The sequence below is a fragment of the Neolamprologus brichardi genome, chromosome 9 (assembly GCF_056152115.1).
Source record: "Neolamprologus brichardi isolate AB-2024 chromosome 9, ASM5615211v1, whole genome shotgun sequence".
Lineage (NCBI taxonomy): Eukaryota > Metazoa > Chordata > Actinopteri > Cichliformes > Cichlidae > Neolamprologus > Neolamprologus brichardi.
The window spans coordinates 13,918,434-13,975,952 of NC_142112.1; the positions used below are offsets into that span (position 1 = coordinate 13,918,434).

The 57,519-nt window shown below is 39.9% G+C and overlaps 6 protein-coding genes, 1 long non-coding RNA gene and 1 other non-coding gene across 12 annotated transcripts; 3 read left to right on the plus strand and 5 right to left on the minus strand.

The window, feature by feature from the left end:
* Positions 1-574: 574 nt before the first annotated feature.
* On the minus strand, positions 575-3,934 carry LOC148101218 (uncharacterized). Its single transcript, XM_087845591.1, has 3 exons — positions 3,783-3,934; positions 1,245-1,321; positions 575-981 (listed from the first exon to the last, which is right to left on the minus strand). Exons 1-3 carry the CDS (start codon positions 3,919-3,921, stop codon positions 709-711), a joined length of 489 nt encoding a protein of 162 aa, XP_087701717.1. The 5' UTR covers positions 3,922-3,934; the 3' UTR covers positions 575-708.
* Positions 3,935-5,990: 2,056 nt separating this feature from the next.
* On the plus strand, positions 5,991-6,109 carry LOC118455478 (5S ribosomal RNA). Its single transcript, XR_004844158.2, has one exon. It is a non-coding gene; the product is annotated as a 5S ribosomal RNA (ribosomal RNA).
* Positions 6,110-10,576: 4,467 nt separating this feature from the next.
* Positions 10,577-23,579, minus strand: snx16 (sorting nexin 16). Of its 5 annotated transcripts, none has more exons than XM_006806379.3 (9): positions 23,433-23,579; positions 21,584-22,140; positions 21,369-21,455; positions 18,539-18,687; positions 18,253-18,322; positions 15,804-15,940; positions 15,582-15,698; positions 14,169-14,210; positions 10,577-13,064 (listed from the first exon to the last, which is right to left on the minus strand). In XM_006806379.3, exons 2-8 carry the CDS (start codon positions 21,998-22,000, stop codon positions 14,195-14,197), a joined length of 993 nt encoding a protein of 330 aa, XP_006806442.1. In that variant the 5' UTR covers positions 22,001-22,140; positions 23,433-23,579; the 3' UTR covers positions 10,577-13,064; positions 14,169-14,194. The 5 variants fall into 5 exon arrangements, with proteins under 5 accessions (XP_006806442.1, XP_035770504.1, XP_035770502.1 ...); XM_035914611.2 differs by having other exon boundaries at positions 14,169-14,213; XM_035914609.2 differs by lacking the exon at positions 14,169-14,210.
* Positions 23,580-25,311: 1,732 nt separating this feature from the next.
* Positions 25,312-44,356, plus strand: LOC102797120 (leukocyte elastase inhibitor-like). Its single transcript, XM_087845946.1, has 10 exons — positions 25,312-25,368; positions 26,005-26,186; positions 28,277-28,453; positions 28,947-29,087; positions 29,927-30,044; positions 42,796-42,938; positions 43,319-43,396; positions 43,554-43,643; positions 43,720-43,900; positions 44,028-44,356. The coding sequence occupies exons 2-10, from the start codon at positions 26,010-26,012 to the stop codon at positions 44,252-44,254; spliced, it is 1,332 nt and encodes a 443-aa protein (XP_087702072.1). The 5' UTR covers positions 25,312-25,368; positions 26,005-26,009; the 3' UTR covers positions 44,255-44,356.
* LOC148101219 (uncharacterized) lies at positions 34,947-36,215 on the plus strand. The gene is made up of 2 exons (XR_015719606.1): positions 34,947-35,450; positions 35,984-36,215. It is a non-coding gene; the product is annotated as an uncharacterized LOC148101219 (long non-coding RNA).
* Positions 36,693-38,886, minus strand: LOC148101220 (uncharacterized). The gene is made up of 4 exons (XM_087845945.1): positions 38,381-38,886; positions 37,988-38,239; positions 37,322-37,411; positions 36,693-37,151 (listed from the first exon to the last, which is right to left on the minus strand). Exons 1-4 carry the CDS (start codon positions 38,508-38,510, stop codon positions 36,892-36,894), a joined length of 732 nt encoding a protein of 243 aa, XP_087702071.1. The 5' UTR covers positions 38,511-38,886; the 3' UTR covers positions 36,693-36,891.
* A 695-nt stretch (positions 44,357-45,051) lies between the features above and the next one.
* Positions 45,052-46,391, minus strand: LOC148101221 (uncharacterized). Its single transcript, XM_087845592.1, has 4 exons — positions 46,302-46,391; positions 46,059-46,166; positions 45,909-45,942; positions 45,052-45,797 (listed from the first exon to the last, which is right to left on the minus strand). Exons 1-4 carry the CDS (start codon positions 46,389-46,391, stop codon positions 45,052-45,054), a joined length of 978 nt encoding a protein of 325 aa, XP_087701718.1.
* Positions 46,392-49,163: 2,772 nt separating this feature from the next.
* On the minus strand, positions 49,164-55,679 carry LOC148101222 (uncharacterized). Its single transcript, XM_087845977.1, has 4 exons — positions 55,622-55,679; positions 52,496-52,599; positions 50,348-50,944; positions 49,164-50,045 (listed from the first exon to the last, which is right to left on the minus strand). Exons 2-4 carry the CDS (start codon positions 52,511-52,513, stop codon positions 49,365-49,367), a joined length of 1,296 nt encoding a protein of 431 aa, XP_087702103.1. The 5' UTR covers positions 52,514-52,599; positions 55,622-55,679; the 3' UTR covers positions 49,164-49,364.
* Positions 55,680-57,519: the final 1,840 nt, after the last annotated feature.

Below are 57,519 nucleotides of genomic sequence, written 5' to 3' on the forward strand. Positions count from 1 at the left end.
CAGCAGTGTCGTTGTGTGAGGCTTAGTTTTCTTATTTTTCATTCTTAGTTAATATATTTGAGCATTAGTTAATTTTTTGTGTTGTTTTATTGTTTCAGAGTTTTTTGTGATTGAAAATCTGTTAGTATTCATACCTGTATGAGTCTCCTTTGATTACTTCCTGTTTTATTTTGAAGGACAGCTTTCTTACATGTCCTATGTTAGGTTTTCTCCACCAAAATTGGACAACAGAAGGTTGTAAAAACATTTTCTCAGTTTCTGCTGTAACCTTGTTGTTAAACAACTCCCTGATTACTGTGAAAACTTGATTAAAAAATGAATAGTCTTTAATGAGATAAAGCTTTCTCATGCAATTCTGTGAACGTAATATTCGTATTAATATTACCAAAAAACCGGCATCAACAATAACACATGTATACATTCACCAGGCACTGTTTTTAAAGGTAAAATGCAACAACAATGTAATTAATATTACAAACAAAATAATATGCATTATAGGTTATTTGTAGAAATTCACATTAACATAAATGTTTAGGATGAATAATTTGTTGAAGCAGCTGCCTTTCATACGAGGTATCAAAGTCATGTAGACTGTAGTAAATCTGTTTACTGACTCAAGATGCTGGCACTGTGACATGTGCCTGTCATTTTATCACTGTTGAAGTGGTTGGTGTGATACCACTGTAGCAGGGTGGATGGGATTTCTGGTCAATGGCCTGTAGCGTGTGTTGGACTTTTCGTCTCTGATGTGATGTGATGGGGTGTTTCCTTTTGTCTGTTTTTCTCAGATTGCGATTTTGTCTTGCGACAGAAGCAGATGACATTGAAGAAGCGGCAGTGGCACGTTGCACACGAGTCACAGCAACCGGACTGAGGCAAACAGCTTTGAGCGAGCTGGGAGCATTTGATCTTCACAGCATTCGGCCTCACTTTAGCAGGAGGACAAATCTCATTTTGAGCAGCAGGAGCGCCTCTGGGGTTCTGTGAGGTGGGGAGAAAAACAAAACAGATGGCGAGAGCATCAGAAAAGCCATCTGACTCTTCTGGATCCTTTTAGTAATACTGCCTCCAAAGACTGAAAGCTTTGACTGTGGGTACCCACAGCACACCGTAAATGCTAAACATGTTTGACCATTTTAAGGACTGATTGAAATAATGTATGACTAAAACATGAACATGCAGGCCCCCAAACGTGTATATGTTTTGTTAGACTTACAGATTAACAGCACAGATCTTGAACTTACTGGCACAAGAATCCTCTGTCGTTCATAATGTCCTCTCCTGGCAAACAGTGGCCTCACCCTGATTTCATTCGTAGACCCTGTTGAAACAACATCAAACTATTTTCTTACTTAAGAAGATCAACACATATTGTGACCCCATGCTTTTCAAACCTTCTCTTTACTTTCCTGTTTTGAGGGTTGTCTCATTTTTGCCCCTGTAGTGCACCTGTTGTTAATTTCCTTAACACCAAATCAGCAAACACTGATGAACAATGCCCCTCTGCTACTTTACTCAACACATCAATATCCCCAAAGTTTAACTGACTTGATGATGAACTCTGATCAACAAAAGTTTCTTTAAATTGTTGATTTTTTAAAGTTCTGAATCAGGAAAAAGGCAAGTTTTTTGTTCAGATAAGAGTAAAATAATTCAATAGAATCAAAATGTATGCACATAAATGAAAGTACAACTTCTAGAGTTTGTTTCATGTCACACAAAGTGCATTTTTATAATAATTTGTTTAAGTCATGAAGCACTGGCGCAGCAAAGTTACTGTTCTGTTCTATAACTTATTAACGGCAAAGCTACAGATGAGGATTAGGGCACCTAAAATATCAACATAGAAAATAAATCTGGTTTTATTAATATCATATGAGATAAAAAAAATAAAAAAAAAAATTCTGTAAATTTGTTTTAATCCATGTAATTTGTCACCTCTTTGGCCACCAGAGGGCCTCAATGTGATCCTCTAAGTTAGACGTCTAAATCTTTTTCCCATTAAAGAGCTGCAAATCATCTCCGATTTATTTAATTAGACACACACGCACAAGATATCTGGATACCCAAGAGCTGAGCACGCAGGCCCATAAATTCCTCTAAAACTGTAACTGAAAACATTTAGTGACATAGGCCCGAGGTCACATATCTGAGACTGCTGAAAAAATGTAAAACGGTTCACACCAGGGGTATATGACAGTACATAAATGTATACTGCTATAGAGACAGGTCAACTCTCAATTTGCAGCTCGTATAATTTTATGGCAGTAATAAATCACTCCTCAAATAGATGAGACAAGATTTGCCTAGACACCGGCGGATCTCTATAGATAAGCAGCCGAGCAACCTCACACCCTGCTTAGCAGGAAACTCTGAGACTGACAAAGTGATTTATTCGCCCACAAGCTGTCAGTTCTTGACAGGTGATAGAGGTGCCCGGAGCTTTTACTGCCGCGTGTCTTCCCCTTCTTATGTGAAATCCTGATTTATGTTTTAATAACATGAATAATAACACGGATATAAAATGTATACCCCCCCAAACAAAATGCTTTAACCACTTGATATTAAAACTTGACCAATCAGCAGGAAATTGCGCAAATAAGATTAATATTATTGTTATTATTATTGAAGACTCCCATAAAGTGTTGTCAGGTTGATATACGCTTTCATAGGTGATGCCAGCTGTACCGTTAAGCGCTACGAGGAGCATTGGGCCTCCTCCTCTGCGGCTCATGTTGTGCTGATGAATCATGGGAGATGCCTGACGTTTTATGGTCACCCTTTAAACTCTTTAAGTGGAAAACGTTTGGTGGTGCTTTGATCCCCGACTGTAATCCTAGCAGAGCGCACTTCTGCAGTTAACAGTAAGACTTGTCTAACTTTGCTAAAATTACACAGCAGTAAATCTTGCACATAAATCAGTCACAATAAAAAGATAGCGAACTCAAATACTCTAACTTTAAACACTTGTAAATCTGACCTAAGTGATGTAAGGTAACGAAGTACACATACTTCTGTACTCAAGTAGAATTTTTCGGTATCTGGAGGGCCACATCAATCAGCTGAACTCAGTTTTGCTCAATATTATTATTATTATTATTATTTTTATCTCTTTATAAGTTTATAAAGGCCCCGGTTTCTCACGTGGGCCACTGGGAAAATTAATTTCCCACCTCTACTTTACTAAAGGCTGTTTTGACTTCAGGGATGAACACACCCAAAAAGATAGAAAGACACAAATGTTCTGTTCTGTTCATGAAACTTGGTGTCTCACCACCATTTGTAACACATTTATGTCACAAATGTGACATCAAAACGAACCCAGCAGCTGTCCCATATCCTCTAAGCACTCCCAGGACTCACACTAATCCTCACATTATGTGAGACTGCAGGTTAATTTCAGCAACGCCATTTTTTTTCTTATCAATTCGTCCTGACAATCACATTTAAATCGTCCCCAGCTTTACTCTGAGACTGTTTAATCGCACCTTTAAACAACAGCAGCGTGATATAAAGGTGGCCACTTAAGGTGGTATTACGTCAGTCCTACTATACTTTTCGTCCCTCACCCTGTACAGCAAACTTGTGCAATTCTTTTTAAATAAAGAAATTTTGTTTTATTTTGTGTTATTATTTTTTAATTTTTATAACAGCCAAAAACGAAGTTATCGGTTTTATTACTTTAATGAGGTCCAGCCATTATCACAGTCTGCTGTTTCTGCTGGTTTGTAAACCAGCAGCGACCTCGTGGTAAACCATAAAGTGTTATCCCACGCACTCACCTGTGCCGTGAGAGGCCTTCCTCCGCGGCACATCCCCGCGGGCAGCGGCTTCACGATCGTTGGTTCGACGACTTCCGAAGGCCAGCTGCACAATGCACAGGCACAGCAGTGCCAGCTTCATCCCGACTCTAAGCTTCATCTCCCTCTTGACACACAGGACCCCGGGCGGGAAAGGCCTTCCTTGTGTTGGGATGCCAGCTGAAGCCTTCAAACCCAACCCGTTACTTAGCTGGCCCGTTCTCTGTGTCCGCTTCTCACTCCTCTCCAACTTTAATATATTAAAGAGGCAGGCTCACACACGCATGGTACACACCCCACTTTGTCTCAGCGCCTTCAAAACCACAGTGACCGACGGGGTCCCTTTATTCACTTTAAACAAATAGATTTGTTCTGCCTTTATAAAAAATAAAATAAGATAACGGCTCTTACGCAAATAGAAAAAAATATTTATTAGCCACTTCACAACATAAAGAGAGCAGATTTATTCATGCACATGTAACAGGATGAAATGTTGTTCCTAATAATCTGAAAGAAGTTACTAGTGTGTCTTTATTTAGATGTTATTTGAAGTCTAAGAGCTGAATTTAGAGAGCATGATTAAGCTGTGAGACAGAACACAGACTGGCAAGTGTGACGGATGTTTTTATGTGATAATTTTGTCCATGTGGAATTTATCTAATTGTATTCCTGTTGCCTTCCCCTGAAGCCTTGAGACATGAACATATAAATTTAACATGGTGATATGTTCATGGGTGGAATTTGAAGTTTTTATCACTTTAGTTAAGTTTTATTAACTGTAGCTCAAGTCAAAATGTTTAGATTTCATTTACAGCATATGACAGAACTTGTGTTTGCATTTTGAAAGTGATACAATGACCTGGATGAATGCAGTGAAGGCAGCACATTAAATGAAGCTTTTAGTATAAATAAAAAGTTCAAACTTCCTCAGCGAACCTTGCTTTTTGTAGGTTGAAGAAAGCACACGCGACGGAAACCTGCAATCTGACACTGTACGTGACATTCAATTATTATACAACAACGCTTCACGAAGGAAGAAAGTTAAGTCATAATATCAAAGAAGCTTTTAATCTGAAACGTGTTTAAAATGATTGACAGCGGATTTAAAGGACATGTAACAATATCTCCTTTCCATGCTGACAAAGCGAGTCAGAAATGAAAGGCAGCAGCTTGGCCTTAAGCTCCACATTGCACTCTTATATAGCTGCAGTAGATATGTGTTTGTCTGCTTGGTGGGGATTCTTGGTCAGGACTTTATCAAAATATATATTTAGCTGTACTTTGTGACTTATACTCCCTGTGTGCCCCCTGGTTATAAAGAAAGCGTTAAACCCATGGATACATTTATAAGACACAAGAGCTACATTTTCAGTCTCATGTACATAATAAGAGCTGCATCTGGCATCCACATGTTAATACAGCCACAATAAAATCTTTCTTCTTTCTTTTTCTCTGCTCATTTTCTGCTTATATGCTTCAAGCATGAGCATTCAAATTAAAATTTAAACCGAAGTAAAGTTTTTATTCTCATTTATTAAATCACGTCACCTATTTCCCTTTTTTTTTTTTTTTTTTTTAAATATGTAGAAATGAACAGCAGTATATTGCGAGGAACAAAAGCCCCAGTCAGAATAACTTAAGGTTTTCAGGGGCAGCTTCCAAACAGTAAATTTAAGATGACTTGCATTCAATGAATGATGACTTTTAATGGAAACCTAAGAAGCCGTTAAAAAAAGCCATTACTTTATTTCAACCTGTCAAGAAAAATATGACCCAGATGGTTCTGTGCAACTAAAAGCATCCAAGAAAAATTTTATATGCGCCAGGATATGAAAACCAGACTCAGGGCCTCTGTCACTGTCAGATGTTGTTGTTGTTGTTTTTAAAAAGGCTCGGTAGGCCAGAAAAGATCGACAGTGAGCTGCCATGGTGCTATGGATGTCATCCATCTTTTATTATTTTAACCGGGAATATGCAAACATCTTCAGGGAGCAGAGGGCACACAAATTATTCTCTTTATTGAGCTTAAAACCTGCCACAAAACCAATCTTATAAAAAGCAGTTCATGGGGAAAGTCCCCGAAGGGTCTTTAACTGGTTCCTTGAAAACGTTCAGAAGAACTTCCCACTTGAGACACATGGGAGGAGAGCTGGCGTCTGTATCCTCCACTTGAAACCGTGAATCAACACAGCTTACGGCCATACCACCCTGAACACGCCCGATCTCGTCTGATCTCGGAAGCTAAGCAGGGTCGGGCCTGGTCAGTACTTGGATGGGAGACCGCCTGGGAATACCAGGTGCTGTAACTTTTACCGAATTTCCCAGAGGAACCCACCCGAGGGATTAATAAAGTTTTATCTTATCTTATCTTAGGAAAAGGAGACATACAACATCACAACTCAAAAGCTGAGAGTAGAAATGTCAAAACCCAAACGAAAGTGGCATCACATAAAGAGCGGGCACTGATGGTATACTTTACATCTTTGCTTAAGTCAGTGTTGTTACTGAAAGGGTGGAAGTGGGACTGAAACCAGAACAGAGGGAGTAATAAAATGATTAGAAGGTGCACTCTGCAGGTCAGCAGGGGCAAAATTATGCCTTTACAGTACAGTCGTCCCTCGCTATAACGCGGTTCACCTTTCACGGCCTCGCTGTTTCATGGATTTTTTTTTTGTGCAATTTTGCATGCTTTTTTTTTTTTTTTTTTTACATCGCATTATGTTCTGCGTCCTGTACAGTACAGACTGTGTTCAGCTTGTCAAATTTACATAAATTTTTGATCGCTGGCAGTGTGACTCAGAAGTGCTGCACTGTATGTTTGTAAGTTTTCTCCCCAACAAACACAACAACGTCAAAGTGAGGTAGCACCCAAAAGGCAGAGGAAGATGCTAACCATCGCACAAATAGTTGGACTTCTGGACGTGCTAAAGGAAAGTAGAAGTTACCGTATTTTTCGGATTATACGGCGCGTTAAGCGAATCAAAACAGTCAGATAAGTCAAACTTTACTCAACTCATTCTTCTTGCTTCCTCCACGTCTGTACCATTGATTCATTAATGTTGAATTCTCTCACAGCTGCTCTATTCCCATGTTCTGGACCTGAAAACAGGGTTTGATCTTTGGTTTCCTTCTATAATACTGGATTTATTTTTATACGAAGGTTTGAACTTTGAGAGTGTTAAACAAGAGAGAAAAGTGTGAAAATGTTCATGCCTGTCTGAGAAAAGTGTATAAAGTGTGTAGTGTTTTACAGCCTTACAACATCTATAATAACTGTAAAAAAACAAAGTTGGCTACTTCGCGTATTTCACCTATCGCGGGTTATTAGAACATAACTCCAGCAATAAACAAGGGCCCACTGTATATGAAAGATTACACTATTTAAACTATGTGTAAATATGCATTTAATGTTTCACAGCTGCGATGCCACAAAGTTAGAGTTAGAGTTCCTTCCTTGTAACGTGTCAAAGCTCAAGAACCACCTTCAGCAGCAATAACTCAAAGCAACTGTTTTCTGTATGACTATCAGTTTCTCACATCATTCAGGAATTTTGGCCCACTTTCCTTCACAGCATTGCTTCAGTTTATTGAGGTTTGCTGGCCTCGGTTTATACGCAGCGCTCTAAAGTTTGCATTATTTTAATGGTGTGAGTTCTGGACTTTGACTGGGCCCTTGCAACACCGTAATTCTTTGCTTTTTCAGTCCTTCTGGCATATTTTTGCAGTTTTGCTTGGAATCATTGTCCTGTTGCGTGACCCATTTTCAGCCAAGACTCCAGAAAAATGAGCGTCCAGGCCATGTGGCTGCATAACAAGCCCAAATCATCACCCCTCCACCACTGTGCTTGTATGAGGTGTTTGTGCCATTATTCTTTTTTTGGATTTCACCCAACATGATTCTGTGTTATGGCCAGTCGCCATCACTTTTGTATCCTCTGTCCAAAGGACGTTGTTCCAGAAGCCCTGAGGTTTGTTCAGATACAGCTTTGCAAACCTGAGCTGTGCTGCCATGTTTCCGTGTAATATTTGCTTTCTCCTGACACCTTTGCAAACAAGTACAAGGTGGAGTGCGGTGTTGTAAACTAAAAATAGGAAGTACAGACACAGGTACTCACAAGTGTTTAATAACAGACTAATAAAATATTAGAATAATACTCACCAGAACTGGAGGAAACACCTCTTTGATGGGCTGCACCTTGAAAAAAGCTCTGGCTGTGTAGACACGACTGACTCAGTGACTTAAACAGAACAGACAACTCTTTTTTCAACTAACTCTTTGAAAGCGAGTAAATAAATGCATTTGTCACACAAGTAGCCAATCATATTAATGGTACAGTTAAAATCTCCTAATTATAAAGGTGATGGCAACGTTGACTGCAAGTTAGTGTTACCAGAACTGAATCCCCTGTATGTTCATTCTTCCAGTCACAAGACAAACACAGAGGGGAGTTTTTTATTGCTGAAAAGTTCACTGACTGCTGTTCAATAAAATCACCCACTATCTGTGGTATAGCGAAGTTGTCATTCACAGTATGAACAGCATCCTGTAAGTTACCACCATCTGGACAGATCAACCACCCATACTGTAATTTACACCCAAAGCGTCTTGATGCATTCTCAATCATCCAGGAAAATAAATCTCCAAAAGTTGATTCGCTACGTCCAGATGAACAGAATCAACTTTTGGAGGGTTACACCTAGAGCAAATGTAGAATCACAAATGAGCTTTGCATGCATGTCTTTAGACTGTCAGCGCAAACCCACACAGTCACAGGGAGAACATGTGAAACCCACAGGGGAAGGCTCCCAGCCAACCGGCAGATTCAAGTTTAGAGCCTTCTTGCTGTGAGGAAACAGTGTGAATCACTGCACCACTTGGTATCCATCTAGCGGGTGGAAAACAACTTGACACGTTTGAGGAATTGTCATATGTTTGCAATTAAAATCTAGGAAACAAAAAAAACACACTCAACTTGGTCATTCAACAACACATTTCTCAAATTGTGTGAAAAACCTCAGTTGATCTTTGCAGCACATGAAGCCCTGGCCCAACAGCGTCTGGAGATAATCATCCTCTTGGCTAACTGGATATCAAAGATCATTTATGCACATACATACTGACTGGCCAATAACCCATATTCACTGATATCTTAAACATTTTCAGACTATCTTTGAATGTCTTTTTTGTCCATGTGTGGAGTATTAATGCTGACCTGTACTCGTTTGTGTCTCCTAAAAACATAATTTCCTTTTCAAAAATGTAAGTTCAGCGCTCTCCACTAAGAATCGCTTCAGGTATGCTCTATCTATGCCACTGTCTTACAGATGACCCAGCCAGTTTGACCCATGTTCAGCTGTAGCCACTAGTTTCAGTGATAAACAGACATACTGTGAAAAAGCAGTTGCCCCCTTCCTGATTTCTTAGTTTTTTCTGACGTTTACAGATTTAAGATCAAACACTAAATATTAGACAAGGAGATCCTGAGTAAATACAAAAATGCAGTTTTTAAATTGACAATTTCATTTATTAAGTGAGATAAATTTCCTCCCCAGGGATGTGAAACACTCATTTCCAGTTATCACAAATATTTAGTTGCAGTTTTAGCCGTGCCACGTGTGGCACAAGCAGTTATTAGGTTAGGGGGCAACTGCTTCTTCACACAGGGCCAGGCAGGTTTGTTTTCTTCTGTCTAATATTAAAAATATGTTTAATGATCTAAAACATGCAAGTGTGACAAATATACAGAACAAAATACATGGGGAGGGGAACAGTAATGCAGATAAATGGAGTAAAATCCTTATGAAAAAAAGATCAAAGTTTTCTAATGATCCTTACATGAGAGCGAAAATTAATCAGCAGTCGGTGGTCACGTGATGTTTAGATACAAATAAGAGGCTTGCAGACAAACAGGGTTAGATTAGAAAAAATCTGCAAACACATGTTTTCTAACTATAACCACCAGGATTAACCAGCTATAAATAAACTCCTGTCTTATTTCAGCATGATGCACATGGATCACTGATTTTTCCTTCAAACTTCTCTGGCTTCAATCCTAGAACATTATATGATATAAACTAAATACTCAAGTGCATATTTTTTTTTTCACATTTCTACATGTGAGAGATTAATGGTGTATTAGGCAACTCAGCACATGAAACCACCACACCTTATAGTCCCCTCACATAAATCAAAGAGATATTTAGACCTATAATTCTCCTGGTTAGAGAAACTGCATTTTGTAATGAATAACTGCTGCTTACAATGAAACTCGTCTTTAATCAAGAAATTCATATACATTTCAATTTTAACATTAATGTTCTGGACAAAAGACAGTACTGCGCTGCATTCAGCAATGGAAATCTACACTTGTACTTTGCCCTGTGCCTTGAGACAATGGAGGCGGCGTTTCATAGAGATACGATTATAACTGTCTCCAGTCACACATTATGCAGCTGAGGTGAAGGAAAGCCTGTGGAAAAGCCACAGCACCTTATAAATTCAGCCTCTTCGAGTGTTACACCGTGCCGGAATAAAATTACTTCCATATGGGCGCTGCAAGTATTTACTGTTTGGACAGCATACGTACAGTGATCAAGGGAGTTCCTCCATAAAGCTGCATATTAAAAAGGTTGTTGGGGGGTTTACAGAAGTAAAGACGAAATGATGGTTTGGACAGATTTGTTTCTTTATGGAAGTATGAACTTTTGCAGTTATGTTATGGCTTGTTTGTAAACACAGTGAAGGCTTTAAATGTGAGGACACAGGAAACACATGCTTTCAATATATCACTCCGTGTTTAATTGTATGCGAATTAAATATTTCTGATAAACATTTTTGCTATAGCATGTGTAACAATATCTACAGCATACATTTCAGATCACTCAGTGAATAAACCCTTTAAATTGGAGACATTACAGATTATGTCAATTTTTTTATAGTGCAACTACAAGTGTATATTTGAACTAAATTTCCATATCAGTTCATGTAATATAACAAAAACATCTCTTTCACATATACACAGAAGTGTTTTTAAAACATTAGTTCCATCAGGGGGATGTAGTGGATATGTCACATGTTGTACACAAACCTATAAAGCTATTCCAACATATAAATAAAAAAAGAGCCGAGTGGAAATATTCAAGGCACTTAGAATTATACAACAAATGAATTTACAGACAAACAGAACTAAATACAAGTTAATCAAGCTGTGACATTTCAGATACAGTTGGGAGCCAGGACAGATTAGGTGAGCTAAAAGGCATATTTCTGTGTTATAATAGTAAAAACAATATCCTAGCAAACATTGCGTGTTGCCATTCATCCATAAAGTGCATCACATGACCTGTTCCAGGCCTAGTTTGAGACAAGTCAACATCCCCCGTAGCCATTATATCCTTCATAGTCATCATGAAAGAGTGAAAACAACAGCTGCTCAGCAAACTCGACCACATGTCGTCTGCCTCTCAAGTGCTCTTAAGTGTAAAAATATGGCTTTAGTGGATGATTTAATGAATAACAGTCTTGATGCAGATAAAGAGCCAACAAAGCTAAACTGAGTTTATTAGTTGCCTGTGGCATTCACTTCTTCCTCAAATACCAGCCTGATGGTTTTGCATCCTAACAAGCTTTGAAGGCTTTGAAACGATGACTACGTTGGCCTAGTTTTTGCTCTTTTTCCAGCCCGTCAGGTCTTAAACATTAGGATTTTTCAGGTAAAAAGAATAGCACCGCTGTATACTTGAGGAGCTGTCACCTCTTTGTGTCTTTCACCCAAATTATATAGTTATAATTATATAATTATACTCCTGAGTATCTCACCTGGTCGATAGTTTTATCAGCTGGGATTTTGAGACATCTGAAATAAAAATTCTGTCGAGGTTTCCTAGGATGCCCCAAAACATGACTAACATGACTATTGCTGTAACTGCAATGCCAGTAGAAAAAAACCAATCGACAATGTCCTATGTGGACTAAGTAGCTGTTAGATCTGATATCTTAAAATCCACAGCAGCTAAAACCAAATCCTCATCCCTACATATGTGAGCAAAAATGCCATTCTTGTCCTTTAATCACACCACAGTAGGCCTTGAAAAATATGGAAATCCAGAAGAGGTGCCAGGAGAGGTCTGGTGTAAAGATTTGTGAAATGACCTTCACCTGGGAAAATTAATGCCTTCAAGTGTTTATGCATATATGCTGGAATGTTTCTTGGTAATGACACGATTAGTATACATGTCGACCTTTACATTCCTTGGCTTTGACACAGTATGGTACAGACTAAATGCCCCCATCAAGACATGATTTATGACACATGGCACTAAAACAAGGTGGAATGTAGCTTTTAGATGCACCGGAAAGTGGAGACACAATGACAATTTTCAAGACGGAAGGACCGTCTACCACAATAACAGTAAATGGCAGTACACTGCAATGAGATGAAGTACCTGCAGACCAATCGTTACCAATCCTCTGTCAAACACACCTGTTACCTGCTTATCCTGAGTCAGACTTTTATTTGAACAGCCACACGGGGGTGTCGTTTCCCTGGTTTATAAAGAGGGCCTCTCATAACAACTAAGATACCATAAGGCAAAGGACTGCAGCGAAAACTATTGAGATTATAATTCAGATTTCATATAGATTGTCACAATTGTGAAATTCGCCCTTTTCTCCTTTTTGGTCAAAAATTCAGACTTTGGCTTTGGGCTCTAACCGATGAGGTCTTGTGGATACACACTGGGTTCAAAAGTGAATTATCAGGACCAAGAAATCCAAACACACTGTCAGACAGATCCATTTAGTCCAAAGTCCCAACAAGGTGTTCAACATCATCTGTAGGTGCCGGATAAAATTTCCCATGGTTTGTTGCTTTTAGTATACAACCATTCTCTTTTAAGTCCAGATCTTGAGGTATCATCCAACTCCATGACTGGACAATGAAACATCACTTACCCTCTGACAGGTAGTAAGATGAGATGTGAAAGGACGTGGTAAAGGCAAAGTACAAATAAGAACACAAGAAAAACTAAAAAACAAACAACCCAAACAGACCCCAAAAAAACATGTGGACTAGTGCTGCAGTGAGGAGGAGGAAAAGAAGGCAGGGAGAACAAAAAGAGATGGCGAGGAAGACTCGGGTTTATTGTTAGTGTTCTGAGTTCTTGTGGTAGAGCTGAGTGACCTGGATGACGGGAGGAGAGACGCTGAGCGACGGACCGCACCAACAGGCAGAGGATCGCACAGGCTGGACCTCACACCTGCCACTGGAGAGAGGGAAGTCAGAGCAGAAGAAATACACTGAGCATGTGACTGAAGGTAACGGGACGAGAGAACATCAGGCAACACAAAGACAGACAGACAGAGATCCAAAGAGGAAATGCAGATGCGAGAGACTAGAATAGCTCAAAGTGTGAGGCATTGATGTGGGGAGACCGAGACATCAAGTTATTGATGCCGCAGCACCAGAATACTGCACGTACAGGTCCCCTGAGAACACAGCGAGACAGGCTTTCTATCCAACTCTATATAGCATCTGTTAAAACACAAGTGATAACAGATAAGGACATCAGGACTGTTTACATCCCGTCTACATCCTCAAACATCACGTGCACTCACAAAGCATTATATACAGTAGTACTTTTATAGAAGCTGTCAATCCAACAGACGAGAATAGGAAGAAAGAAAAACCTGCACTCGCTCAAATCCAAACACCTACAATGGTCATGTAATGAACATACATCACCACGTGAAAAAGAGGCACAAACACCATTTGTTAGTCATATGTGATGCAGGAGTGCAGTGCAGCACAGACAGAAGAGAGGACAGGACGTTGGAGTACAACAAATACACAACACAGCTGGGGCAAAATCAATTTCAGGTCACTTGCTTTAAAACTAGACTATTTTTAAACACATCCTTTAACTCAAATAGTTGTCCCTTAAAAAGCATAATCCTCTGACAGGTTTAAATCAATATGTGGTTTGTTAAGACTGGACTTTGATCAGGAGACATTTTTCTGAACTAGTTTTACTGAAAGTGAAATCACCCCAACCCGGAGAAACATCCCGACTCCGAGCACTTTAAAGACAGGTTTGTTTATTTTTCAAATAAATCTTAATACAGCACTTACATGTAATGTGTGCAGCTCCGGGGAACACGGGAATTAAACGCACATTTACCATGTGAGTGCTGCACTTAGACCGACTTGAAAGCAATCTGAACCCATCCTTAAACACGCCAACATCATTAAACATGACATCTTTACTGTGCAGTTAGCAGTGGGATGCATGTTATTGGTAAGAAGAACAGAGTGGGGGGAGGAAATAGTATGCCACAGTGTTAGCCTGCTGAGCTGCAATTTTAAGTACCTCACACGTTATGGGGCTCTTTATTTTCACATTGGGGCAGCACTGCTGTGAAATATGAGAGTGAAAAACAAGTGAAAACATTTTTTAAAAAAAGAAAAGGAGAAAGTGGAACAAGGTTTAGAATATTAATGGTAATTATCTTCTCCTTAAACCAGAAACATCTTCAAAGACATGCATACGCTATTTTTTTTTTTTAAACATAACTACATTTACACACTAGTGTGTGCCGTCTTTATGACTCTTGTGTGGGTCTGAAACTCATCACTGAAACTTTGGCATTTGTATTTCTTGATTTCAAAATACCAGAAACATAAAAACAGCCATTATTTGGTAAATAAGGTCCAATCCTGGAATAAAAAACAACATCTGAGCAGTGATGAGAACCACAGTTCAAACCCACAACGCCCATTGTAGTGAGAAAACAGTGCAAACACCAGAGCAGATTTCAGTATTCATTCCCAGCAACTGAACAACTTCCTTTCTGCGTGATGTTGATTTTTATTTTTCGTGTTTCTTTAAAAGTGTAAACGTCATCCTACTCCTTTTTGAGCATAAACATTGTGTGGATTTAGAGATATTCATGACAACTTGATGTCTTTACTTTTTTGTTTCTATTTACATGTTCGAAATTTAACTATTCTACTGACAGTAAAGCACATTTTTTAAATTCTGATATTAAAACGGTTTTCTACTTGCTTAAAAATGTGAAAACCTTTTCCATGAGGAGGAAAGATACACTGAACCTTGCACTCTGTGAGTCTTACTCCTATGAGATCAGTAAATACTGTCATTTAATTAAATTAGGTTGTAGAGGATGAAGTAAGAGAGGTGCACACTCTTCAGGGCCTATAAATCAAGTTCTCTGCTGTGCAAACCGTTTTCACCCTGATCAGTCGCAGAAAACTGCACGTCCAAATCCTGCAAATCCTTTATTTCACACTGCTTTACTTAGTAAATGGTCACATTTTAATAATGAGCTTTTGGTATTTTCAGTCATCTCCAGTTTACTACATTAACTGCAGTTGTAAATCCAACACATCATCACATACATGGCCTTTGTATGGTTTTATTAACTCCAGATTATCAAGAAAGACAAAAAACATGCAAGTTTTGTGCAAGACAGACAAAATCAAATGGACTGAAATACCTTGCAAGAAAGCCTGTTAACCTTACGAGAATGCTCCTTAAGGTGGTTTAAATTCACAAATGAACCTTGCCCCTCGACCTTTGATCCACTTTTGAAATAAATGGAAAATCTGCTTTAACTTCGATGTTGTGGCAGCATAAACAGATATAATTCTGTGTAAATCACATGAACTTTGGTTGGTGTCAGGAGCACATTAGAGGAGTAGTAGATCAAACCTACTCCTTGTTTTATCGTTGCCATTTGTGGTTTATGCGAGCGTCTCTTACCCGGTGTCTTCAGGGATGTCCTGATCGGCCTCTGCAGCAGATGACTCCACATCTGCACTGCTCTCACTGCCCTGAGCTGACAGCCGACATGGAGACTCTGGACTAACACACTCATCGCTGCAACAGAGATTCACACACACATCCAAAAGGTCATTCTCCTCTCACTTGTGAGACTTTTGTGAATCTCTCTAAGGATGCATACGCTTGTGTTTATCTACTGACTTGATATGCTTTTCCAGTAGTAGGATGGCTTGCTCCCTCTCCTCCAGTCTCCTCTTTAGGGAGGCAATCTCCTTTTGTTTCTCTAGCAGCTCCTTCTGAAGACGATAGTTGCTCTCCTCCAGAGTCTCACAGAACGCCTAGAAGGAGGGGGAAAATGAGGAGCAGAAAATATTTACAGCTTTACGTGGTCAAAATACCATATAGATAACAACAATGGGGTTTTCTTCAGAAGTTTGTGAATTGAAAAGGCCCAGCAGGCTGTGAGGTCTGTGTCAAAAGCTTCAGCATGCATTTGATGCAAATGGAGAATTTTGTGTTACGTTACTGATCCTCGTCCAATTTTGTAGCCAGCATCCTTCCAGTTTCACGTTTTTGGCTAACAGAGTGACTGAAGCAGAATATTTCAACCCCCATATTTAACAGTGGACAGCACATTATTTTCATCAAATGCAGCTTTGTTTAGTGGCCAAAGAGCTCAGTTTGAACCTCATCTGTCCACAGCAAGTGTTTCCAAAACAACGTGATGTTCTCGAACTTCCAAGTCAGGGCCAGGATATTGGGCAGGAATTAATTTTTCAATTTAGAGACTTGATCATTTTTTAAAAAAATAATGTGAAGATATTATAGAGATGGACCGATCCGATATTACCTATCGGTATCGGTCCGATACTGACCTAAATTACTGGATCGGATATCGGAGAGAAATAAAAAATGTAATCAATCCATTAAATATCAGGAAAGCACCTCACTTTTCACAAAACTTGCTACATGGCGTAACTCGGCTCATAACCTTAGCGCGTTGGAGCAGTATGCGTCACGTGATAGAGCGGCTGTGGCGTGCGAGACCTCTCAGCGGTCTGGTTGAGCATTTGGAGCCTCGCTACCAAACCGGCATTTCATCTCCGAGGAAGTTATCCCAGAGAGAAGTAAAGCAAGAGTGTAAGTTCATCTCTGAATGCTTGTAAAGCATTCCCACGTTAAGATTAACAACCGATATATGGAGCGACTGCCTCTCCTTCCCTCTCCTGCTGCTACTTCAATCATGAAACTGATCAGCTGATCGGCCTTTCTGTCGCGAGTCCGTCTCTCTTGTTTGTTTATTGCTCACTTCGCGCCAGAAAGAGGAAACCAGCAGCTGAACAACAGCAGCACGTTTAAGCTTGATAAGCTGTTGTTAGAATTTATTTAATATTACTTTCTAGACCAGGATCTTTTTCTACGCAGCTGACGGCTGGTAACTGTGGCGGATCTAGCAAAGCTTAGCCAGGGGGGCCGATAGGGCATGAACAGGGAAAAGGGGGCGCAAAGACATACTTTTCTTTCTTATTCTCATTTAAAATGTCTAGTTTTTAATAATTAATTATCTGAATCTTACACCCAAAGTTTTAATCAGATGTAAAATGTATAGAAGTCCATGACTGTATATAGTAACTATTAAGTCTAATATACCCTAGTAAGCTATAGTACTTTACCCTTTGGGAAGGTACCATCTGTGCAGTCTGCAATTCTGTTGAAGAAAGATGTTGAATCTATTTAACTATTGAGGAAAAATAATTGACTTCTGTGCATATTTTATTTTTTTTGGCACGTGCATTAAATTAAATTTGATTACATCGATTAAGCATCACGAGGTGGAGGGTGGGGGATGGTTCCCTATTTTTTTTTGCTGGGAGTTTGCAACCCTATTAGTTAGGTTGCTTAATATTTCCACTAAGTACTCTTTAAAATACCAGAATAGGGAGGATGGTGTAGGTTTAAGTTTATTAGATTGATCTGTATTTTTGGGTGGAGTGCATTTTTGGCATACAGGTACAACAGAATAGCTTGAGTGTTTTTTTTAAAACTTGAGTATGAACTTATACAAAATGCAGCAAGATATATATAAAAAAACAGTTTTATTTTTATTTTTTAAAAATACACTATATCGAATTCATATCGGTATCGGCAGATATCCAAATTTATGATATTGGTATCGGACATAAAAAAGTGGTATCGTGCCATCTCTAGACGACATATACCATCATGGTTTAGGCACCTGACATCTCACTGCACTGTCTTTTGTGATGCGATTAAGGGTTTCCTTTCCATAACTTTTCATGTTGGCTCTGTTTGCTGCAAAGTCCAAGAACAGTGCTCAGTCTGTTAGCTGCTTTCAGGTTCTTTCATATGAGATTTTCAGTTGCCAGATGTAGCTTCCTTAATATATTCCTTAATGGCAGGGATAAACAAATTGCAAAACAGCTTTAAAACTAAGAATGTCCTGATTCAACTGGGAGGAATCACGTCCTTCTAAATTTGAATAACACCAGAGATAATGATCAACTTAAAAGGCAGAGGACAGCTACATGTCCTGTGTCTATCCTGGGACAAGATGTGGAGGAGGAGTAGAAGTACCTGACGCTCAAAAGCTTCAGCATCCAACTTACACATACTCTAAATGCACACTCACCCTGCTCTCCTCCAGACTGTCAAAAGGCCCAGGTGGATCATCGAGACACAGAAACTCTCTCACCAGCAGGCTGTCAAGAACAATAAATGATGTAAGATTAGAAAGATTAGAAAACAGGTCAGCTCACACTGATATCTTTTTAGCTATGCATATATTTTCCACATAGCTCTGATGCAGCTAACACAAACTAAGAGTTATGGCAAGGTTTGTCTGCAATAATGACCCAGCATGACATAAAATGTGGCCCAGTAACATTTTTATTATTAAACATAATAGGCTCACATACCAGTTGGCGATGTCCTTGTGTGCAACCAAGTTTTGCAAAAAAGCTTGCAGTCCTAGCTGTCTGTCTTCCAGGAAGTTGCTGTCATAGTTGTCTTTGAACCAGCGCTTAGGAGGCAGTGAGAGACGGAAGCCTGGAAACATCTCCTTCAGCTGGAACAAATACACACAGACACACACAGTGAATGATTGCCCTTACATTCAGCTACAGGCTGTGAGGGCAAAGACAGTCATGTAAGGGCCGTGTAGACATAATGCAGAGATAAAAGTAATAAAGTTGGTGGCGGGCCAAGAAAAACGCTTCCAGCCCACGAAGCAAAAACACTCTTTGTCTAGATTTTGTGCTCGGATCAAACCTGCATCCAAACAAAAGAGCACAGGTCTGCTACTTTCTGATCTATATACCTTACTAAATAACCAAATCACAGAAATGTCATAATCAAAAATGTCTTTCACAATAGTCTGTCATCAGATTGCCACATTTTTATTTTCACGTGCATTCAAGATACAACCATACATCCAAAAAAACAAAATTTCAAAATGAGCTTTAAATCTCATGAGCTTTTTTAATCACGCAGGTGAAAGTCCAGATTTGTGTTCTGCGCTATGCTGGTGTCATATTACAGACTTTATGCATTTTTGGTGCAACTGCACATTTCTTAATGCGTTACTTACCACTGTGTTAAATCAAACATGAATTCTTTCTTGTAGTGAACTTGGCTTCAGTTGCAGCAGAAATGCTTTCCTCACAAACTGTTCCCACGGTCACGGGTGGTGAGACGTACATTACCTCTATTAATAAACCTATTATTCCAGCTTCATTCTGAGCTTAAGCTTTGATAGGATATATGCAAAGTGTTTACATGCAAAACCAGACTGTTTGTAAAATGTTCATAGCTGCATAGTGAGTAGGAGGCTGGAAGAGTTTTACATGAAAACTTGTTGTGTGAGGTTTAATATAGCTTGGACACAATAGGTATGTATACAAGTGTGTCTGAAACATTAGTATACAAATAGAAAGCACATGAGTTTTGCTGTGGTTATGCAAGGTGTTTCCCATACATGTTGCCAGGTTGGTATTTCTGAGGCTACATCCACACTAGCCTGAATAGATTTGAAAAACGGCGTTTTTGTCTGAAAATGCTCCGCATCCACACTAGCGTTTTCAGTCGTTTTCACAAAGTTGTGCGCCAACATTGAAATGGCCAAAAAGGCCTACGTTCCAGTACTGTGCATGCGTGAAACGCAAGAAGATTCGACCTGCCTCATTTCTGTCAGCCGTTTATTTACTTTCCGGCTCTTTGAAAAGTTGCACCAAAATGTTGAGGAAAAGCACCGAGTTTTTTAAATGGACTAACAATGAAGTGGAGTTGCTGCTGCGAGTAACACAAAAGTACAAAGTTGCAGAAGCGAGTGAGAATTAAAGAATTTGAAAAAGCTATCTGGATATATCTTTATATATCTTTAATAGGGCTGTCAAAATTGAGAGCAAACAAAACAACTGCTGTATAATCAGGGGTGCACATAAGTGGTCCGCAGGTGTGCGTGCACTGTCAAAATAAAAGACGCGAACCAGATAAGTTACAACGCGCGTTTGCGTACATAAGATTTTCTGGAGGAGGACAGACATTTGTTTAGAACTCTTTGTTTAATTGGTCACATGACTGCATCATATGACTAACATGCGTCTCCGTTTTTGCTGTCCACACTGCGATGCGAAAACACCGTTTTGAAAACGCTGTTTCAGTGTGGACGGGAGGCCAAAATGGAGAGAAAACGATGCATTAGTGTGGACGTAGCCTGAGATCCTCACTGTCACCTAGGACTGCCTACTTTCTTTGGAGCATAGAACAGTTTCTATAAAAGGTTCTGCCTATCGATTTCAAGAAAAATGACAACATGTTGCCAAATGTTTCTGCTGAATAAACATACAACCTCACTGTATCGTGCTAAATTCCCTCTGTTGAAGTATTCAACATTTAGGACAAGTCTGGTGATAGTTCTGACTGTATGTAGAGAGGTTTAGGAGACATTGTGTTAATATGTGGTCCCAGTGTCAATTTACTCAGAGGGAGGTGGCCTGGGGTGTGTAAACATGTATGCAAACCTGTCTGCTTTCACCATGCGATTAAACTTCACAGTGAAGCGATGCTGACTGAGGTCTGAACCTCAAAATAATGTTTGTGATGAACCACCCTGTACAGAGTCAGTGCTCTATTATACAAACCATACTATACAGATCATGCTAGGTATTTCTGCCTTGTATTTGCTGGTCCCTCTGAAGCGTTCACTCACAGCAGCCAAGTACTCTCATCCCTGTAACATTTTCAAGGTAGAGCTAAAAAATGTAATACTAACAGAATAATCAAAACAAACTTCATACTGACAGATTTCCAAACTGTGATCAGTCTCATTGATACAAACATGTTCTCAATGAGACGTCCACTGATGATTACTGTGAGCTGCTTTTAATAGGCTTAAATTCTTCAAACCTTACACCTTTTACATGATTTCTCCATCCATATAGTATTCTTATATAATAGTATTTCTCCTCTGTTAACTGTGATTATATACTCTGAAAACCACAAGAGACCAGAGCTCCTAGTTGGCTCGGGCCCGCTGGCGGTTTGGGAACAGTAGGCTTCTTTGTGTAGCTCTAATCATGTTCACTGAGCATTCAACAACTAAAGAAAGCTTGCTGAAAGCAGAGGGATTGATAGTCGAAACCAGTTGCTTCAGCTGTGGCAGGATTATAATAAGGTTTACCCTCATGTAGTTTTCCAGTTTGGGACAGCTCATTTAATCCCATGCACAGACAACACACCCAAACACACCTTGTCATTGAGTCTGGAGAAGTCAGCGTATCTTCTGAAAACAACCCAGCTCTCATCTAGAGTCTTTCTCACCAGGATCTTATACACCTGCAGTAGAGAAAGCTGATGTTAATAACTGCTCACCATGTTTGCTTTAGTGTTTAGTCACTAATAAATACAGACTAAATGTAGCACAGACAGCGGTTGCCATGCTAACTAATTTTCTGGATTCTTACCGTGAACTTGGCCCTCTCCTCCATGACCTCATACCCCAGCACAGTGGGGGTGATAGGCCTCTCCTCAGCTTGCTGGCTACCACTAGGATCCGATATAGACCGCGGACAGCTCGAGTATTCGACAGATGGTTCCAGAGTCCCGTTCAACTTAGCCCGTGTCACAGGGCTCTGAAGGGGTGGGGGCGTTCGGCTGCGGCCACCCCTGTCCGCACAGCGAGACTGACGTTGGGAATCTAATTCTCCGCATCCGACTCCCCCATGTTCCTCCCCAGCCATCTTGGCGATTGAAGACGAAGACTCTGAGCTGCTGGAGACGCTTCCCAGCGATGAAGCTCGCTGCGCTCGTCTCAGCTTGTTGCTACCACGGGACAAGGCTCTGTCCATGGGCACAGGAACAGGCACAAAAGGTGATGCCATCTTCCTGAGTTGTGTACTCCTGCCACACCACCATAGAAGTCAATAAAGCTTTTCACGCCAAGCTTGTCTTGGTACAGTAGTGTTGTGTGAGGATGAAGTCTAGCAGCAATGCTGAGCCTGAAGGGCCGACATTGAAGACTCTATAGAAAAACAACAACAACAGGAGTTATTAGGTGTAACATTATATGGAGGATCATTACACTGCCTCTAAATAATCTGTATTTAAAACCTAATCTACTTAATTCGCCCTGAGTCTACATAAATGTGGCACAATCTGTCAAGTACCTCACAATACCAGGGCACGTGAATTATTGACACGAGCCCCATATGATTTATAATTTATGAATTTGTGTATTATGTGTAAAATTCATTATGGTAAAAGCCTGTAAAGATTAGATTCACATGTCAACTTGATCCTAAAAGAGAAAGGAGAAGAGAAACAGAGCTGCATGTTGGTTTTGATGAAAGAGAGAGGCCAGAGAAATCAGCAGCTACCTGTCTATTTTGTTCGTGTTAATTCAGCTTCAGAGCTGCTCAGAGAAACCAGTCAATCCACTCCATAGAAGTACAAATGAAGAGCGATTGAGAATACTACTGACGTACTCGTAATGGGAATATACGCTGTAAAAATATAGCGATTATAAATAAAATCTGGCAGGCAAAAGTGGGGAAAAAATAACTCAGCAGCAGAAAGAGGATGAAAGGATAGATGTAAGAAGTAAACACAATGAGACATGTCATTTATGGCTCTCACTAATTGACAAGTTCCTGCTGCTATTTTGGTGAAACACGGCGAAAACGCTGGGACCGCAGCCAGCGTTACAACAAAACACGGGCTTTCTGCTTCGTGAACATAAATGCCATTTTTAGACCAAGTCGCTAACGATATAGCTACCCTCTATGTTATTTTAGCAAGCAAGCTAACCGCATTCACGACGTCCTTTCTGAGCTCTGAGAACTTCATTAACAAAACATGGTCGTGTAATAGTGTTAACCCGCCTTTCAATTTAGGGAACTACTATCAGAAAACCACAAGAGTACAGTTTATAAAACGTTACCGTTCTAACCGTCACAGTTAGCTACACTTTAACATGAGCTAACACTAGTTAGTTTCACTACAATACAAAGTACGCTAACAACAATTTTAGCTGTTTAAATAGCTGTTTACAACAACAATTAAATGCCGAATGCAGCAAAAATTACCAATACTGCGTCGGATATCTGTTTTTATTCTCCTGGAAGCATTTTTCCCAATAATAAACAAACCAACAGTTAAACAGCCCGGTTTTAAACCGTGTTTGGTGCGTCCCCCATCCCACTGAAAGAACACCGGGCATGTATCACATTACATTCAGGTTAGCTAGCGAGCTAAGACGGAGAGCATGTGTGGGCAAAGCTAAGATGACCCTGAGTGAAAATGTCTTTCGCTTACCGTAGGAGTCCAGATATCCTTCTCTGTCCGAAAATATGTTTACTACAGACATAGAGCTAAATGTGTAGTTGCCCCGTGGCTGTTAACCCGCCGCCGTATCTCCTCCCTCTGTGTTTTCATGTTAGCATGCTGGAACTCTGACCACAATGACGGCAGTACCTTTGGATAACCAGTAGAGTGCGCAGTAACACGCTTAATACTATATAGAAAATGTAATTCATCAGCAAAAAAGTAGACACAAGACATAGAGGGATTTGAAACAGGTACTATCAGAAAACACACACAGACACACACACAAAGGTTTTAGGCAGGTAGAAAAAATGCTGTAAACAAGGAATGCTTTGTGTTAATCATTTATTTTCATCAATCAACAAAATGCAGTGAATGAACAAACGAGAAATCTAAATCAACTCAATATTTGGTGTGACCAGCCTCTGCCTTCAAATTAGCATCAGTTCTTCTAGGTACACTTGCACACATCTTTTGAAGGAACTCGGCTGGTAGGTTGTTCCAAACGTCCTGCAGAACTAACCACAGATCTTCCGTAGATGTAGGCTTCCTCACATCCTTCTGTCTCTTCATGTAATCCCAGACACACTTGATGATGTTGAGATCAGGGCTCTGTGGGGGCCAGACCAGTACTTGTTCTTCTTCTTTACACTGAGGATAGTTCTTAATGGCTTTGGCTGTATGTTAGGGTCATTGTCCTGCTGCAGAATACATTTTGGACCAATAAACAATCATTTATATTTCTGAAAGCATTCTCTCTCCCTCTCTCTCCCTCCGTGTGTGTGTGTGTGTGTGAATAATTTAAACCTGTGAAGAATCATTCCATAGAAATACCTGATTCCTGGAACGAGCTGACTGACCACATGGCTGGTTTTTCAATGTCATTGAACTTGCCACATAGGTTGACACAGAGAATGAACTCTCCAAGTCCACTTTGACTTATGTAGCAAAATCACACACACACACACACACACAAATTTATTTTTCTAAAGCTTGCACCATAACACATTATGTTATGCAAATCAGTGTGGTTGGTTTTTGAATTCTGAAATAAATAAGAGTACTGTGGTGAATAACCGCAAAGACATTTTGCATTTTGTCATTTTTGTCATCATGTAGTAGAGTGAGAAAAAAAATGTGTGCAAATATGGTTTAGAATACATCAAACATTATCCAAATATTTTCAGTGTAAATGGACAAAAGAGTCCTTTCAAATGGCATCTACTGGAGCGCTTCCAGTCTTTCTTCTTCTTTTTTTTTTGGATTAGTCATTCTGTGATTAATTTAAACGAGGAAAATTTTAAAGAGATTCCCTTTTAATGTCTTCTTTAGTAATGATCTCTTTGTATGATTGGTCATCACGCACCTACCCACCAGACAGACTCCTGCATGTGAAAAATGTGACTCATTTGCACAGCATCTCAAACACACCTCACATATAAACATCGTAAACAAAGAACAATTTGTATGGAGCTGCTTCTAAAGATTATTAAATAAACTATCAACTATTACTTGCACTTTGTCTTCTTCTTAGCATACATTTATCCATCCATCCCTTTTCTGTATGAGTTTTTTCTTTTCAGGGTAACTTGAGGAAACGGGTCCAAGACACACCCATTGGCACTAGATGTGCACCCATCAGGGTGGGTGCATGTTTCACTAATGGGTGTGAGCTCTCAATTATTTCTCATGAGCCTGGGTGTGTCAGAGATGGCTCAAAAACTGCGTCATTTAACTGAAACAGTCTGGATCATTCCTTGAGTCAGAGGAAGATTTTATGTCAGTAAGTAGAGGATGTACCTCATTGTTACTGGAGCGTCAGGATAAGAAAGGTAACAGAGAAAGGTAACGGTCAAACTTTACGCGACTAACAGCTCTTCTTTCAAACCTTCTGATACAGTTTATCAGGATCAACAGACATTTAAAGGTAAGTGAACATTGACAAAAACTTTGGTAATGTTGCAAATTTTGTGTTTTATACATGTTCCCTTTTTATTCAGCTTATTCTCTACATGTTTCTGATGGAGAATCATAAACATTTCATAAGTTTCTTTTATTGGGAAACAAATCAAATGTGACCCTTCTTATCTTCTGAAATCCTCCTTGACATCAGCTTCTGGGCTAGATCCTGACTGATGAGGACCCATCCCTGCCTCATCTCTGCACTTTTAAGGATTGATCATAGATTATAGATCAGACTGAGATCCAAAGAGTTTCCTGGATGCAAAATATTAATTTGATTATCTCCAAGCTGCATTGTTATCACTTTGCCTTTTGCGTCATCACACTGGAAAACATACAGATTGCTCCTGGATTGTTGGTTTTTGAGGACATTCCTTAAATAGATCATCATCAGGAAGAAACCAGAAAGAAATGCAGAATTTATAAAGAAGTGTCTGTTGTTTAAATGCTGTGCATACATTTGCTGTAAGTCTTTGAACTTTATTAAAAGCTTGATTGTTTCTTACTATATAAAAATAGTGGCAGAAAAAAGTGGCAACCTGTATCAACACGTTGGTATATGATATCAGTTTAATATTTTTTATTTTTTATTTTTTATTAGATACAATGGCATCATCAGTCCCTGTATCCAAAGCTAGCACTGCCTTCTCTCTGGCTATGCTCAAAACGTTGAGTGAGGAGGACAGCACTGGAAATATCTTCTACTCTGGTCTCAGCGTCTCTGCAGCCCTCGCCATGCTGATGCTGGGGGCGAGGGGCAGCACAGCCACACAGATGTCAGAGGTAGAATATGCACATGTTGTGAAATACAATCTGCTTTCAAATATTACGGGAGGTGTGTGTGAATCTGTCTCATCAAGATAAAAAGAGGAAGGTGTGGTTTCAGGTGTTTGGGTAACTGAGTGCACAGTACAGTGATGTATGAAGGATTTAAAGGAGAGTAAAAGCAGGTTATTATGTATAGAAAGGAGATAATAATAGGAGATCACAAATATATTTTAATACATTTTTATAATGGGGATAATGGGAAGGTTTGAGGAGGGTTTCTAGTGGAAATTTTTTAACCCAGCAGGCAGAGTTGGGTGTGACAGGAGAAAGTGTCTGTGCAGGCATTCATTACTCACTTGGTTTCCCAGTGTCAGCAAAACAGGTAGGAAATGCTTGTGTTGGCTGAGGTTCAGGAAAGAAGAGACTGTGAATTTGAATTTCAGTCAGGACAAGTTCCCAATTAGCTACTGGAATTAGACAAGAACAAGCCCAGGCAGGGTTTTTTCCCCCTGTCAGTGTTCGTGACTTAAACACAAGTTGATATGGACAAAAAATTGACAAACATAAAATATAATTGTTAACTTCTCAACCAAAGTTGTTAAACTATAATACATTTTCAACCTTTACGTTTTTACCGTGTAAATGACAAAAATGATCAGCCTTTACCCTGCCCTGCTTTACACTACGTCCCATTTTTAAGCTCAACATTCTTGTTTGAATATTTTAATATTATCTGTAGTTCCATCCCACTTGTCAGATTTAGACCTAGCATTGCAAAAAATTTGATGAACTAATAACATATATTGTACTGAATAAACAACTCAACATTATAAGGTAAATGAGTTTCAACCATTTCGACAAGTTTACTTATCTTAATGAATTAAGCTCATTCTGCCTAGGTTGCTGTTTTAGTTCAGTGTGTCTTAGATCCCTTTGTTTCATCACCCTCTCTGTTTAAGTCTCCCTCGTCGGTTCGTCATGTTGAGTCTGCGTGTCTTAACTTGTCGTGTTTCTTGTCTGCATGTCCTGTGTTGTCAAGTTCGTGTCATATCTCCATGCTGTTATGTTTCCTGTTTTATTCTGAAGAGATCGGGTGTCCCATGTTCATTGTGTTTAGTTTCACTTCCCCTGTGGCATCATTATATTCATTTTAATCAGCTGTTTCCCCGTGTGTTTCCGCTTCCCCTGATCACCTCCTGTGTGCACTTAATCTGTGCGCTTTCATGCCTCATCCACTTTTAAAGGTTTTTCATGTTTATTTTCTCCATGTTCTTTTCTTTTATGTTTAGGATATTTTGTGTTTTCTTTCTAGTTTTCCCCGTTTCAGGTTATTGTTTAGCTTTGAATTGATTTCGCCTTTCTTCATCATCATGATTTGTGTACAAAGGCTGGTTTTGCTCCTATCAGTATTATATGTGGAATATAAGCAGATATTGAAAGTGCAAATTAAAGCAGAAGAAAATTTGTGGCTTTAATAACAGTAGTAGTTAATATTTTAACACAGAATAAAGCCCAGAAACCCAATATTACAATAATAAGCTATTATGGTGATTCAGCTAAACCATTTAGACAAAGCTTCACAGTTCAAATGGAAAGAAACTAAAAACTGTTGCAAAATAAACCAGAGAGTTTCTCAAGACAAGAAATGGGATATTCTTCAATGGCCAAGTCTGTGATCACATGATCTTAATCTAGTAGAGATGGCTTTTAAGTTCCTGAAGACACTCATGGGGCTTGTTAAATATGTGTCAATGTCCAGTACAATACTGTATGAATATAATAATGTATTTCTACCTGAGAGTTTTTGGTTTGGTGCAGAATATGTACATGCATGGCTTCTAGGCTGCCGAATACTTTCATTACCATATATAACATAGAGGAGAGGTGAAATGTGTGTCCATAACCCGCCATATTTATTTAACCTTAAATTTGAGACTTTTTGTCATGTGGTTTTATTTTTTTTATTTCCAAAAGGGAAGCAGGTCACCACAGAATGTCTGCTCAAACATATTTATATCCAAATAACATGTGTAATGCATGTATGCATTCACATATTCACACACAAACAAACTATGAAAATGTCAACAGTGATTTCTCCCTCACAGGTCCTCGGCTTTACTGAAGTTGAAAAACCAAAGCCGGCAGAAGAGAAACCGCCACAAACACAGTCAGAAACGTCGTCGTCGTCGCTACAGACGCCAATGCAGACCCTGATGCAGACACGGATGCAGACGCAGACGCAGATTCGGCAGCAAACCAGACTGCCGGGCTATCTGCGCAAGGTGGTAACAACGCGAATAACTGTGATCTGACAGGGAAATTCAAGGTTTTAGCTCCAGAGTATCTCACACCAAACTTCCCACCACATATATCCAACACATAGCTAACACCTTAAAACAGAATTAGTAGAAAGCAGATTAATGCAGCAGGTGAAAAGTTCAGTGTCAACAAAAGCGTAAAATCATACCTGTTCTAAATGTTTAACATATTTGAGCGTTTATTTCGTCTGTTTTTCCTTTTTCTGTATTCTTTCCAAAAGATGCAGGAGGCCTGGTAAATACAGATTACTACTGAGCACTTCAGTTCCTTAAGACTTTGAATACACTCATTCAGTGGATGTTAGTTATGAGAAAGCTATTACCAAATGAAAATAAACTAACATTGATACATTCAAAAAGGCCAATGCAGAGTTATGTAAGCCATAATAGCTGTCTTTCATCTGTCTTTTGTTCATCGTGGCTTTATAACACGTAAGTCTTCTCTGGCTGTTCACAGTGTCTGAAACCCCAGACCGATGAGGACGATGTCCACGCCAAGTTTGCCAAACTACTAACTGATCTGAACAAGGCTGATGCTCCATACTCCCTCAGTCTTGCCAACAGACTTTACGGGGATCGGTCTTGCACGTTTCTCGAGGTGTGAGAGGAAACCTGTTGTTACTTAGACTTACAATAAATGACTAACCTGTGCAGTGAACCCTGTTATAAGTCATGAGACCAAAGCCGTGCACGTTTCTCCCTGCTCCCTGGATTTTCACTTACACAAAGTTTAGGACTGTAATGCTAATTTAATACCATGAAGTTGGCTACATCTAGTCAGTAGTAGTGGTAGCACAAGTTCACTGTATTTACTGGAAACATTTCACAAGAATATGTTCTATTAAAAAAAAACAGACAAGTCTTCATTTATAGAGCATTTCCAGTTAAAACGCAGCAATAAAATAGAAAAATTTGTATTAAAAATAAATAACACAAAAACAGTAAAACTGAAAAAATAGAAATAGAACTAAACAGATAAAACTAAAATTAAATATAATCATTTTACAGTTTTATTTATTTACAGTTCATAACAAGAGACAAGGCACCATTTCTCTCCTTTGTGTTCCCGTCATCACAGCAGATTAAACTTTTAAAATATTTGCAAATAGTATAAAGAAATATATAAAGAAGTAAAACAGTAATCTTATTAATACTTAGAAATACTAAAATTTACATTTGTCAGCAAACACTGCTGCCATCTGAACCGAAACGTTACAAACCAGCTCACCCACAAACTGTATTTTTCTATGCTGGCTACTTAAATCGGCATCCAACAAGCTATTTGCTTTAATCTTTTATTAGACAAAGGCTGACTGGTTAGTTCAAGCTTCAACTGCATCCAAAGGACTGAAAATATTTTAACACAGTGACTGAACTTGATTGAAGTCTCCGTAGTTTGTTGAATCTGTTTCGAGTGACTTATTTTCACAATTCCAGGAATTTTTAAAAGGCACCAAAAAGCATTACAACGCTGAGCTCGAGTCTGTGGACTTCAAAGGAAATGCAGAGGAGGCCAGGGTCCACATCAACAGCTGGGTGGAGAAGCAGACACAAGGTAAGCAATGTTCCCTCTAATTTTTCATGTGTCTGAGCGAACACACAAACTTCCTGAGTGGTCCCTTGGACCACTGTGAGCGACATTAGACGTGTGCACTGTGGTCACGCCAGCATCTAATCCATCCAAGTTTCATGGTTTATTAAAATTATCAAATTACAGCATTTACATTTATGTTAGACTACTTTTAATTAACTGCTTTAGCCCACTTACAATGAAAATGTAAAAAAAAACTTGTTCATGACCTGTGCAGTATGTTAACACTATTGGAAGGAAAAATAACTTGAATTCCAATTTTGAAAACGCAACTTTCTTGTTTTTTTAAGCTCTGACTTGTATTATGAGTCTGTGGTCTGTGAGAGAGTCCTGTAACTCTCTGTCTGCAAATACAGTATATAAAGACCAATGTTCGGCAATTAATTATATAGTTACTTCTTCAAAAAAAGTTACTCAGTTTGGCAAACAAAGTTTTTTGCAGCTATTTTTTTAAATGCAGCCAAGGCGTTTTTAAACAAACATTTCAAACTATTTACAGAACAATCAGCTGTTCTGCATCAAATTTGATGCCACACAAATTATTTGTGCCACTCCAAAAAATAATTCCTGTCCACTATGAGATAAAGGAGAACAACAGCCTGATACCTGCAGGCCTGACAACAGGAGATGTATCACTGCTGTAACACCTGTAACATTCAGCATCTCAAAACACCGCCGTCACTCCTAAAACTTCCTCCCGTTTCTTAACAATTAGATGCCACGTTGCCATATCATTTTTTGATTGGTCGACATGGTACTTTTTTGGACGAATAGGAAAGTGGGGTGGAGTTTGTTTTTGCTCACAGGCTTTCGAGCCTTTTCCTTATAAAACGCCATTTTTAACCGTTTCTTCCAGCAGTAAATTTAAACAACAATAGTATTCAGGAAGACTATGGAACGCCAGGACTGCCATAATGAATTAATTAAATACACCATTAAATAATTAATTAAATGTGTCAATAATTAATTAAAATGGGAAATAATTAATTAAATAAATAGTTATGACACATGTAATTAATTAATTATTGACACATTTAATTAATTATTTATGTATTTCACATTTTAATTAATTATTGACACATTTAATTAATTATTGACACATTTAATTAATTATTTATTGACACATTTAATTAATTATTTATGTATTTCACATTTTAATTAATTATTGACACATTTAATTAATTATTTAATGATATATTTATTTATTTCATTTTGGCAGTCCTGGCGCCTGGCTCTCATCATGAAATAATTTTATCTGTCAACCTCACCCATCAAACTCAGGGGGCGGGGTTAACGCTGATCGACTCAAAACCATTGCTTTGGCCTGGTGGCCATTGTTTTTAGCACGCAACAACCAGCATGTGGAAACTAACAGAACTGAACTTTGAAAAACCCTGTTTGTGTGTGTCACCAAATACAGTTTTAATATTTTTTTAGCCGAGAATGTAGTGGTTTAATCTTCATGTGTCTGGTCGGTTTCTCAAGATACAGCCTCTTTGCAAAAGTGCTTCGATGATTTCGGAGATGTCTGCCCAGTCTCACGGCAAAGCGTGGATAGACCCGCTCGCCTCGCAAGCAATCGAGCTGTTATTACCACCGACAAAGCTCAGGCCCCGGTACACAGCTGTAATAACCCCCGCTGACACGGACTTCTTTTACTGAGGTTATATTTATCAGGGTTTTATTTCCTGATGTTCTTATGTGTCCTACGTGTTTCAGTCGCCAATTCTGAATTATAACTAACATTAAAAACATGTTTAAGGAGGAGAGAGAGCAAATAAATTCGATTAACAGCTGATCTTTGGGTTTTTGCTCAGTAATCAGCGTGACCTGCGTATAAACACATAAAAGAGATAACGTTGGTGTTTCCGTCATGTAGTAACTGCTGGCTTTAACTGTACAAAGGTTGTTCGAAACTATGACACACATACAGACTTCATGATGTTCGGCTAATATTTTTATTGTGAATATTAATCATGAGGGTAAACGGACCTGTACACCACAGAGCGAGGTCAGCATATCCACGATATCTTCAGCTCTCTGAGTTAACCCAGAGTTTCCCAGCTGACTAATCTAACTGTCATCTACGAATAATTCACGGGTCATATCAATATGATTTTACAGAAAAGCATCCTTAATACTGCCAACTATTCCAGAGACGTGAAAATCTACAGCATAAAGAACAAAAAATATAGCAGTCTAACACAACACTGTAACAGAGATGAACCGTCAGTTTGTCGCAGATCAAAGTGGAATGAAAGTGATTGGTTGAACAGGTGTTCGTGATCTGTGTTTTCTGCATTTTCATCAGCGTAAGAGATTAGAATAACAGTTATACATTTAATAAATTACCAAATGAACGCAAGAAACGAGCAAACCTGTTCCGACAATTTGAGTTTGTGTTCCCTCAGCTGCAGACTGTTTAAATGTTTGAGAGGAAGATTAGATATAAAGCAATCGTCAAACATAGACTCAGTCTGCGTTCACATTTGATATGAGGCCAGGACGGATAATGGCTGTGTCCTGTTTTAAGATCATACATGTAAAATTGTTGTCTGACCTCCGTCGATCCAGCCGCTCAGAGTTAACTGAAGTTAACCTGGATAAATTATAGTTAAGGAGTATCACAGATGACCACGTGAGCTGTGTGACTGTTCACTACTACACTGAAATCAGTAGGCTATTACTGAAATACACGTGCTATTTCATAAACTATGATGTAAAGTCCTACTAACATGTTTAGTTTTAAAGGACACCTTCCTGCCTTTAGTCTAATTCATTAGCAGTATTAGTTTTCTTCTAACATCCAGAAGTCTGCACCATGTGTTTCATAGTTTGTAACAAACCTTTGACAGTTAAACATAACATGACCGAAAAAGCAAAAAAATAAATAAATGAATAAAAAGAGAGAGAGAGAGAAAAAAAAAATCACACAAATTATATGTTAACCTCATTTATTTTTAGTTAAATAAACTCTAAAAATTCTAACAGATCGCTGGTGCCTAGAATACAGTTGAATAACTATTAAAAAACAGATGATATAATATTTCTGTCCAGGTTGCAGTCTGCATTATGAACATGTAGTTGGAAACTCTGCTCCTCTCGGTGGAAATGCGCCTTCTCTTTCCTCTTTGTATAAAAACATTTTAAAAGTCAGTTTAATCTCAAAATTTACTGTTAAATCCAAAACACACCAGATAAAGAAAAGCGAATGGTTCAGTCTAACACATGTGCCAGTGAACCATTAAACGTCTGTAAAACGGTGCAGTTATGAAACGTAACTTTAACCTCAGCCAAACCGATTTGCTCAGTTGTAAATAAAACAGCGAAGTAAACGTGACCTGACAGACAGAACCTGAGTGAATTAAGTTCAGCGTTTAACCACTGAGAGCTAAAACTCAGGTGAGGTTTCAAAGCTGTGTGCCGGTGATTGGACATCAGCCACTGATAAAGTGGGTTCTCCTATAAAGTGCTGTGTTGGGAAACAAGCTCCAGCAGCTCTGCGCTCGGGAAAAACTATATTTACTTATCTTGTGCAGAAAAATGTGCTGAGGTTGCGTAATATCGAGCACCGGCTGCCAAGTTAAACTGTGACTATCACCAGGTAACGTGGGCGTGTTTCTTGAATTAGCAGCAGGTGTTAAACAGCTGACAGGTGAGGAGGAGGATGCATGCAGGTAAACTAAGGGCCTGTTGAGCTGATCGCTGGTTTCGTGAGAAAAATGTCAGCTCGTTCTTTATGTTACAGAAGCACAGAGACACAAGACCAGGTGGAAAGAGACAATCGTTCGGTGAAAATGAGAATCTGCGAATGCAACACGTGGAACACGGAGAGTGGAATATGTAAACAAACCGGTTAACGTAACCCCCTCGGTGCACTCTGCATGCTGACTGTTAGCAGAGCTACTGAAATCTCTGAAAACATCTGAGCACCTTTGCAAACATGTTCTATGTTGACAACCTGACCCGACATGTGAAGATTACAGCGCGACATTCGCAGCTAAAACACTGTTAAAAGTGTAGTTGGTGACAGAAAAACGGGGTATTTTAAAACTACACCACCAACATTGCTGCCTGTGATTTGAAATGCATTCTGGGATACCTGGCTGCCCCAAGTCTACACAAGCAATCGATTATCTAGGATCGACCTGTTTTGACTTACTTTGCACGGCAACCAATCAAATGTTAGACAAGCTGCATGGGCAGCGTTAACCCTGCCCCCTGCGTTTGATGGGTGAGGTTGACAGATAAAATTATTTCATGATGAGAGCCAGGCGCCAGGACTGCCAAAATGAAATAAATAAATATATCATTAAATAATTAATTAAATGTGTCAATAATTAATTAAAATGTGAAATACATAAATAATTAATTAAATGTGTCAATAAATAATTAATTAAATGTGTCAATAATTAATTAAATGTGTCAATAATTAATTAAAATGTGAAATACATAAATAATTAATTAAATGTGTCAATAATTAATTAGTTACATGTGTCATAACTATTTATTTAATTAATTATTTCCCATTTTAATTAATTATTGACACATTTAATTAATTATTTAATGGTGTATTTAATTAATTCATTATGGCAGTCCTGGCGTTCCATAGAAGACAACCAAACATTGCAGATATTTTTTATCACAACTCTGGTTTTACGTGGCCGATCAACACAATTTAAAAACTGATATAAAGTCCACACTTTTTCCGTCAGTTGTTCCGTCTGTCCTGCTCACATCTCCAATGGTTGTACACGTTGTCATTAACGTGGCTTCACTCCACATCAGCCACGCCGCTTTGCTAGCTAAAACACCGGTGTCGGCTAGTGATTGGTCGTTCGCGAACGAAATGGCTCTTACGGTGTGTTCACACCGAACGCGATGGACGCGAACAAAAACGCCCCAAACGCCCCTAATTTGACGCGTGCACATTCGCGCCTCAACGCGTGTCCAAGAAAAATCCATCGCGCGTCAAAATATCATATTTTGACGCGCGTGAACCGGAAATGTGGGAGGGATGTGGGAGGAAGTTGTGCCAGACCGGTATCTTTGCAAGATGGCAGCTGTCGAGTTAGCGCTTGAAGAGAGAGTCTCCCTTCTCTATGTACTGTGGAGAGCAGAGCAGCGGCGTAAAAGACGCCCTCGCCGTACCTGGGTCCATCAGGTCCTCCAGAGGCGTGAGCAGTTTGGTGAGTTTCACCATTTGCTCCAGGAGCTGCGCCTGGATGACGGCCGATTCCAGCGACATCACCGTCTTTCACTCGGCCAGTTTGAGGACCTGCTTCCCCGGGTCGGTCCCAGAATCGCCCGCCTAGACACCAATTACAGGCGCTCAATCCCACCTGCAGAGCGCCTGTCCATCTGCCTGAGGTTAGTAAAAGTATTTAATACGGTAGTCCTTTATTGATACCTGTGCTAATACATGCTAAACCATCCATTTTTACACTGCTAACATGGATGTGCTATGCTAACAGTGAATGTGGTACGGAGACGACTGTTTATAATATTTCTAGTGATACTCAGAAGGTCTCATCAAGTCCCGATTTAATTCGATTTATGCTGTTATCAGTGTTTGAATGATAGCATGTCTGTGGTGTCATATCAATGTATGCGCTCGGTGTTTGCTGATATCAAACTGTAGCATTAGGACCACTGAGTTAACCTTTGTAGTGATACTCACTCCTTTTTATTTAGACCTGGTTTAATTCTGGGATAGTTGAATATTTGTATATAATCCCCGCAGACTGTTTTAGATTATATCTAATATATATCATGTAATTATCCTTATAATTACAAAAGGTTTTATGTAAGATTTATGTTTTGCAATTTGTAATTTTGGAATTTCAATAATGTATTTTGTAACTGCAGTACACATAATACTCATTTTAAACAATTTTGTCCAGGTTCCTTGCCAGCAAACAACTCCTCCAGAGAGGCTGTCCTGGTGAGGGAGAAATTCATGGCTCACTTCTCGGCGGAGGGAGCAACCAAAGGAGTAGCCTGTTTGAAGTCCGAGTGACTTCCCCACAACGGCTCTTTTAAGAGCCACCCACAAACCTCTAAAGAGTGTTCCTGTCCTTTTAATTTTTTCTTAATAAATGGAGCTCTACTCCAAAATAAACTAACCTCTTTTTACTCTCTTAAGTAACTTGTCTTCACTATGTTCCTATATACAGTGTGGTGGAAAAGTTTGGGCAACCTTATTAAAAGTCATTATTTTCCTGTATGAATCGCAGTTACAATGAAAAATGTCAGTTACATATATCATATAGGAGACACACACATTGATATACACTAAATATTTATTTCATTTCTCTTTTTTTGTGTCGCAAATTTATGCACCTGCTTGATTTAAACAGTTATTGCACACTTTCTGTAAACTGCATTTCACTTCTCAAATATCACTGTGTGTGTCTCCTATATGATATATTTAACTGACTATTTTTATTGTGACAACCAATAATTTGTACAGGAAAATAATTACTTTTCACAATGTTGCCCAAACTTTTGCATCCCACTGTATTAGTATGTTTTGTCATTAGTATAATATGAAATAAATTCTACTTGTGTCAAGTCGGGTGCCAATATTTGCTGTGTAGTAGAACAGAGACATTAGTCATTATAAATGTTTATTTGAAAAAATATATAAATTCATTAACAAAAACATTTATCATAAATATATGAAATTTAACTATTTACAGAGAGACAGGAATAAAAAGGACCCAGCTTGGAGTGGAAGAGCCTCAGGGAGAAGGAGGAGAAAAATAAGAACATTGTTTCTGCCCTGGAGAGCTGCTGCCTCATCAGAAAACTACTGATCATTAGGGTCCAATGTTTCCAAATTTAACACAGCTGTGCTGTTTTCAAAAACTAATTTATAAATTTGAAATTTCACGAATTCTCGTGTCTGAGGCGGCATGCTCTCCAGAACAGGAACAAGGCCGAGGAGGAAATGTTCTGTTGGAGACGGGCGTGGCCTCTTTAGGGACTCCAGGATGGCCAGCTCCACCGCCGATGGACCGTCCTGGGACCCGTTCCTCGCCCGCCTTCGAGCTGTCCTCCTCTGTGGGCCTGTAAAACACAGCACAAAACAACACAAAGTAATGAGAAGGCTGCTACTAGATTTTCATTTTCAAAATTGAAAAAAACATGATATAAACAGATTGGTTGTAGATATTTAGTAAAGGTGATCACAAGGGAATTCAAGCGAGTAAAAAGCTGTCAGTGCTTGATGTTCATACCTGTGGGTGCAGCAGCAGGAGCTGAGGGACCAGGGACTGGAGAGCCAGGAGAAGAGACAGTTGAGGACTCTGCTGCATGATTACTTGACTCTATCAAGACAATATTAGATGTTAACAGGTTGAAAACAACAGTCATAGAGAATATTATATTATTATATACTTATATACTTATTATTATATACAGTGGTCTCTCATTTATTGCAGCACATGAACAGTAGTCACAGTTCTCACAAGTTGATTCTCAAAGTGAAAACCTTTGTCGATTTTAAAACGTAAAAGTATTATGCCGCGCTTTTTCTCCGTCTGCGGCGCCACTTTTGTGCGCCTTTTTTGCTCCCGGTGCAGGTGTGTATTTCCGAATAAGGGTCATAGTTATGAGTGTTTTTGTGCTGTTTTTTTCTATTGGACATGATGGTTATCAAAACCAAACATGATAAGTTTGGCAAGCGCAGGAGACACGACACGGAGGAGATTTGTCATTTGGGCTGCAGAATGCAATGCGCATCGTTGAAAGCTGTACGGTGCAATAAATAAAATCAGCGAAAAGGCGAGGCAGTGACGGATGAACAGCGGGACTACTGTATACTGTTTATTAATAAACAAAATATGTTCCTGTATGACAACACGCATAAATTAACTGCCTACATTAACTCATTGTAAACATACCTTCTGACTGACACTCCCCTGCTGCCTCTTCGGGCTGTCCCTGGTCCTCGGGGGAGAAGTTCTCCACGGTCCGCACCATATTACCGCTTGTCTCCCGCGGGGTGAGGAAGGGGTCCAGAAACCCCATGACCGCGAAGAACTTCCATTTTCTCCCCGATCCTGCTGCAGACCCACTCCCCTTCTCCTTCTCTGTCTTCTTCTCCTTATTATAAGTGTCCCTGAGGCTCTCCCACTTTCTCCTGCAGATGTCCTCTGAATAAACGCATTATCTTGTTAGCGGAAAGGTATTTGTACATCAGTGGGAAAATAGCGGGACAGTAGGCGGGCTTGCTAGCTTTTGCGCGGGTACATCGGGTCAGTCTGAAAATTAAAAAGAAGAAGGAATGAACTTACCAGGTTGCCCGATCTCCTCACTTATGTGTCTCCAAGCTAGGTCCTTTTTATTCCTGTCTCGGTAAAAGTAGTAGCTAGCATCATATAACTCCGGGTGATTAGCCACGGCTCTGATTAGCTTTTCCTCCATACTGAATGAAGAATGAAGGGCTTTGGCTGGATCTGCCCCTTTGACCTAGGTCAGAGCCACGTCACCAGGCTCCTGATTGGTTGTCGCGGCGCGATTTGACGCTGGAGTTCAGCTTTTTCCAACTCGAGCGGTAGACGCGAAACGCGCGTATGCACAAAATGCAACACAAAAACTCACGCGCGTGGTTTTATTCGCGAGTCAAACGCGCCAGACGCGCTACACTGACGCGCGTTTCACGCGTTTTGGCGTTTTCGCGACGCAAATCTGCTTCCGAATTTTCGCGGGACCCACAATCGCGCGTCATCGCGCTTTTCCATTGACTTTACATGTAAACCTGACGCTCTATTCGCGTCCATCGCGTTCGGTGTGAACACACCGTTAGAGCCGGATCTTTGACGTGAACGACGCGAGCCGGCTCCTTATTGGGAGCCGTGAGGGTTTTTTTTTTTTCTTTCTCTCACCCTCTCTCTCGCCCTCTCTCCGCTAAACTGCGCATGCGCGGCCTGTACTTTGCGCTGGGCAGAGGGGGGAGGGGCGTTAGAGAGGGACAACAAGTCACATTAGAAAGGTATAGTAATCATCCACTATTTTCAGTTGCAGATGATAAAGGATTCAGAAATCATGCAGGCCCATATGACAGAGAATGTGCATCTTCTTTTTGTTTTAATATTTTAATTTATATTTAATTGTGTTGTGGTTTGCAGTGTTTTGTGTTGTTTCACGTTAAAATTTTTTAAAAGGAAAAAGCTGAAAATTTAAATAGTTAAAAGTTTAAAATGTAAATAGTTGTTTTTTGTATTATATGATTTATTTATTACATTTTATGTGGAGTGAATAAATAAAGTATATTTATGGTGGCCCTTAGAGACAAAGCACGTACAAACTCCAAAACACGTACAAACTCCTAAGCATGTACAAACTCCAAAACGCGAAAAAACTCCAAAACACGTAAAAACTCAGAAGCATGTACAAAAGACAACAGAAGTGCTCCAGGATGCTAGGGCGCAGTGTTGAGCTTTTTGTTACCTAGTGGCTACACAAGCAAGGAAGTATCAACAACCGGATTTGGTGTGTGGTAGTAACAGGTAAATGAACTTTTTTTAAAAATTATTTGAATAAATATGAGTGCTTGTCTATAAATACACAAACAATACACACATGCTTTCAATTGTGTAATTTAAGTGATCTGGGTAGCTCTGTTTTGGAAGTTCAGTAAACGCTAGAAATGTGTTTTGGAGTTTGTACGTGCTTTTTGGAGTTTGTATATGCTTTAGAGTTTGAACGTGCTTTGTCTCTAGGGGCCATATATAAACATATATAAATAAAACCACTTTTTTATACATTAGTAATTCCTTTTCTGCATAATTTTATATTATTGTTAATGATTAAATAATTAAAGCAACAAAACAACCTGAAGAGCCAGTTCGGAGCCGGCTCTTTTTAGTTAGCCTAGCCGAAAGAACCGGATCTCTAAAAAGAGCCGGAAATCCCATCACTAGTGTCTGCACATAAGGACGCTGTCATAGCCTGTCAACCACGTTGATTTGCTGCATATATAGGAATGTAAATCACATCATTGGCTGGACTATGGGATAAGGTGGCATCGTTCTGATCCCATACGGGAGCAGCCAGTCAATTACTGACTAACACTGCAAAACAGAATTGTTAAAGTATTAATTTTAATTTCAATTCAGGTTAGATTTTTTTGTGCGCAACACAGATTTTCTGTGCGCAGAGACCGTGCCAGCAGTGCGCAATTGCGCACGTGCGCAGCTTAGAGGGAACATTGAAGGTAAGCATACGCTCTTGATGTGAGCAAGTGAATGCGAGCCCTCTTCAGCACTTCATATTTTAACTAATGCCTCTGAACAAAATCAGGGAAATGTATTATGTATCATATATTAGCATATATTTTAGAAAATAATTGAGATATATGTAGATATAATTTCTAGGAGACAGTACTGAATGATAGGCTTCCCCCTTTCTTATAATGTTTCAGGTTAAACTAGTCAGGTTGTAAACTAGTTTTATCTGTATGTGTGTAACTTTAAATGATCTCCACTGTAAATCCTTGGGGATCAGTTGTGTTGTGTTCAGTTGAGACATTATTACCGGATTGTCCACCGTCCACATTATTTTCTGTTTCCAGTTCTTCCAGTCTAATTTCTATTCAGTATTAAGCAGCATTATCTCTGGGTTTGGTTTGGTTTCATGCTATTAATAGAACCATCACAGCAGTATGTTGCTGTAAATAGCAGGCCAATTCTTCTATTCTTATTATATTATGTGTGATGTGATGGGTACTTCTACTTTGATCACTTGTGTCCAGAGATGGGCAGTAACGCGTTACTTGTAACGCGTTACTGTAATCTGATTACTTTTTTCATGTAACGAGTAAAGTAAGGGATTACTATTGCAAAAACGGTAATTAGATTACCGTTACTTTCCCGTAGGAACGCTGCGTTACTGCGTTACTAAAACCGTGATTTTTTGCGAGAATGTCTCGTGACAGTGACGTAAGTGAGTGCGACGTTCGTGACAACAGCTGTGCACAGATCAACAATGGATCATATATCGAGGCCCTTTCTCAATTCTCAAGTACGCGAGTACGTACTCGCGTTCTCGGCGGGTACGTACTCGTACTTTCAAGCGAGAATGTAGCTGTGTAAACTTCGAATATCTGCTCAGTTTATCAAGATATCATATATTTCCAAACGAGGTCCGACGTTTTCGGAGACGTCTGTGACCCGCCAGCTCCAAAGCAGACAGCGAGGTCGAGGATTATTACAGCCGGCGAGAACAGCGGACTCCCGGCACATCGTTTTCCACCCCCCCGCGGTCTTTTCGCTACTCAGGTTAAACAAACCCCAAACCCCAGTAGCTGTCTATTGTATTGAGTGTCCACTAAAATAAAAATGAAAGCGTTCTAACATCTCACCTGCTTGTTTTTATTAAGGTATGTACACGTATGTACATGTACACTATTTTTATTAATAGAGATTTCACTACTGAGGTTAAACATGATATATAAGTCACTTGGATCACTTCTAAATGTTAATGTTTGGCTTATTTCGGCTTTTTATTTGTTCCTGAGTAAACCGGTTTGGCTGTGATTAAAGTTAAGCTTCATAACATATTACTCACAGTTAAATTAAGGACGGCAGTAAAAACTCCGGACCTGTGACATCATCAAGTACGCTGGTGTTCCAATTGTACAAATCGCCGAGAACGCGAGTACGTACTCGAGTACTTGAGAATTGAGAAAGGGCCCTGAGTGCGCAACAACGTAATGGGAAATTCACAGAGAAGCTGCCGTATCCTTCCACTGACCGCTGCGGCACACCTGCACCAGGGTAAACCCCCGCCTGCCTGACTCCTGCTTTACAGGTGAAAATAGAGCAACAGGACCGCTAGTCTTTGACTTTATTTATTTTCTGCTGCGTTTTACTTGCATCTATTTGAAAGAGTGAGTGTAGCACAAAAACACATTACTTTTTTGGGGAAGTAATCGGTAATTAGTTTCTGATTACTTTTTTCAAGTAACTTGACCAACACTGCTTGTGTCTTTAACATATTTTTATTTTTCAGGCCCATTTAGGATCGGCTGCTATTGATTCTATATCTTTATATTATCTTAAGTGCAGCAGGAAATTCATTCATTGTTTTTATAAATCTACCATCTATAATAATAGGATACAAGGACTTTCCATGAGGGTTATAGGACTGTGGTGCCACCTGCTGGAAATGAGACAATCTTAATCCCAATTGAAAAAAGACATTATTTTTGTAGGAGCCATTTTTGGGTTGATACCTTATGTTGCCGCTAGAGGTAACCTTTTTAAGTTTCTGTATGGTAGGTTTATGTAAGGTATTTAAGGTAGACGCACGTAATCAGCGTCAGGTGTGTTGTTAATCATAAGAAGGCAAAAAGTTTGTGACCGCTGCGCTTTTATCTTAAAATGTTTGGAACAAAGACCGAAAAGGACAAGATAAGTACTGCTGGAGTTATTGGACTGTTTAATTAATTCATGCATACCAGAAGCATCGCGTCACCCCCGCTAACAACCACCTCAGTGGCTTCAAGCGTAGGCTTAGCATCTACAATTTTTGTTCCCTGTTATACTGATCATAAAGCTCCCCCCCCCCCCCCCCTTTTTTTTTAAAAAACAAAAAACAAAACCATTTTGCTGTTGCCCTGTTTTCTGATTTTATAGCTGAAGATGTTGTACAGTAACTAGTGCGTCTTTGGTAATAGTTAATAGTTTTCATAAATTCTTTTTACCAGATAAAATCAAGGACTTGCTAAGCCAGGATGCAGTGGATAGCCTGACGAAGCTGGTTCTCGTGAATGCCATTTACTTCAAGGGCAGCTGGAACACGCAGTTTAAGGAGGAGATGACTGCTGATGCACAGTTTCGACTGAACAAGGTAACAATGCAGAAAGGCAGCATAGGATGGTGCAGTTATACTTTGATCTGTCATACTACAAACGAGCTGTGGATTTTGCTGAATGAAAACATAAAGCCTGGAGCTCTGAGGGGATAAAATCGTGCTTTTAGGATGATCACTTTCCAGCTTTATGCAGTTATGCAATGCAGTTTATTATTCATGTAATATCCAATAAGTTCTCAAATAAATCTAAAACAACAGCACATCACAAATTTCGGCTAACAAGAATAAATTGTGTTGTGACGTGTGCTCTACATCCAAATCCACTCAATGGCTGGAATTAAACCATGACAGAAATGTTTGAGATCATTTTGGGACTAAACACAAAAAACATTTCTCTTGTCTCCCCTATTTTTCAGAACGACACTAAGCCGGTGAAGATGATGCAGCAGAAAAGTAAATTTCCTTTTGCGACCATTCCTGAGGCCAACTGCGAGGTAACATCCATCACTTTCAGCTTATTACAGGATTTCACCAACATGATCCAAAACTTTTATGACTGTTTTTCTTTTACAAATATCAGCCTATATTTCAAGATTAGGAAGTCAGATCATCTTTGATGGAGTAATAAATAAAAACAATGTTTCTGGACAGATTCTTGAGATGCCGTATAAAGGAAATGACCTCAGCATGCTCATATTCCTGCCTAATGACATAGAAGATGATACCACAGGCTTGGAAAAGGTAAGATGCACTTACCAGTACTTTAAGGAAATGTCCAGTTTCAATCAGACAAGCTAGTGACACTGTATCTGCACAGCTGGAGAAGGAGCTGACCTATCAGAACTTTGTGGACTGGACTCACCCAGACATGATGAGCCCCAACGAGGTTGATGTCATGCTCCCTCGATTTAAGATGGAGGAGAAGTATGACTTGGAGAAAATCCTGACCAAAATGGGAATGGAGAACGCTTTTGACATCTGCAAGAGAGACTTCTCTGGTGAGAAATATTGCACCAATGAGACACACTGAATCAATTATACAGTTATATTGAGAGCACAAAAACTGCAAAACATCATCTGTGAAAGAAAAAAACATAACTGATTTCTGGGCTCTTCATCTACTAGGAATGTCTCCAGCAAATGACCTGATAGTGTCCAAAGTTGTCCACAAGGCTTTCGTGGATGTAAATGAAGAAGGAACTGAGGCTGCTGCTGCCACTGGGGTTGACATGGAAGTCCGCTCTATAACGATTCCCGTTGAGTTTGTTGCCGACCACCCCTTCATCTTCTTCATCCGACATAAACCCACCAAGAGCATTCTCTTTGTGGGCCGGTACTGCTCACCCGAGTAAACACGAGCTGACATTGACATGAATTAAACATAAAACATTATATACAGTATAAGATTTTGTAAGGTAAACCTAGTTCATACAAATGAAGTAAAGAAAAGTTATTAAAACAAAACGTGCCTTGCTGTTTATTCTTTCAGTGTCCCACAGTAGCACATTTCCTGCTAGGAAAATGTCAGAAGTCACATAATTTCTGTAAATTGGGAAGTAACTGTAATATATCAAGTCACCTCTGTCTCTTGTTACCAGGACTTTTTAACATGAATGGTACAACATGGAAAGAGGCCCTACACAAGAGTTTAGGTTTGAGCTCAATATGCAATGATCCTTTCAGCCATGACATTTCTGACATGGGAAACCAGGGAATTTGATTAGAAAATGGTAAAGGATTTTCTTTTCAGTTAGAAACTGGATTTGTGTAACATGGTGGTGAAAATCCCCCAAAGAAACCAGCATATGATCAGTGGCTATATTGCATTTAATACAAATGTCCTTCGTGTATCTTTTGAATACAGAACAGATAATTTCTGATATCTATGAGTAAACCCAACGAGCACGTGTCCCAAAAGACCCCACAGTGTTTTTATCTGGCTTTTCCCTGACAGTTAGTGGACACTGACAGATGTGTGCTGAATATGAAAGGAAACAAAAGAACTAAAGAAGGTTTGCAGTGTTAAAAACAAAAACTACATGAAGGTTGTTTCATCCTGCTGTAACTTATGACAGAAGCATCTTTTGTTTGTTTTTTAAATTTATTTACACAAAGACAGATGTTGAAATGACAGGAGTAACAGTTTAATTCAATTGAAATCAGTCCAATAGTCTATAGTGAAATTATTGTTTTTCGTTACTTCGCAAAAGATGGGGGTTGTTGACTGCAATTCAGTGAAGGCAACAGGGGAGGACGCCAGTTTGGTTGGAGGGGAATCAGCAGGACCGATGAGATTTTGTTTAGGAGTCGAGTAGTTGTGTGAATGAGGAGAGGAGAGCACATTAGACTGCTGAGAGACGGGGAGGTAGTCAAGCACTGACCACATGTCTTCTTGAATTTCAGCAAAATAGATGGGCTCATCTCGGTCTTGAAACAATTCAACTCGGGGTTGAACTGATGCAGTTTGAGAGGCATCTACAGGAGAGGCAGGGGTGGGTGAGGGCTGCTGAGACTGCGCAGTGATGGGGAGGGGGTCAAGCTCTTCCAGCACTGACAGCAGTTCTTCCTCACTGTCTGCGACAAAGGCTTCCTCTGTCTGGAACTGAAGGGCTGCAACAGGGGAGTCCAATGAGGTGTCCTCAGGGAAATTCATGTGAGAGGCAGGGGAGACCTGATTTTCTTGACAGAGAGGTGTGTAGGGTGATGCCTGTGTGTTTGGCAGTTGCAAACACACTGGCTGCTGGCGAGGCACGCTGCTGTCATCTGGCTTTGTCTGTGGCTGCTCATGTGGCTCTGTCAGAAATGAATGAGAAGAAGAAGATGGCTGTGACTCAGCTGGCCTCATACACAAGTTGTTGGCTTGTTGAGCTTCTTCTTCATGTACAGATGCAGATTCTGCAACGCAAACAAAAATACATCAAGTCTTCTTTTTTTCAACACATTTTTGTCTCGTTTTCATCACATTTCTTATGTAAAATGCTGTGATACCAAGAAATCTTCTTTCACCTTTTCTAAGTCTGATTCTCTTCCTCTTCTTGCCCTGAAAACAAACACAGAGTTTTCATTAGCTGATACAAACTCTGTGCAGTGACTGTTTCATCATTCAGTGCAGTGATGCACACATGTGTGAACTGCATGTTGGCACTTTGGACATACATAGTTTTCTTTGGTCGACCAGGCTGGATGCTCTTTGGCATGATTCTGTCTTTCTGTTTCAGCCTGCTTGAAATATCTGGCTTTCTGGTCGTTTGAAAGCGACTTCCACTGTGGACAGAAGATCATAAGAACACACTGTGAGCACTGCTACTACACATAACTACAGGACAGCTGGGACACATGCAGAAACATGAGCAGACAACATTAACAGATGCATTAATGTATGCAGAGTTACACACTTACTCTCTGTCCCACCACTGCATTTACAGCTGTACTTCCAGGGATGTTGAGTTCAGCAATAACCTTTGGCCTCTGCTCTTTGAGATAGAGCATGAAGGCAGCTGGCATGCTCCCTGAGTTTTTCCAGCAAGATGGTGCACCACCACATTATGGGTGCCAGGTCCGAGCATTCCTAGATGAACAGTTTCCTGGAAAGTGGATTGGTCGTCATGGGCCAGTTGAATGGCCCCCAAGGTCTCCAGCAGAACCAGGCTCAGTGAGGGGTGGCCAGCTGCTGCGACCGGTTGGGGAGAGAGAAAGAAGATGGGATAAAGACCTGCTGTGGAAGAGAGACAGAGATTAATAACAGATATGATTCAGTGCAGAGAGGTCTATTAACACATAGTGAGTGAGAAAGGAGACTGGAAAGGAAAAGCTCAATGCATCATGGAAATCCTCCGGCAACCAACGTCTATTGCAGCATAACTAAGGGAGGATTCAGGGTCACCTAGTCCAGCCCTAACTATATGCTTTAGCAAAAAGGAAAGTTTTAAGCCTAATCTTGAAAGTAGAGATAGTGTCTGTCTCCCGAATCCAAACTGGAAGCTGGTTCCACAGAAGAGGGGCCTGAAAACTGAATGTGTTCACTGACAGGTGTTGCCAGCTTTGGTGGCTCGTCTCCCGCTCAAAGAGGACCAAAAAGAGAACAATACAGTGTTCATTTCAGTAGCACTCATGAGAAAGTTTGCCCAGAACCACAGTGCTGAGGTCCTGCAGAGCAGAGACCCTTGTTAACGTGCATGCCGTGTTTACTTTTTCTTATGTTAGGAGTTCGGGTTCACCATCCTGTGTTTTGTATTTTGATTTCATGCTTCACTATAAATCGCTGCTGCTGTTCTTTACGCGGTTTGGACACACTTCTTGCTTTGTTCTCAAGAGTGTGAAGTAATGGATTTAATCTGCTAAGGAGAGTTTTTCATTCCCATTGCCCTTTGGGAGTCAGCGGGCTTTAACCTGTGGAGAAACATGTGTGTTCTTGCTCCTTCGAACTGATTTCTTCAGATATTTCTCACTGTTTGTACACATGCTGAATGGTTAGTTTTGAAAACACTTACTTTACCTTTAGTACTCTGCTCAGAAATGCAACCTGTGACCTTACACAGCCCAAAAACTTATCCTAAAACATAAATTAACAAGGACAGAAGCTTTTTACAAATGCTTCAACAGTGTAATTCTAACAAGGTATGCAATACATCTAATGTCAGTTCAGAGGTATGAAGTGATGACACTTCGACATCACTAAATAAAAGCAGTGATGTCATAATAAGCTTTGCTGTCAACAGTTGGAGCGTTTGTGTTAAACCTTTTCTTACAAATAAAAAAGGAAATCAGATGTTAAGTTTGTTTCTTCAATTTTAGTTGTACTCATTGTGTTGCTCCTCAGATCTCCCGTTGTCCCTGAGCCTGACTAAAGCCCGGCAGCTTGTTTTCAGGGCATGGCAATGCAGATATGAGCTAAAGGTGACACAGCAAAAAAAAAATCAGAATCAAGAAACCCTGAGCTGACTTTCATGGCTGCAGACGTGACATTAAGAGCCTCACAGATCAAAAAAGTATGGGATTTAAACTGCTTCTAGTCCTGCACACGTCTGTTTCCAGGGCAGGATATCCATTCTAGTGCAGCAGAAGGAGCGGTCAGTGTGGGTCTCGGTGCTGTACAGGACCTCCTGGAGCTGTTTGTCTCCTGGCATCTGGGCTTTTACTCGTATCTGAAGGACAAAATAGGAAAATCAAGTTGCTCTCACTGTCACCTGATTTCCACAGACTGCCATCTGACCACATCCCTGCAGTTGGATCTCACCGCCGTACCTCTAGGATGGGTCTTCTTGGTGTGAACCAAAACCACCCTCTCCTTCAGCTCTGACCTGAATATATACACACGATTGCTTCTTAAAAAACAAACAAAAACAAACAAAAACAAAAAAACGTCCCTACACGGAGTGAGACTCACTCTTGGATGCCGAGATCAGCCAGTGTGGTTTCCAAGAATCCTGTTGTGGGACACCGGGAGCTTCCTGTCTGCCAATCCGCCTCTCCGTCGGCCTGCTCCACAGTCGCCGCCTCCTCCGAGGAGCGTTTTGTGTCATCTGCTGCCAGCTTGACTTGCTGATCTTTATCTCAGGAGGCAGTGGGTTTTTACCCTCTCCCCCTTTGGTCCTGTGCGTTATCGTTTAAAACTCACTATCTGCACCTTTTGGCTCCAGCACGTCTTTATTGTTAGAGTTGTTGCTCTTCTGCGGGGTGCTGATGATTCATTGTTCAGCTTCTTCTGATGGTAAACGCCTCTGGAAAGCCTGAATATGTGAGCGCGTCTGATTCACACAGAGTTCTGCTCTGCCCCCCCGGGCTGATATATGCAGCCAGTGTGAATGTGTGTTATGTATCACTTACATGTTAGGTTCATTAGACTGACACAAGGGTGATGCACGGATGGTGGTGTTTTTAGGGCCAGGTGTGAAAGTGGAAGAAAGACAATTTGCAAGTTTCTTTTGGAATGTTAAAAGAATGTTGGAAATTTGATCAGAATACAGTGAAAATGAGAGAAACAGATATTTTTCTCAGATCATTGTGTTAAATTTTCAAAATCCCCGTGTTCTCTTTAAGACTATCAGCTCTACTCTAAACAACCCTGAAAGCCTCTGCTGACACATGTAATCAGTTCCTTTCTTTCTTTGTAAACAAGGTCGAGTCTGTCAGGTCAGCAATAGTACTTCCTACAGATGACCCATCGGTGTTTATTCCATGACTGTAAACATGTTTCCATTTGTCACTTCAGTCTTTACTCTGAAATACAGGAAATGACATCATGGCTCAAAATCTTTGTCGTTAAACCAATTCTTTATTTAACATTTGTTTTAACTTTATTTAACAAAATACATTCAATGAAAACTTGAACAACAGGAAACTGATTTTTCATCCAACCACTGAAAAAAAAGGTAACAACTGAACACAAACACTACAGAAGAAAATTTATAAAGATTAACATTGAACTACATGAACATTTTGATTCATAGCCTCATTACAACTTTAAGGAGAGTCGATCTGAACTCTGTGGAGCCTGATCTCCAGGGTTTTAAGTTGGACTCTGAAACCAGAAGAGGATGTTTCTCTCTCTTCAGATTCACTGTCGTCCTGTGATGGGAACGATTTCAGCCCTGCGTGATCACGCTGATGTTTGCACAGAGCAGATAATGAAGTGAATGTTTTGGCACATTCGTAACAGTGAAACAGTTTATTAGTAACGTGGGATCGTTTGTGTGCAGAGTATGAACTGAGATTACTGAAACTCTTGTCACACTGCTCACAGCTGTAGTTTCCTTCCATGTGTGTACGTTCATGCTCGTTACGATGACCTGACTGTGAGAAGCTTTTGTCACAGTGTCTGCACTTGTATGGTTTCTCTCCTGTGTGGACTCGTTTGTGTGTTTTAAGGTGACTTGCAGTGGTGAAGGATGACCCACACTGATCACAGAGGTGCTTTTTGACCCCACTGTGAAAGAGTTCATGTTGTTTTAACTCACTTGATGTGGGGAAGCTTCTCCCACATTCTTTGCAGTATTTCAGTTTGTCTCCAGTGTGTTTGCGTTGATGTATTTTTAGGCTGGCTTGCTGACTGAAAGTTTTTCCACAGATGTCACAACGAAAGTCTTTCCCACCACCACAGCGATGACAGGGTTGAGAAGTGGATCCATCTGTGTCGCTCTGCTTCTAAACAAAGACACAAAGACAGTGTAAGTCAGTCCTTCAACACTTTTATCCTGAAAGTCGCCTGAAATAAAGAGCATCTCTGCAGACGTCCAATTACATTTTACTGTTTCAATTAACACACTCAGTTTACTGGGCTACAATAACTACAATACTACCACCATAATACTACAGTAATACTTATTTAATATTACAGTAACATCTGACTTAACCTGACTGTTAGCTAACATGCTAACACGATTTAATGAGCAGACTTGTTCCAAACAGTCAGACTGAACTTACAAGACAAAAATAAAAATACATACCTCACAGTAACTGCACTTGTAGAGTCTCTTTCTGGTGTGGATCTGTTGGTGTTGTCTCAGGCACTGTGAAGATTTAAAACTCTTCTCACACAGGTCACATTGATAAGGTCTCTCCTCAGTGTGGGTAAACATGTGGCTTTTTAACTGTGCGTCTGTTGTAAAGTATTTGCCACACTGATCACACCAGTACACATCTTCTCCGGAGTGAATGCGTAGGTGTATAGTTCGGTAACATAGCTGGCTGAAAGTTTTTCCACAGATGTCACAGCTGTATGCCTTAATTCCAGAGTGGGTAACTAGATGTCTCTGTAAGTGGCTACTTTGAGTAAAAGCTCTGCCACACTGACCACAGCTGTAAGCTTTAACTCCACTGTGGACGACTTGGTGTCTTTTTAGGGCTTTCTTCCAGGAAAACGACTTTCCACACAAGTCACAGCTGAACGGTCTCTCTCCAGTGTGGATGAGCTGATGTTGTTTTAGTTTAAACTTCCAGTTAAAATCCTTCCCACACTTGTCACAGGTGTTTTTTTTCTCTCTCTTTCTTCTGTGAGGTTTGTCGGCCTCCTGAGAGCGCTGACTTCTCGGTCCATGTTGGTCCTGCAGTGACAGAGATACAAACAGAGGCACTGAGTGACATGCATTCATTAAACAAACTGAAACTTCAAACTCCCTCCATTAACACTAGTTTTAAACCTGAAGATGGAGTGTGGCACGAAACACCACCAGAACCTGAACGACTGCAGGTGCTGATAAGTTGCGGTCGCGGTATTTCAACATCTAGTTAACAATACAGAAGACCATTTGAATACAAGCGCGCCGATCCACACAGGTGTGCACACGGGTGTTCACTGTTCGTAGACTTAAATCACACCTTTCTTGGCTGCTACTTCAAAGCACATTGTGCGCTGTCTGTCCTGCGTGCTGCACAACAACATTCAATATTTAGTATTTACTGCTGTTTACACTTAGCTAGATTAATGCGATGGTGTTGTGTTTAGTATGTTGCTTTGTTTTTTTTTTTTGCTTGTTTTCTATTCTTTTTCTCTCAACAGGTGATCCAGGAGATATTTTTTTCCCCCTTTCTCACTGTCCCTCTCCCCTTCTGTTTTTCTTTTCCTTCCTCTTTCTTTCTCCCTTTCCTATCCCTCACTCATGTCTGTCCCGTCTGTAACAACTGAAAATAAAATAAAATAAATAATAAAAACAAAGGTCAATCAAATGGACCAATACGGCAATGCCATGATGATCCATTTGGCAAAATAAATCCATTGGGTATCCTTGTTGGTCTTCAGACAACAATTCTGACGGCTAAAGAACCAAATGGGACAGGCAAAAAAACAAACAAAAAAAAAAAACAACAATACAGAAGACGAGCGAAAATAAACGGAGTAATATTTTTTATGTGGCAGGTAATTTCAAATGCAGCAATTCTATCAGCCCAACAAACATCAGTAAACACACAAACTGTTTGTGTGCAGTTTGTCTCACAATGTGATTTAAAGACTGCAGTAAAATCCTCTGCAGGTTAGTGCAGGATAAGCAGGCAAGTTTACTGTAATGTGATGGATTTAAAGTAAAGAACAGTGTCTGACTGGTGCACAGAGACTGTGGTGCTCATGGCAGAGTTAGGTTACATCAAGTGTAGCAGAGATTAACTTAAACTTAAGCTCATGATGCTGACATTCATTCACTGAGCTCTACCCACATACCAACAGTATAGTGTATAATATAGAGACAGTGTACTGTCAGTGCAGAGAATGGAAATCAGCCAGGACAACTCATGAAACATCTGCTGACATGTGGTTGAATTCACAGAGAGAAGCAGGTCTGCTGATCACAGCCTGCACATTAAAAAAATCTACTGGAGCTCTCAATAGAAATGATTGTGAGCTGTGATTCTTTTCCCAACTCTGAGCCACTACAGCTGATTTTAGGGTTGAATCCAGCTGATTCCCACTTTAACATCTTCCCTGCTCATTTTGATGTTTAGAGGCAACATCACTGTCTAAGATGTAAGCATTGTATACATTGTATACATTATTTCTACATTACATTAATATTGCACAAGGTTCACTTAGTTTAGCATAAAATATACATATTAGTACTTCAGCTTTTAATGGAGTATTTCTTAACACTAGTATCTGTCACCTTCTGTGTTGAGCTCATTGTTTTCTCTGCAGTGGCTGAGCTGAGTCCAAGTAGCTGAAATTTCCTCTGCTGCTCCGTCAGACTCTTCTCCTCCTCCTGATCAGCTGGGACACAAAACACAACTTTGTTAAGCTCCACACTGTGTCTCATATGTTCATCTGAGAACACACAGAACAAATTTTAGCTTCCTTGGGTGGACAACTTGTTTGAAACAAACACAAAAGGTTTTAGCACCGATACCAAATTTAGCAGTATGGCACACCAGTACCAGGAGAGCAATTCCTCTTTAAAAAAGGCCCTGGCCAAGAAAAAAAACAAAAAAAACAATATACATGTGCCGTGAGAAATGATAGATAGATAGATAGATAGATAGATAGATAGATAGATAGATAGATACAGTGGGGCAAAAAAGTATTTAGTCAGCCACCGATTGTGCAAGTTCCCCCACTTAAAATGATGACAGAGGTCAGTAATTTGCACCAGAGGTACACTTCAACTGTGAGAGACAGAATGTGAAAAAAAAATCCATGAATTCACATGGTAGGATTTGTAAAGAATTTATTCGTAAATCAGGGTGGAAAATAAGTATTTGGTCACCTCAAACAAGGAAAATCCCTGGCTCTCACAGACCTGTAACGTCTTCTGTAAGAAGCTTTTCTGTCCCCCACTCGTTACCTGTATGAATGGCACCTGTTTGACCTCATCATCTGTATAAAAGACACCTGTCCACAGCCTCAACCAGTCAGACTCCAAACTCCGCCATGGCCAAGACCAAAGAGCTTTCGAAGGACACCAGGAAAAGAATTGTAGACCTGCACCAGACTGGGAAGAGTGAATCTACAATAGGCAAGCAGCTTGGTGTGAAAAAATCAACTGTGGGAGCAATCATCAGAAAATGGAAGACATACAAGACCACTGATAATCTCCCTCGATCTGGGGCTCCACGCAAGATCTCATCCCGTGGGGTCAAAATGATCATGAGAACGGTGAGCAAAGATCCCAGAACCACACGGGGGGACCTGGTGAATGACCTGCAGAGAGCTGGGACCAAAGTAACAAATGTCACCATCAGTAACACACTACAACGGCAGGGAATCAAATCCCGCAGTGCCAGACGTGTTCCGCTGCTGAAGCCAGTGCATGTCCAGGCCCGTCTGAAGTTTGCCAGAGAGCACATGGATGATACAGCAGAGGATTGGGAGAATGTCATGTGGTCAGATGAAACCAAAGTAGAACTTTTTGGTATAAACTCAACTCGTCGTGTTTGGAGGAAGAAGAATACTGAGTTGCATCCCAAGAACACCATACCTACTGTGAAGCATGGGGGTGGAAACATCATGCTATGGGGCTGTTTTTCTGCCAAGGGGACAGGACGACTGATCCGTGTTAAGGACAGAATGAATGGGGCCAAGTATCGTGAGATTTTGAGCCAAAACCTCCTTCCATCAGTGAGAACTTTGAAGATGAGAAGAGGCTGGGTCTTCCAACATGACAATGATCCAAAACACACCGCCCGGGCAACAAAGGAGTGGCTCCGTAAGAAGCATTTGAAAGTCCTGGAGTGGCCTAGCCAGTCTCCAGACCTCAACCCCATAGAAAATCTGTGGCGGGAGTTGAAAGTCCGTGTTGCTCGGCGACAGCCCCAAAACATCACTGCTCTTGAGAAGATCTGCATGGAGGAATGGGCCAAAATACCAGCTACTGTGTGTGCAAACCTGGTAAAGACCTATAGTAAACGTTTGACCTCTGTTATTGCCAACAAAGGTTATGTTACAAAGTATTGAGTTGTATTTTTGTTATTGACCAAATACTTATTTTCCACCCTGATTTATGAATAAATTCTTTACAAATCCTACCATGTGAATTCATGGATTTTTTTTTCACATTCTGTCTCTCACAGTTGAAGTGTACCTGTGGTGCAAATTACTGACCTCTGTCATCATTTTAAGTGGGGGAACTTGCACAATCGGTGGCTGACTAAATACTTTTTTGCCCCACTGTAGATAGATAGATAAAATTTATTTCGAAAATGCAAATATAATTGAAATAACAACAGAAAAAAAACAAAACTTAAAAATCATCAAGTTTTCATGTAAATATCTATGTGTACAGAATGCATGTGCTCGAAAAGGAGTAGGATGAAGTTTACGCTTTTCTTGTTCCTAACCCCTTATTTCAAATTTCATTGCTTATAAATCCATATCCAGGATTCAACATTATTTGATCATATATGGTTAACTATGTACAAGTCTAACACATTGAACATACACAAATAAAACCATTTTCAGCACGTACACCAGAACAACAACAAACTACATTTTTACATAAACTAATCACCCTGTCTATAACAGCTGCTTAATCTCTGAGCTTATTTTATATCTATGTGACAAACACCTTAATGAACACTTAAGGTTTGGTTACTCAGACCTTGATCTATAAAAAATGAGGACACAATGAGACAACTCAGTCACTGAGAGGAAGATTTCCTATATTCATGCAATTTATTATTTTTGAACAATCGTGTGAATTTTTGTATTGATGTACTTGTCTTGATTTCATCTGTATGCCGTGGAACATTATCATATCCGAGTGGGTGTAGAAATCTGAGCCATCATCTGAGTAAGCCCCATCACAACTTTGCACTGATAAAGGCAGCTGTGTTTTAGCCTGGAATACATTTATTTTTACATTTCTCATAAATGTATTTCATTATAGCACTTTTACCGCCAACATGTTGGGTCTTTTGGAGCCGGAAGTGACCTTATATGGAAGAAGGGTGGCGCTAGCTAGCTTAGTTAGCAAGCTGCATTCATAAACTGTGCAGGTACCACAGAGATGCTAAGTAGCGCTTAATAACAGACTAATAAAATAACAGAAACCCTGATTACAATGAGCCCATTTAAAAGCTTTCTTCTAATAAAACTAATTTCTTCTCTGTTTCACAACCTTTTGCTGATATCTTTCTGTGAATTGGTTTATAGCAGCTTGAGTCAATTTAGTCAGATTTTTTTTTCAACTGGTTCACAAAAACTTGAGAAGAGACACCGAGGAGAGCAACAGAAAGCCTCATTCAGGAACTAAACTCAAGATTAACTAAACTCGGATTAACGTTAGCTCGGTGCTTACCTTTAAATCAGTCTTGACAATAATCTGAGAGAAAAACGGCATAAAGCGGGAACTTGGCTTCTTCTTTTTCTGCTCATGTATTTTTTGGCGGTTAAAGCTTTAGGGCGCATTACCGCCACCTGCTGGACTGGACTGTTCATGTCCCAAACGTCATCAATTGGCCACAAATTTGTTGGAGTTTCTGTCAGGGGCGATTTTAGCACAGTTTTGGAGGTGCTTCAGCACCCCCAAAATGAATCAAAGCACCCCCAAAGATGTCTTACTTTTTTTGAAAATATTTGCTGTTTGTGGGACACACTACTAAAAGTATAAAAAGCATACAGTACTTAATTGAGATGGAACATTTTAACAACAAAAGTATAGATAACCCCTCCCCCCTCCCAAAATGGTTTGTTCCAGCTCGGCTCTCTCCTACTTGCTTTAGCACCGTTGCGTTGCTACCAGAGCGATGATGGCTGAGACGCAGCGGAGCAGAGGGGGAAGTGCCTGGCTTAAAACAGGACATATTAGCTGCATTTAACTTTCAGTTACTCTTTATATAGTTTGGTAGGAGTCAGACCATGTTTCTTTTTAACTGAAAAACATTACACCAGGTAACCTGCTGTGTTGAAAATAGGGCTGCCACGATTAGTCCTAGTCACGATTACGTCGACGATCAAAATCATCGACCACTGATTTAATAGTCGATGTGTCGTTTGAAGCTTTGTAAGATCACAAAAGACGCAGGAACAAGTAGTAGAATTTAAGAGTGTAATAACGGACTGAAACAGAAGATGGCAGCACTGCATGTACAAGGATGCCAGCTGCCGTTAAACCCCGAAGAAGAAGAAGGAGCTGTGTGCCAGAATTCATAGCGCAGCCCAGCTCAGTTTTCAACAATGGCGGCAGCTAGTTAGTTTTAATATTACTCTTATTATTCTTTCTGGGTCACAAAATAAACGTTTAGCATATTTTCAGGCGAGAATGTAGCTGTGTAAACCTCAAATATCTGCTCAGTTTATCAAGACACCACATATTTTCAAAAGCGCTCCGACGTTTTCGGAGACGTCTGTTACCCACTAGCTTCATAGCTAGCCGGGGGCAAGGCTCACTAGAGCCCGTGAGAACACCGGACTCAGGCAAATCGTTTTCAAACCCACTGCGGTCTTTCGCTACTCAGGTTAAACATATATAAGTCACTTAGATAACTTAAAAATGTTATTGTTTGGCTTTTTTTTAGTATTTTATTTGTTCCTGAGTAAATCGGTTAGGCTGAGAATAAAGTTATAGTTTTTACACAGCTGAATAAACGTCAAGCAGACAACTGATTATCAGAAGTGTGAGATGCTCGAGAATATACTCCGGTGTCCCGTTATATTTTAGATAACAATGAGTTTATTAAACTTCACCGAAACAATCTGCAAATTTCATTCAAATTTAATAAACTATCATCTTGTCTTTATTTTTAGTTAGCACATACCTTAAACACTTAGAGCTGTAAGCTAATGATAGTTATATGAGAGCAGATGCATGCTGGTGCAATAAGCTGTACGCTGTACATCCAATGGATGCATGATCTGATTAGTCGACTAATTGCAAAAATAATTGGTGACTAGTCGACTATCAAAATAATCGTTTGTGGCAGCCCTAGTTGAAAACGTGTTTTCCGACGATGTTTGCTCTGTGGTAAAATTAGCGATATTTGACTGCCCTGTTGATCTCATTGAAATGTATACAGCCTATTTAAAATCTAAAACTTAACATTGTCCGTAGCCTGCTGTTGTTACCACTGTCCTGTTTGAAATGTAATGAGAGAAACTGGTTATTTTGCCATATGTGCATGTGCCGATATTGAACCCAAGGTACTAACTAGCTAACTGACTGGATGCCCATTAACCTTATAACTCCTGTTGTGTGTG

What these genes read in the sequence shown, in the direction of transcription:
- LOC148101218 (XM_087845591.1), bottom strand. Translation starts at nt 3,921, where the DNA reads ATGAAGCTTAGAGTCGGGATGAAGCTGGCACTGCTGTGCCTGTGCATT. An exon ending in GAAGGCCTCTCACGGCACAG is followed by an intron (nt 1,322 to 3,782) that starts GTGAGTGCGTGG and finishes TTGTTTCAACAG; the next exon opens with GGTCTACGAATGAAATCAGG. An exon ending in GACAGAGGATTCTTGTGCCA is followed by an intron (nt 982 to 1,244) that starts GTAAGTTCAAGA and finishes CCCACCTCACAG; the next exon opens with AACCCCAGAGGCGCTCCTGC.
- snx16 (XM_035914609.2), bottom strand. Translation starts at nt 22,000, where the DNA reads ATGGCATCACCTTTTGTGCCTGTTCCTGTGCCCATGGACAGAGCCTTG. An exon ending in TCTCCAGACTCAATGACAAG is followed by an intron (nt 18,688 to 21,368) that starts GTGTGTTTGGGT and finishes TATTTGTTCCAG; the next exon opens with CTGAAGGAGATGTTTCCAGG. An exon ending in ACAGTCTGGAGGAGAGCAGG is followed by an intron (nt 15,941 to 18,252) that starts GTGAGTGTGCAT and finishes CCCTCCTTCTAG; the next exon opens with GCGTTCTGTGAGACTCTGGA.
- LOC102797120 (XM_087845946.1), top strand. Translation starts at nt 26,010, where the DNA reads ATGGCATCATCAGTCCCTGTATCCAAAGCTAGCACTGCCTTCTCTCTG. An exon ending in CAGCCACACAGATGTCAGAG is followed by an intron (nt 26,187 to 28,276) that starts GTAGAATATGCA and finishes TCTCCCTCACAG; the next exon opens with GTCCTCGGCTTTACTGAAGT. An exon ending in TGCCGGGCTATCTGCGCAAG is followed by an intron (nt 28,454 to 28,946) that starts GTGGTAACAACG and finishes GGCTGTTCACAG; the next exon opens with TGTCTGAAACCCCAGACCGA.
- LOC148101220 (XM_087845945.1), bottom strand. Translation starts at nt 38,510, where the DNA reads ATGGAGGAAAAGCTAATCAGAGCCGTGGCTAATCACCCGGAGTTATAT. An exon ending in TGAGGAGATCGGGCAACCTG is followed by an intron (nt 38,240 to 38,380) that starts GTAAGTTCATTC and finishes GCGTTTATTCAG; the next exon opens with AGGACATCTGCAGGAGAAAG. An exon ending in TCCTGCTGCTGCACCCACAG is followed by an intron (nt 37,152 to 37,321) that starts GTATGAACATCA and finishes TGTGTTTTACAG; the next exon opens with GCCCACAGAGGAGGACAGCT.
- LOC148101221 (XM_087845592.1), bottom strand. Translation starts at nt 46,391, where the DNA reads ATGCTCTATCTCAAAGAGCAGAGGCCAAAGGTTATTGCTGAACTCAAC. An exon ending in GGTCGACCAAAGAAAACTAT is followed by an intron (nt 45,943 to 46,058) that starts GTATGTCCAAAG and finishes GTTTGTTTTCAG; the next exon opens with GGCAAGAAGAGGAAGAGAAT. An exon ending in GAGAATCAGACTTAGAAAAG is followed by an intron (nt 45,798 to 45,908) that starts GTGAAAGAAGAT and finishes TTTGCGTTGCAG; the next exon opens with AATCTGCATCTGTACATGAA.
- LOC148101222 (XM_087845977.1), bottom strand. An exon ending in ACAAGTGCAGTTACTGTGAG is followed by an intron (nt 50,046 to 50,347) that starts GTATGTATTTTT and finishes GTCTTTGTTTAG; the next exon opens with AAGCAGAGCGACACAGATGG.